At 43.4% G+C, this 72089-nt stretch overlaps 1 long non-coding RNA gene across 1 annotated transcript; it reads right to left on the bottom strand.

The window, feature by feature from the left end:
- Positions 1 to 4562: 4562 nt before the first annotated feature.
- LOC141630588 (uncharacterized) lies at positions 4563 to 5835 on the bottom strand. The gene is made up of 3 exons (XR_012537521.1): positions 5581 to 5835; positions 4882 to 4942; positions 4563 to 4726 (listed from the first exon to the last, which is right to left on the bottom strand). It is a non-coding gene; the product is annotated as an uncharacterized LOC141630588 (long non-coding RNA).
- Positions 5836 to 72089: the final 66254 nt, after the last annotated feature.

The following is a 72089-nucleotide window of genomic DNA, read 5'->3' on the forward strand; positions in this document are numbered from 1 at the left end:
TGATTTAGCTTCTAAAACCACTTCACGCTTCCCGAGGCATAGTAATTCCTCTCCAATTCTTCCATCTCCATAAATTCATGCTAAGGGACAGAAAAAGGCATGATTCCGCTACTTTCGGTTCCGTTCCTGCAATTAAAGCAAAGCAACCCAAAGTAGACTATTCGGGGCATTTCATAGCTTAACACTACGTAAATTACATAGAAATATGTGAAATAAAGGCTTAAAAAGACTGTATAAAATGCACGTCTCTTCCTACCCCTCACCCTCCAAGCTAGACCTCCACCCTCCAACACTCGCAACCACTTCTGATGTATGAAGTAGTCCCTATCCAAGGTCGGGACAACCGCACACGTAGGTTTGAGGACAGGTGAAGCCTCAAAGTTTGTCAACCTCTCAGCCAAATGGGTGGCGATAGCTCCGCAACTGATATGGCGTGTCAAAGACTTAGCCATCAAAGCTAAGCTAGCGCACATTATCGCAGGGGCACTATACGCGAAACGCTTTTCTCGGGTAGGGTTAAGATAAGAGATCAATAACATAACCTCGTGTGAGTTCAGCTTACTCACATCCTTCCTCCCATACAACAAACAAGTCAACAATCGAAGGAAAATATTCAAAATCATGTGCTGCACATCATTAATCAGCATAACACTAGAGCTAGAGGCAGGTCTATCAGCTAGCAAGGGCAGGTAACTACTAGCTCCACACTCAGTCGGGGCATCACTAAGATACCCCTTCTTAGGTCGGGTAAGCCTCAAGTGGTCAGCAAACTAGTCAAGAGTCAAGTACAAATTGGTGTTTATCAACCTAAAACTCACCGTTTTCCCAGCTACATCATAAGAAAAGGAGCTCATGAACTCAAGAGTCAGAAAAGCATAAGAATGCTTCCTCAACCTATAAAAACCCTCCATACCCAAAACATCGAAAATATGATGGACATCAACCTCAATCTTTAGCTCTTCCAAAAAACCCACATCTATACACCTTGTTGGCTTCAAGGTGCGGCCTAGCAATTTACAAAGGCGTCCCTTTTCTTGAAGTCAGCAAAAATTACCATAGGATATTGGGGTACCAGTGGAACTACATGCCCTTGACTTCCCTCTCCTACTTCCTCTACGGCGGTCGTAGCTGCTCTAGTTCTCTTGCTCGGGGGTCGAGTGGCAGCTGCTCTCGGCATCTATTTAAACATAGTTAACCAAACATCGGGTTTTACAAACTTAAAGTGAAAGTTTCAAATGTTATATATATATATATATATATATATATATATATATATATATATATATATATATATATATATATATATATATATATATATATATATAGGGTCGGGATCCGGTGAGAACCACTCATATAATGAGAACCGTGAGAACCTTAATTCCAAACAAGCCTCGTATCAAACTTATTCATGGGCCAAGATTTATTTTCATGCTATATGGCAGGGGCACAAAATAATTTTGCTTATTAGATTGTATTACGTTTCTCTCTCCTTACTCTCCTAATTTTTCTTTTCCCCCAAATTCTCTCTAATCTCTAAAATAAACCATGCTACAAGATCACATAGCGACTTCGATCACTACGATTTCCCGCAAGTTTGCAACAATGTCGTGGATCACATCATTCTCCATCCAATAAGGTTTATATTCAATTCATGTCATATTCCCAATTGCATTTTTTCCGAAAAACTCAATAATTAATGCTGAGATTACTTGTTTATGTGCAAGTTTTTTGAAAAAAACTTTGATTTGCATCATAAATTAATGTTATGTCCAATATTAATACATGAATCTATTAAAAATTTGGGTTTAGATGCATTAGAATCTGAAAATAGGGTTTGACTAATAAATATCGTTATAACAATATTTGAGTTGAATTCAATTTTTATGTTGAATCATGTAATCAGATGTTTTCATATTGGAGCTATACAAAGTAATTTGAAGATTCGGGACTTCTATTCGATTTTTGTTGTCGTTTAAATTGCTCAGGAATAAATTTGCTATATTTCTAAATCTCTTATTATACAATTATCCAATTTATGCAATTTTATGTGACACCAAAATCTCGCTTGGATAAGTATTTCACTGGTGTAAACTAGATACGGTATTTAACCTGTCAAAAGCACCAAATTATAGCTCTGCGCTATGTTTTGGTGTATGTGCAAGGTGAACTCGTGAAGAGAATTAATGTACCTGAGTTATATTTTTGTGTTCCTGTTAGGTGAAATAGTGTATCTGGGTTTTTATTTAGTGCATCTATGAGGTGTAATATTGTATCTGAAGTACAATTTGCTTTATCTTCAAGGTGAACTCATTGATCTGAGATATGTGTTGGTGTAGTTGTGAGGTGAGCTTATGAAGACAATTGATGTACATGAGCTCTATTTTTATGTTCATGTGAGATTAAATAGTGGTTCTGAGATATAATTTAGTGCATTTGTGAAGCGTAATAATGTATCCGAGCCAAACCAATTCTTGCTTTCTACACCATGGTGTGGTTATGTATATTTTTCCCCACGACTCTAACAATATCTCTCTCAACTTGTTCAACCGTATATAGGCGAACTTATCAGTTTATAATTTATTTGATATTGCACATTGGCACATTTACATTACGAATATTCTCATTTTACTTGTTTAAAAGCCAATTAGCTCAAACGGAAGAGCATTGTGCAATGCACAAGATGTGGGTTCAACTCCCATATTGGCTTTACCAGCACGTTAGTTGTCGAATGTCACTCGTCGAGGGTTAAAACTTTCTAATAAGTGTAATGAGACAGGAACTTTCTTTATGTTTGTTGAATTTCAAAATGATTGTTGTTGGTGTTTATTTCGTTTGTGATGCCATAGATTATGAACATAAGAAATATCCAAGTTATTTTAGCCTGAAACCAGTCGTAGTTGATTTTGATGCCCGCTTAGACGAAGAAAGGATTCAGCATAACTATATGGATTTGCTATCGCCAGGAAACTCTACCACTTATGAAGATTCTGAGCACTATAACAATGTCACTGAAATCGCTGCAGATAAGAACCAAAAAAAAATTGTCCATCACATTGCATCTGGGAGAATGAGAATGGGTAGTGAAACTGAAGAGCATCCAGAGGCTCATATGGCAGATTTAAAAATTCATGATGGACTAAAACTGGTCTAAAGTTGAAGAACGTTTATGTTACTTCCAAGCAAATCCAGATACCACGGTTAACTCAGTAGATATGGATAATCGTTTGGTAAAAAATAACCAGAAAAGGAAGTAAGGAAGCTTATCTGGTAAAACTAATGTTGCCTCCGGAGAAAGGGATCCAGGACATGCTTTCGATAAAATAGTCCCTTGGTTTCCCACGAATGATGATAATGGGCATTGGTCAAGCGAACACCCAACCCGTGATGAGGCATGGGATATTTCTAGTGTCTATTCTGATATTTCTTATTTACTTCACACAGAATCTCATAATGCTCATTCAGTATGTTCATCAAATGAGGACATACCAAGGACATTTCTGCGCCTTCAAAAGAATAACTTATTCCTTCAACAGAAGAAAAATCAAATATTTTTTTCGGGTGGTATCACACTGTCTTCTGATTTGTACAAAGCTATTACATTCCCTCCTTGGCGTTCTTGTTGCACGCACGAGTCTAATTCTGGCCTGCTCATCTTTGCCTAAGTATGAATGTATGATTATGACATGTCTAATCTTAGCTAGATCAGACCGCTTGCATCTCGACAAGATGCAATCATGGAATTTATTTAATAGGCTATATGGGACTCGAACCCATACCTTTGTGCAAAATTTGCACATTGCTCTACCATTGAGCTAATAGCCTTTAAAATACACTAAACAAATACGAATACGAAATAACTGACATAAGTACCCGAAATGTTTCTCACATATTAGTAAGATATGTAATAAATACACTAAAATGCCTTGTAATTACAAAAAAAGGCCGGTAAACACATTAAATATCCTCCATGGTCATTTTCTTTATTTCATGTACATAGAACCTTATTTCATGCACATAGAACCTTATTTCATGCACATAGAACCTTTTCATGCCATAGAAAATTAACGTCCTTAACCAACAGTAATTAGTATCATATTATAACCAACTGATGCAGCTGAAGAACTTTTTAATGCACATAGAACCTTTTTTTCATGCACATATAATCTTATTTCATGCCCATATAAAATTATTGTCTTTAACCAACACTAATTAGTATCATAATATAACCAACTAATACAACTGAAGAAGTTCTTAATGCACATAGAACCTTATTTCATGCACATAGAACCTTATTTCATGCACATATAAAACTAACGTCCTTTACCAACAGTAATTAGTATCACAATATAAACAACTGACGCTACTGAAAAACTTTTTAATGCACATAGAACCTTATTTCATGCACATAGAACCTTATTTCATGCACATATAAAATTAACGTCCTTTACCAACAGTAATTAGTATCACAATATAAACAACTGACGCTACTGAAAAAATTTTTAATGCACATAGAACCTTATTTCATGCACATAGTACCTTATTTCATGCACATATAACTTAGTTTTCTTGGCTCAACTAAGCACATATGTCATTATTCCTCTGGTCGACCCGGGAAAGCTTCCCCTGAAGAATCAACAGAAGACTCTCCTAATTCCTCTTTGTACATTTCCTCAATCATAGGCTTCCACAATCTTACTCTTGCATTTATGAACCAGTTTGAGACTTGCTTAAGCATTATGTACCCAAAATCATCAGCTAAGGAAGTTAAGAACTTATAGGAGCATTTATGTCTTGTTAAAGCAGCATTTTTCGGCTACTTGACAATTAAATCTTTAAGTTCCATAGAAAAAAAATAAAAGAGAGGATCCAAGGCTTGTTTACTTGATTCTTTGAAAGGCCAGTTTGTGATGCCAAAGTAAGCTTCTCAGAGTCATTTGGGTACCTGCAAAATTTCATAGCACGACGTCACATATTTAAGTTAGTTTCACTTTCACTCGCCGATGTACCCTAGCTTTAACTAGTATATGCATTGAACGATGATGCTTACGACCAAGGTCTCCAACATCATAAGTTGTCCTTGTAACTCCCTTTACTAAAAATAAAACAATACCCGTTGGATTATTGTCATTAAATAACCCATTAATTAATCCTGCGTAAAAAACTGAGAAGTCTTTCATTAATGATCCATCGTACACATACAAGTATACAATGCATTTGTAAGATTTTGTTGAGATTGTACCAAAATACTACTGTATTTTCCAGAACACATAATCAACTTCCAAAATCTGAACAATTCTACTGATAATAATACTCAAGGCTTCAGTCAAACCTCGTGAAAACTACAAAAAAAAGAAATGAAACTCGAACATTACTGAAACTAAGAATTGATAAAAAGGTCTTTGCATGAAGTTGGGCTACTAATCATCTTAAAGAAAAAGCTTAAGCGACAATGGGCTCCACAACATCAACTTGAGGCAAAACTGGAAGTGGAGCATTGCTAATAACATCATCCTCTTCCAGTAAATTATAAGTTGTCCTTGTAACTCCCTTTACTAAAAATAAAACATTAATCTAACTTACGGATGAAGGAAATGCTCGAAAAGCCAGACCCGCAAAATGGCTACTAAGGTCTCTGGCAGTCCACGTATGGTTCTCCAGGCCTGTCGGTGTGTGCCTTGAATAAGCCCGATTTGTTGGAGGGTCAACCGGCTGTTACTATTCTGGCCTTGTTGGCTAAACAAGTTTAGATGGTTTAGTCCGGTTCCTGATTTGGACAACTCATGAGACAATTTCTTCCTAGCCAACTTAATTTGAGTTATTATGGCATCTCTTAGGCTACAATCAACACTAACAACTTTAACTAAAATTCTTAATGGCTCTATTCCTGAGTACTAGCTTCTCGAGCAACTGCAGAAGCAATTAAATTATTAGAATAACCAGACAAAATTGAGCACATACTAGTAAACCTATGCTTCTTTAGCCAACTATTATTTTTCATCGACTCAAATTACGGTTTGCCTAATCTAAAGCAGGAATATTTAGTCGATAATTGAAGGGGAAATCACAAGCAAATCATATTTTGGAAAACCACAACAAAAAAGCATTATTTTGGGAAATGGAATGCATCTAGACTTATAAGTAGGTCACAGAACTCAATCAATCAGCTAAAAAAATTAAACATCGCATTGCAACATTTATCGAAGAAACTATCAAATCAACTGCAAGGAACTGGTCATACCGTTGTCTCTGGTCATTAGTAGACTCTCGAAATTCAGTATCTCGTTGCCTCTGCTATACCGATGATACGCAATTACAGGTACGATCAACTGAAACCTAGAATTCAAATCAAATTCAGTTATTAACTCACATCAAGCTTATTCAATTAACTCGCATATAGCATGAACAAATTAGCGTAGAATCGCCTGAATTTGAGCAGCGAATTACCTTAATTTGTAGGAATGAAACTCAGTAATGGCGATTGAATCGGATTAGAGGAACAAAAATCCTATGATGAATGTGTTGAGATTTGAGAAGTGACGGAAATATGATTTGGTTAACGATGATCGGAGAGGACGATCGGAAAGGATGACGGAAAGGGTGATGGTCGAAGAGAGAGAAGGAGAGATGAGTGAGGAAGTGAAAATGGGAAAATGAATGAGATTGAAGGGTTTGGTGGTGCGCGTAGGTTTCAAACAAAATAAAGTCTAATGTCGTCCGTAGTATTATTATTAGTAGTAGTGGTTCTCATGGTTCTCATTATCTTGTTGGTTCTCATAGGATCCCAAATCTATATATATATATATATATATATATATAAAACTAGGCTTAAGATAGACTCCTTCGCAAAATATGTAAAATTTGAAAGCAAAACATGGTCTTACTAACTTCCCTTACTCTTTGCAAATCATATAAGATGGATTAAAATCTCACAATCCGAAGTTTGGGCAAGTTCTAGAAAGAATCCGGGTTTGATTTTTACCAAAAATTAAGCTCAATATACCGATTGTTGCAATGAAATTGGAACAAAGTTTCAAAGTTGTGCACTCAAAAGATAGAGTTTTACGACAAATTTTTCGATGAGAATAACCAAAATCAAGCACTAAGTATGATAATACTAGCATTCCCTACCCTTTTCCAACCTTTAAAGATAGATTAGATGAAAGAAATCAAAAAATTTGGGGGTAAACCCTAGAAAATCCGGGTTGAATGTTATCAAAATCGGGTTCAAATTTGTAGTTCCTAACATCAATAACAAGGATTCAAGATAGTTTCTATCAGAATCTAGCAATTATAACACAATCTTAAGCCATAAAATTAAAATTTCAGAAATTAAAACACTACCATATGTTTCTAAATCAAAAGAAAGAAGTAAAAATTACCATGAATTAGTTTGCAAATCGAATAAGGTGGATGAGCTTAGAACGATTTGGGAGAACAAAAGCACAAACTTTTCACCAAGGTTTTGTAAAGAGTATAGTTTATGAGGGATTTGGAGTTGTGAAAGAATAAATAAGATGTAAAGAATGGGGAAGATTAAAGCTATAAGCCCCGAAAATATTAGAAATCTTGTGTTCTGAAACTACGGCACTCGATCGAGTGTCTAAAGTACGCGATCGAGTATCCTCTACTCGACCGAGTTTCGGTGTTTGGCATAATTGACATCGATTCTATTTCCAGCAAACTCGGTCGAGTGACCCACTTACTCGGTCGAGTAAGGCCTACTCGGTCGAGTACTCCCTCGTACTCGGTCGAGTAAGTCCAAAATGACTAACGACTGATCATAAATTGATTGGTCGTTCCTGCAAACAACAAATCGCTCGGAGTCCAAGGCATACTTAGAACTCGTCACTAGTTATCCCATATACTAGTACTATTGACTACTTATCACTTGCATATAACAAAAGCATCGCGCACAATACATTATAATACTACTCTATTGCGTTTCATATAACATACAAATCTACTATTACGTACCTTAGCCCACATGTCTACCCATGGTGGCAAAGATGTTCTATCTTATTCACATCCATATCTAATCCTACAACGATAACATGCTCATACAATTTATCAAATACCAAAAACATGTAAACCAGTTATCAAACATATATGCCACCACATATCCACACGCATGCTTCTAATACATCCTACTTGTCCCATCCACATACACACGCACACAATTATAAAAGCGATCACGCATCACATACGCTATCAACTACACATGGAATTACCTCTATACACATATCTTGCACATCACACACATGTTCATACAATCCCCTACTCAATACCCCAATTCGAAGTGGCTGGCTTAAGCATATTGGGGCCAGGATTTTGGAATGCGGGCGCCTTCTCACCCAAAATCAAATACACAAGGGGGCTCCTAATATACATACACCAGGTTCATTTTATTTGACTCTCTACATTCATTATATTCATTGGTTAGAGGTTCCAAAATTGTCACTCTGATACCACTTTGTAACACCATCATCTACCAAGGAGCCTTAACAACACCTTCCTTAGCAGATACGGGCCTTACCATCTCGGTTGCCCGAGGAATAGTATATCACAACGTCAATAAAGAACTATCAAAGTAAATTACAAGCTTTAACTCAACAAAAAGAAACATACAACTGATGAAACAAAACAACTACAGTGAGACTACTCCATGCCAAGACACGATGAAAGGCACGTCCCTCCAACACACCTAGATAAGCTTCATATATCAACACCTGCTAAGACTAACTGCTCACCATAATGGATCATCACAAACACATAACAAGAAGGAAACACAGACAAAACTACACAAGGTCCGTAACTGAAGATTAACGAACAAGGCACGGTGTAATACCCGCCCTTTTAGGGACCCTTTGACCAGCGTTGACTGACCATGGGAGCGGGAGTAGTCTTAGAAAAGTGTGCCAAAACCATCTTGGGCTGCGTGTTAAGAGTGGTACTCGATAGAGTAGAGGCTACTCGATCGAGTAGCTAGGTTACTCGATCGAGTAGGGGGCCACTCGATCGAGTATGTTGGGTACTCGATCGAGTACCGGTTTTCGCCGAGGGTTTTATATCGCGTTTTGTTAAATCCGCAAATCACTTCCGCCACTTTCCTCCTATCCTTCAGTCGCCTCTTTCCCTTCCCTTCACCTCAAAACCTCCATGGAAGCCTTTTTGAAGATCCTTGAACCTTAGGAGGACTCACTTGTGTCGGGTAGCGGTCTCACGAGCTTTTCCCCTAATAGGTATGTCATAATCATCATCCGTGTCCTTGTTCTTTTAGTTAGGGTTTGCCTGTTAGTAATAGATGATGGTATTCTGGTTATACGCGTTGCTTGGTCGCTGGACATGTTATCTGTCGGCATGGATTGGTTGCGGTGGCTTAAAGGTAGGTTCGCCTACTCAGTTTCTGTAGATGGTCTAGCGTGTCAGTTGTTGTGATTGTTTGGTGTTTGCTTAGTATCGTAATTGTATGGCAACGATTGTGATGGCGATTGTGGTTGTTGTCTCTGGTTCTCGAGATGCGTCTCGGCTGAGTGGGGTCACTTGCGGGAGTGGCTTCACGCCCTAGTTTCGCCCTCCGTGGAACCCGCCACGGGAGGGGATGTGCACATTAATGGACAGGGTTATCGCTCGGTATGATGAGCGGGGATTTGGTGGGTACGGCTACGGTCCCCCACTGGCAGGACTGGTCCAGTGGACAGTCAGTGACAGAGTTGGTTGAATTATCGTGATTGTGTTGAGATTAGTAGCATTGTATTGTGTTGATAATTGTAGTTGCCGTTGTCGTGTCTTATCTCAGTACTGACCTTGTGTGGTTGTTTGTTTGTTATGTGTCTGCCGTGATCCCTTATGGTGAGCAGTCGGTCTTAGCAGGTGTTGGTGATGTTGATAGTTGGAGTCCGGGCCGGGATGAGTTCTCACGAGATACGATGGTCATAGCGAGTAGTCTTTGAGTTGTATCTTTATGTTGTTTATTGGTTTAAATCGCTTGTAATATAACTTAATAGTTCTTTTATCGACATTTGATTATTACTAACCTCGGGCAACCGAGATGGTAATGCCCTTATATCCTAAGGAAGGCCTAGTTAAGGCTCCTCTGAATATGGGGGTGTTACAAAGTGGTATCAGAGCGACGATTTTGGAACCTGTAACAAATGAACATAATGAACGTAGGGAGTCTAATAAAATGAACCTGGTGTATGTGTAATGGGAGCCCCAGCTGATGCTAGATTTTGGGTGAGTAGGCGCCCTCATTTCAAAATCTTGGCCCCGTGACACTTAAACTAGTCACATGGTATGGGAATGTGGAGTCCGTGTGTCTATGTGTGATATGTATGTTAATTGTGCCGGAGCTACCTTCGGTTAAGTCTTTGTTGGAATTAATAGGGGTGTGTTAGTGATATATTAGGCCGTGTATGGTAATTGTTGATGAGATTATTGAAGTTCTTTGAATGATTAGTGAGCTTATATGATGGCTATGAGATATGTGACGAAAGTTTACGTGATAGAGATGCGTGAAAATGTGGAATTGAATGTTGTGACATGAATAGTGAACACGTAGGTGTTTGCTATAAGTTAATGATGACGGGAGTCATTTACGAGTTTATAAATCCACAGTATTCACTATGATGATAGTTACAGTATAGTTGAGTTATAATTCGAGACATAGCATATAGTAATGCGTTTATGCCTACTTGTTGGTTGAAATTTTTCCGCTGCGTAATGTTTGATTCGTGCAAGATGAATTGCTTATGATAGGATGTGAAACATGGTAAATTAATTTGTTTTGAAAAGTATGCATTTATGTGATACGTGAAAGAAAGAATTAATGTTAATTATACGCTTCAAATTGAAGTAAACACGAGTTTAGTGGTAACATGTAAAGTAAGTTTAAGTGTATTATGATGGCAGGATTATGTTTAGAAATGATTCGAGTTGGGCAATTTGTGTGGCGTAATGTAATGTATGCTTTAATAGTTGAGACGGTGAGTAGTGATGTAATGCGTGAGCAAGGGCGATAATCGATGCCGAATTCCGAACTTAGTTTGGAATCGACACATATGTTGTTTTGCAGGAATCTTCAAGTTACTTCGTACTTCTGACCGGTACTTAACCATACTTGACCGAGTGCGGGTGTTTACTAGACCGAGTAGACCTCACTCGATCTAGTTAGGAAGCTATGATGTCGGGATGTGGGAAAAATTCCTGCAGATACTTGATGATTTAGCTCCTACTCGATCGAGTAGGGTGGTACTCGATCGAGTACCCTAGGCACTCGATCGAGTAGGTTACTGTGCAGCGAATCCTACGGGTTTCTTAAAACCCCTAATCTTTCTATTTCTTCTTCCTATTCCTCTATACTTCGACACACATAAACTACTCTCAACCCTTATTTCCTCTCAAATCCTCTCATACTCTTGGGTTAGTGGTGATTATTGGGTTAATTTCTTTGCATAATTTCGTTTCCTTACTTTGTTAATCAATCAAGGTATGCTTCCCTTCCTAATTTATACGATTTATTGCTTTGAATGTGTTAGAATAGTGAAATAATCTGAAATTTCGATTCACATGGGTAGGTTATTGCTTTTGATAGTTGAAATGTGATTCACATGCCTCCTTTCCATGTTTGTTGGTGACTAATTGTTGTAAATTAGATTAGAAATTGCAAAATTTGAAATCGAAATTTCTAGGGTTTCCAAAATTGAAATCGATTTTTGGTTGTTTTACAATGGTTAGATGGTAGAAATGAGCCTTAAGTATTGTTTATATTATGTTGGAGGATAGATTTTGATGATTTTACCCTTAGAAAGTTGCCTTAAAACTCCGTCTTAAAAGTGCCTCAAATGGAAATTCGTGATTTATAATTGGAAAATTGATGTTGTGAATGACATTATAAGTATAAGTTGGACTTCAATATGGTAATAAAACAGTAATTGATGAAAATATGCCAAAACTATCGCAGCTGTAAAGACCGTCTGAAAATTCTAATTGAGTTGTTGTTCATAATGTTGAAGGGTGATAATGATATATTTCAAATTATTCTCTCCCAGAAACTAGTAAGAATGCCTCACATGTGATTAGAAGTGTGTTTGGAACAACCTTTAGAAGCATGCTAGGATATTCGAATTTGTTGAGCATATGTAATCACCATGATAATTTCTTTCACAACTATGGCTTATGAGTAGTAATAATCTGAGCTTGTATGTCAAATTTTGGAAACTGCTGGTGAACGTGTGTACTTAGCTTAATATTCAAAGTTAACGGCATAAATTATGTGCTTCACATGCTAAAAGTTGTTGGTAAATTGGTGTGCCTAACTGAGTATGTTGAATTCAAATTACATGAAATAAATATTTGCATGTTTATACAAGTTGCTTGAACATATGCCTAAAGCAGATGCCGAGACTGAACCTTGGAATCCGCCAAAGTAAACGGGGGAGGGGTAATCCACCCGAGATGGGGGAAGGGAGTGGACCTGTGGTACCCGCAGTTCCCGAATACCCTTCAGTTGTTTTTGTTGATTTCAAGCAGAGGGAGCGTTTTGTAGCCTTACAAAAACGCAAAATGAGACCTACGAGGTGTATAGACACTCTTTGTGTTAGAGGAGTTGGAGATAGAGACGGATGTCCGTCACATTTTCGAGACCTTGGGTCTTATGGGTTTGTATAGGCTGAGGAAACACACTTATCCTTTTCTCACTTTGGAGTTTATGAGCTCCTTTATCTATGACCCCGCTGGCCAAACCGTTGAATTTCGGTTAATGAACACTAGTTTCTTGCTTTCTATGGATCAATTTGCTTCTCACCTTGGGTTGGCTAAGCCTCCTAAGGACTCCATTACCGATATTCCAGCCGAGTGCGGTGTCTGCCGCCTGATGCCTTGTCTGACTGGGAAGCAAGCTCCCACCTCGAGCAACATGCTGATTAATGACGTTCAGCATGTTACCTTGAGGGCCTTTCTCCGTTCTCTTTCGAACCTCCTTTATGATAGAAAGGATATCAGTAAGCTGAATAATCATGAGGTCTTGCTTCTGATGTCTTACCTCAACCCGGAGCGGGCCACGAAAGTGGTCTTTAATGCTCCTTCTATGGTTTTGTCTTTGCCCTTGCCTTGATGGCTTCTTCCTCTTCCCGACACGAGTTGTGGCGCTATCGCCACTCGGTTAGCTGAAAAGCTAACCTCTTTTGAGGCCTCTTCGGAGTACGTGCCTCTAGCTACCCCAGTGCCCACTATGGACCGTGCCTACTATCTTGACCTGAAATGGTTGAGGACTTTGGCTGACGGTGGTCTAGCTTGGAGGGTGTGGGGCATGAGTTGGATGAAGATTCCAGCTCCTGAGCACCTCCCACCCACGGAGCCCTTGGAGCCGACGGTAGTGACGGTGGACTCCGATGATGAGGAGGAGGAGGAGGATGATGACAGACCCCGCCATCTACAGACCTATCTCATCGACGACACCATCCTCGAGGTGATGCCGGAGCCGACGAAGGGCGAGAATGCGGGAGTTGCGGTGGTGGAGAGACCCAGATTGTGGAGGGGACCCCGTCGAGTGAGGGAGAGGGCCTCGGAGACTAGGCCACAGCCGGTAGCGCCACAGCAGCAGCAACATCCTTTTCCGTGCTACCCTTACCTCGACACCCCGGAGACGTGATCCAGCTACTTGGCAGATAGAATGTCATCTACCTTGACACTCCGGAACATGCACGAGATGGCGTACGCTCAGGGGATAGGGACCGAGGGACCGCATCCAGTTTGGTGGAGTGGAGTTGGGGACTACTCAAGGGTTTTCCATTCCTACGGGGTGGATCAGTCGACGTGGGGGGCACCTTAGTCCTTTCCTTACGGTGGCTTGACTCCATGGTACGTGGGCCCAAGAGCAGGAGCAGGAGTGGATGCGGGGATAGGGTCATCGGGAGCAGGTACTTCTGGTGGTGGTGATGATGAGGTGATGTTTGAGCAGCAGCAGCAGCAGGAGGAGTGATACTCCTTGTTTTATCCTTGTTGATGGTAGTTGGTGTTAGTGGTTAGTAGTGTTGTTAGACTTTAGTAGTTGTTTTGTTGCGACTTTGATTTGGGACTTGTATTGTTGGCCATAAGGCCGGATTTCATATTTTGACTTGTTGCAGGATATTAGACGTCGGGAAGTCGTTCCGACTCGATTCTATATGACAAATATGTGCATGTATGTTAACTTATGACAGGTTTTACAAGAAATTTGGCCTGTAGGTACTCGACAGAGTACCCCGTACTCTATCGAGTAGCTGCAGGAAGAAAAGAGAGAAAAGTTTCTGATCTTGAGCTACTCGATCGAGTAGCCAAGACACTCGATCGACTAGCAGGGCACTCGATCGAGTACCTGTATATACTCGATCGAGTACCTGTATATACTCGATCGAGTAGCACTGTTACAGGAGATTTTCGAAAATCAAAAGTGTGTAAGTGTTTTATAATTGCGAGTTTAATGTTTAACATAGTTAGTTGTGCGTAGTAAGACCTTTGAACCATTAATTTTATATGTTGGAAGTCAAGTTTCGGTTTTATATACATCTTGATAACGATTAGTGAAGTGGTGACGGTTTCTTGTTGTTTTAGTATTACAATATGTCATTTTACCATTTATTCATTGAAGTTACATTTCTTCATACGCTGTGCGTGCAAAGTTAACGTGCTTTATCGTTGGCGACTAGTTGTCCCGGAGAGTTATGTATGATTTATAATTTAACGAGTTTATGCTTAGCGAGTAATGTCCACAGTAAATAATATGTTTTAACACATGTCATGAATCAAATAATAAGTAATATGCGTTGAAATTTGGGTGGTGAACTTCGGGGACGAAGTTCCTTTTTAGAGGGGAAGAGTAATGTCGCGAAATAAAAAGGCTGTTTTTGAATAATGTTTTGCTTGTTTATAATGTTGTTGGTATTATGTTTTGCTTAATTACAAAAAATTTCTGAAGTATAACGGATTACTTTTGTTCTTTAAAGTGAATGTGGTTATATGTTTCAAGAGACGGTCATAAAAAAAAAAAAATAATAATATAGTTATAGTGCGATGAATCGTATTCGAATCACGTTGCCGAGTAACATGGTGGCATTAGTTGTACCACATGAAAGTTGATATGAGACATGTTCTAGATTGATAGTTTGATAGTTGTTACTGTATGTTGGGTGATCGTGGGTGGTGATTCGCATTGCGAGTTTGATGTTTTATATATATATATATATAGAGTAACGGTTGACGGTGATAATGCTTGCATGATAGTGGTAAGAATCGATAGGTATAAATGTAGACGGTGATGATGATGACATGGGGGGGGGGGATGGTATTTCCAAGGAGTTATGGTTTGAGCGGAATGATTGGTGAGGTCGTGTTGTTCCCGTGTCTCGAGCGGGAGATAAGTGAGTTGAACTTCGGGGACGAAGTTCTTTTAAGGGGGGAAGACTGTAATACCCGCCTTTTTAGGGACCCTTTGACCAGCGTTGACTGACCATGGGAGCGGGAGTAGTCTTAGAAAAGTGTGCCAAAACCATCTTGGGCTGCGTGTTAAGAGTGGTACTCGATAGAGTAGAGGCTACTCGATCGAGTAGCTAGGTTACTCGATCGAGTAGGGGGCCACTCGATCGAGTATGTTGGGTACTCGATCGAGTACCTGGTTTTTTGCCGAGGGTTTTATATCGCGTTTTGTTAAATCCGCAAATCACTTCCGCCACTTTCCTCCTATCCTTCAGTCGCCTCTTTCCCTTCCCTTCACCTCAAAACCTCCATGGAAGCCTTTTTGAAGATCCTTGAACCTTAGGAGGACTCACTTGTGTCGGCTAGCGGTCTCTTGCTGAGCTTTTCCCCTAATAGGTATGTCATAATCATCATCCGTGTCCTTGTTCTTTTAGTTAGGGTTTGCCTGTTAGTAATAGATGATGGTATTCTGGTTATAGGCGTTGCTTGGTCATTTGGACATGTTATCCGTCGGCATGGATTGGTTGCGGTGGCTTAAAGGTAGGTTCGCCTACTCAGTTTCTGTAGATGGTCTAGCGTGTCAGTTGTTGTGATTGTTTGGTGTTTGCTTAGTATCGTAATTGTATGGCAACGATTGTGATGGCGATTGTGGTTGTTGTCTCTGGTTCTCGAGATGCGTCTCGGCTGAGTGGGGTCACTTGCGGGAGTGGCTTCACGCCCTAGTTTCGCCCTCCGTGGAACTCGCCACGGGAGGGAATGTGCACATTAATGGACAGGGTTATCGCTCGGTATGATGAGCGGGGATTTGATGGGTACGGCTGCGGTCCCCCACTGGCAGGACTGGTCCAGTGGACAGTCAGTGACAGAGTTGGTTGAATTATCGTGATTGTGTTGAGATTAGTAGCATTGTATTGTGTTGATAATTGTAGTTGCCGTTGTCGTGTCTTATCTCAATACTGACCTTGTGTGGTTGTTTGTTTGTTATGTGTCTGCCGTGATCCCTTATGGTGAGCAGTCGGTCTTAGCAGGTGTTGGTGATGTTGATAGCTGGAGTCCGGGCCCGGGATGAGTTCTCACGAGATACGATGGTCATAGCGAGTAGTCTTTGAGTTGTATCTTTATGTTGTTTATTGGTTTAAATCGCTTGTAATATAACTTAATAGTTCTTTTATCGACATTTGATTATTACTAACCTCGGGCAACCGAGATGGTAACGCCCTTATATCCTAAGGAAGGCCTAGTTAAGGCTCCTCTGAATATGGGGGTGTTACACACGGTACAACACAAGCATGAACCTCCAACTCCAGTAATTCACCAATTACCTGACTAACACGAAGGTATAGTCCTGCCAGATTACCAGTCGCAACCAGTAATCCACACCGCCAGTGGGGACCGCAGCCTTACAACCTAAACCCCGCTCAAAACCATAGACAAATAACCTAATGATCATTAATGTGCACATCCCCCTTATGACGGGAACCACAAGGGGCGGAATAAGGGCGTGAAGCCATTTCCGAAGATGACTCAACTCAGCCAGGGACGCACCCCACAAATACACAACAATACTACTACACAATTAGAAATACCACGCACCAACCATGACTACTAATCAACAGTACTAAGTAGAAAAACCTACCTTTAGCAATAAGCAGCCAACATTGCATATATGCATCCATATGAAGGCAAGGCGACCTCCACCAACACCTATCACGACCAGTAGGAAACCCATATTACTAACAACCATGACCATATAACCGAAACTACGGATGATGATGATGACTTACCTAAGCCCGGCATTCCGGCCACAAGACCGCAACCCGACTCGAGCCTCTATCCCCATGTTGTCTCCAAGTATGAGGGATCCCAAAAGGTTGAAAGATGGTGTAATACTACGGTTTTCTATGTCTATGGGTACTTTATCGAGTGGGGCTTACTCTGTCGAGTAAGTATGTTTTTACACAAAACAGTAGCTGACCTGATGGGTACTCGATCGAGTACGTGTGGCACTCGATCGAGTAAAGGGCACTCGATCGAGTAAGTCACTTACTCGATCGAGTAAGTGTGTTTTTTACGGGTTATTTGCCGGGTTTTGATAGCAACGCGAGAAGGTTATAAAAACATATTTCGTCATTTCTTTTTCACTCTTACCTCATTATAAGTTTCACAAAAGAGAAAACAAGGTTACGTAGCTCTCCTCTCTCATATTGCTATCAAATCCTAAGGGCTAGAGTCGTCGGATCGTTGAGTTCTTTACGCCGTTGAGACCGTCGCATTGTGGCTAAGATCCTAGCATAGTTTTTATATCATTTCATTGAATTTAGTTGAAACCCTAATTGGGTAATTTGGGGGTTTTGGGGGGTATTGTTGATGTTAGATTGTGATTGTATGATAGTGTGTTTATAGGTGGTGATTTCGTTAAAGAACGATTATGTTTAGCTGATTGTGACGATCTTGGTGATTGCTTTCCAGGTAGGATTTCCCTACTCAGTATTGATTACATAATGTTGTTGATGGTTGATAATTGTTGTTGGTTTGTATCGTATTGGAATTGATAATTGGTGATTGTGTTGTAAATTGTGATTGGTTGTGATTGTTTGTCTGTGGTTCTCGAGGTGCGTCCTCGACTGGGTGGAGTCACTTGCGGGAGTGGCTTCACGCCCTTGATTCGCCCTCTGTGGAACCCGCCACAGAGGGGATGTGCACATTAATGAACATGGGTTTATCGCTCAGATGAGATGAGCAGGGCTTAGGTGGGAACGGCTGCGGTCCCCTAATGGCGCGTGGAATACTTGTTGCGATGAGTATTCTGGCAGGGCTATACACTTTAGTGTGTAGTCAGGTGTGTGGAGATGTGATGGAGTTTGGGTTAATTGAATTGGTTGTGGTATTGTTTTATTGCAGCTGTTTGTTTTGTGTAATTAGTACTGACCCCGTTTAAATGGTTTAAAAACTGTGGTGATCCATTCGGAGGTGGTGAGCAGTTGTCTAGCAGGTATACTATGGATGCGCGCGGGATTAGCTGGTGATGGAGTTGCCACGCGTCTGATAGTAGTCTTCCGCTGTGTTGTCTTTATATTTTTGTTACTTTAGTTGTAGTTTGGTTGTAGAACAGTTGTACTTTACTTTACAGTTAGTTTTGTCATGTAATCACTTAAACTTATTTATTAAAGTACGTTCTTTTAAGGTCTATTTGATATACATTGCCTCGGGTAACCGAGATGGTAGCATTCCCATGCTTTAGGTGGTCCTAGTAAGGCACTTGGAGTATGGGAGTGTTACAAAGTGATATCAAAGCGACGATTTTGGAACCTATAAGTAATGAACTCAATGAACTTAGGGAGCCAAAATAAAATGAACCCGGGTAGGAGTTGTTAGGAGCTAATGCAAAGACTTGGGAGACGTCATAAAGTCGCTAACTCGCCCTACAACTTTAAACCGGTCACTATGGGGTGTCATAGGAACGCTATGTGTTTGCTAATGTTCTATTGCGTATGTTGGATGATGTGTTGTATGTAAATGTTGAAAAATAATTGTGGTAGAATGGGGAATGTGGTAAATGATAAAGTGTTGAGAATAAGCATGTTGCATGATAGTTGGTTTACAATGTTGTTTGAAATTGTTGTAAAAGTATAGGAGAATGATGAATAATGTGGTAGAAGAAGGAAGTAGTTCATATATGATAATATGTGATAAATAATGATGTTGCATGATGTATGATTTATAATGTGGCTATGCTAGTAACATGTGATTAGGGGATATGATATGAGTATACATAATTTTGTTTGCGTAAAGTTATATAATAAATTCATATACTTGTCTACTGTTGTATCATATGCACTTGTTAGATGAAGAATGTGGTTGACATGGATGAATTGATTGGAAAAGATGGGTGGCAATTGCACGAGAATATGAATTTTGTGATTATGAATATGTTTAGGTGAAGAAGTGGATTTGTAATATTGTTGTATTAGTAACATGGAAATAGGATTTGTAATGTATGAGTATGCTTTGTTTTACGAAAAGTTATAAAGTTAAAACATGCGGGTAGTACTTGATTGATAAGTTGAATGTTGTATGAGCATGATAGATGTTAATATTTGGCTTTTGGTAGGTAATAACATGTGGTTAGGGATAGTGATTTTACAAGTATCGAGTCGCTTTTGTTCACTTTGTTGATGTTTAAGTTGTTTGAAAGAGAAGATCAAATAGTTATGTTGTTCGATTATAGAGAGGTTGTCTTTAAACTGTTATAACTTAATATGTATATATGATTTTGATGTGATTACAATTGGAGGTGATAGCTTGTTCTTTTACAATTCTAACGATAGGTCACACGCCCAAAATGACCAAGAAACGAGTGAGATATGACCGTTTTACGAAAATTGGACAGTGTTGAGAAATGCGTAGGGTACTCGATCGAGTGGCCCTCACTCGATCGAGTGCACCCCTTGTTACTCGATCGAGTAGCCCTGGTAATTTGTTGTATGTGCCTCTGACCTTCACCTACTCGTTCGAGTAAGTAACTTACTCAGTCGAGTGACCTGTACTCGATCTAGTGACCCCTGTTTTGGGTCATATGCTTATCTTTTTACTTCGTTGCATATTATGTTTAATTCGAAGGTGTTATTTTGTTTCTTTATGCATTGTTTTACATGTATGTTGGTCTTGATGCGTAATTTACCCAATCTTATGGTGTAGCGAGTGGCACCTTATTGTGGGTATGAGTTCGGTGGGGAGGACATGAGTTATATGTGGTTGTGATGGATAGTGGAAAAAGAAAAGGAACATTGATGAGCTGATTGAGGCATGGTGCAGGTTTTGTGAGACGTAGTGAGTGATATAATTGCGAATTTGTGTAATGTAAAGGTAAGAGTATATGAGTAAGGAGTGATGTAAGTGTAAGGAACGTGAGAATGAAAAGGTTGAAAGGAAGGATGTGGGTAATAACAACTCGAGATGTGTAGGAATTATGGAGGGAGATGATTAGATTGTGTTGGTTAAGAATATATGTAGTGAAAGGTCGTTGTAGGAGGATGGGGAAGAGTGGTACATAGTGAATTTAGATGGAGACATGTCGCGACGTGGATTTGTAGATAGTGAGTGAGTTTGAGAGATTTGGTTTATTAAGAGGTAACACTAGTGTGTGCTTTTCTTGGGCAATTAACGGTGTGAAATGATTTTCGGTTTGTGAGTGATAGCATGATGAGAGAAGATCCATGGTAAGAAAGATTGAGATGGTACTGATGTGAAATAATGGAATTTGAGTTTTGGAGCAACGAAAACGTAACTGGATTACTAGAGAGTTAGGTACAAGGAGTAAGGAGATGAACTATTAATTGGTATTGTTGAGTGTAAAGAGAAAAGAAGGATAAAAATAAGCTGAGAAAAATATTGACCGGAGTTATGTGATATAGAAGTAAGGAATCGTCGAGATGTATGATACTATCATGAGGATGTGAGTTAATGGTTATATAGGAGTTTCATGACAACATGATTAGTCATGAGTTTCGAGGAATTAAGGGAGTAAGAAGTTGGTAGAGTATCTGCACGATATGAGATTTTGGTGGAGAGTTAGATGACGATACAATTAAGGATAGTATTGGGAAGAATATTGAGGTAAATTTTGTTGGTGGATTTGATGTCCTTATTTGGAATGCTAACCGAAGATAGAGAATTGAACTGTTATATTTAGATGTGAGTGTAAGAGATTTGTTATACAAGCAGTGGTGGTATTGTGGTGTTGTCACTAGTGGTTATGAGTGATGATAAATAGTAAAGATAGTCATTTTAAAGAGGCTGATTTTATAGAGGCCGAAATGATATGTATGGTTGTGAGAGAGTATAAGATGTGGTTATAGGAGGAGGTTGCTAGTAGTTGAGTATTAGGAGTATGGTTATATTTGGCAGGAGGTGATGGTTATGCGAATGGGAGAATATGTAATGAGGGGCATACGGGTTAAGCTCGGGCGAGAGGTTATTTTTATCATGTGGTAACTTACGTGTTCAGGATTGACTAATTGGATGTGATTACGGGTCTATGATGTGTATAAATGTTTGTGTGAGGTTCTGACCTCACGAGAAGGGGTATGGTGTGATAGTTATAAAGTTGTTATCTGAATGTTTTGAAAATGTGTATCCTAGTCAACTATAGTGTAGTTGTAGGAGTGGACTCGAAGTGAGGTTTTGAAATGGGCTTGGGCCCGAAATTTGACTCAACAGAGTTTTGACTGGGTTTTGCGCTAATCATGGGCCTCTTCAAAATTTTCATTTAATAAAGGATTTTGATTTTTTACAAAAATTGTCATGGTTTTGTTTAGAAATGGTGATCACGTAAGGTACAAACATTTATACAAGCATTATAACGGGATGCTGAATGCATTTAAAAAGGTTTTGGTTTAAAGGGTGGGTTGCCATACCGAACAATCAAACCCGAAGTCTGTGGAGAGGCTCGTACCAAATAAGAGTAAGGCCGATTCCTAGTCCATTTCCTCAAGTAGTGAAGGTCCTTGATACAAACAAGAGTAAGTACCATGGTATGGATGACGTCAATCGCTATCCATCCTTAGGCCCAAATAAGAATTAGGACCGTTTAGACGGGACGATTGGTCGAATGGGTTGGGTTGGGCCTAGGAAGGCCGAATAAAACGGTCTAGGAAGACCGAGTTATGAAAACCGACAATTGTCTTGTACAAACTATTCCCTAACCTTGTTCAAGTTTCACCCTTTTGGCTACACGTAAGTGTATTATCCCCAGCGGAGTCGCCAAACTGTGGACAATGGGCCCACGGGGGCGCTTGGGAGAGAGAACAAGCGTTTGCATTTTGTGGAGTCGCCACCAATTTATTGTGGAAAATTGGCAACCGTTCGAATACCTCGTGCCATGTCAAGACACAAAGTAGAGACATGAACACCAAGCAATCGTTACCCTTAGCATTTTATGTCTAGAATGACTCTCGTGGAAGCCAATGAACACGGATGTTCACAGAGATCTGGAGTAAGGGGTGAGGGTACGTATTAGGAAGCTCTTTTGATCGAACACCTAATCCCGCCCGCCTCGATAGCGGCCTCTACTAATGATTAGGGACATCATCTATACTCGATATATCGTCGATTATATGCATGCAATGCAACATCCAAGATTTAATCCTAGCATGTGAAGATTAGACTAAGTCGGTTAACACGTAATTTAGCAAACAATTTAGGTCGAAGTAGGATATAGAGCTTAATTGCATGTGAAGGCATACAAATGATATAAGAAACATGACAAATACAACGAATAAAATTACAATAATTACAATGGGTTTAGCGATTTATGTCGAAAATACTTCTAAAACGGATAATTTGAGAAAAAGAATAAAAGAAAGGAATTAACGAACAAATCAGTAGGTGATAATAAGATTAATAGTTAGTTATACGTAAACTAATAAACTAGGTCAAGGCAGAACGGGAGTTCAGAGACAGAAATCAACCTGGAACAGGCGCAGCAGGACTGCGCCCTTTGGAAGAGGCGCAGCAGTTGCTGCGTCTGTTCCAAGGGTGAGTTCTGACTGTGAAGTCGGAACTGCAAATCGTTAATGTAAATTAGTGATTTTAAGGGTCGATTAATATATTTAACTCGGATAGAAGTGAATTAATACATTAATTACATATGAATGAGTCATAAAAGCAATAAAACATGGATGAGACGGACTAGAACGAATTAATTACATGGATGAAAGATTGATTAGTGACATAGGTGAACTAAATAAGTTAAACATGACGAATTAATGACAAACTAACGACGAATATGACAATAAACAGATGAAAATATATCAACGATCGAATTCCAGAAACTCAATATGAAAGAATCGAATCTCTACAACCCGGATTGAGTTTAATGACAAAAACCCGCAAATATGAGATTACTTGGGATTTAAGTCGGATTTAACAATGAATTAGACGTATTAATGATGAATAATAAACATGTGAAATTAATAGGCTATTATATCAAAGAATTAACAAGAAACAAACGAAACAAATAAAAGTTTGACGAATTACAGAGGACGAAGGAAGAAGAAAGGAAGCAGGAACTGCGGCAGCCTCACGAAGAGGCGCAGCAGGTACTGCGCTCCTTCGAAGAGGCGCAGCAGTTGCTGCGTCCTTTCTCGACGGTTTGTCTTCTGGAAATCTGTAAAAAGGGTTTTAAACGAGGTTTTAGAAATCGGTTTTAAGAGGTGTTTTCGACATGAACCTTACATTAATGATACAAAAAGGTAAAGGACAATAAATAAAAGAGAGATTTACACCCTCAGACTTACATGTTTGACGAAACGAGATGAACTAAGTTTACGATTAGTGATGCTCGACTCGAATGTAACGAAAGTGCCCTCGTAAGAGGAAAACGATTAGATTAATTAAGTTGATTGATGTGGAGTTGGTCAAATTGGTCGGTCATGCAAACGAGGCTGGTACTCAGAAGGATCCGAGCTTACGTGGTCGAATGTTCAAGCACGTAGACGCCAAAAAGTAAGAACAAAGGTCTAGAATGCAAAGGGAGAAGAGAAGGGCGGACACTCGCGTGAGAAATATGAGGAGCGAAGGCTCCTATTTATACTACTCACGTGAAGGAATAGGGTTTTCGGAGAGACTTTGGAAGTGAATCTCGGAAAGATATGAAAAAGATAAGAAAAATACGCAGAAAAGGACCTAGGAAGAGGCACAGCAGTCACTGCGTGTCTTGGAAGAGGCGCAGCACCTGCTGCGTCTGTTCCCAAGTGGTTTCCTCCTGCGGAAGAAAGATTTCCGCGTTTAAGTTATGGAATAACGGGATAATTTGGTTTTCCTTAATATCTTGTATGAATATTACGGGAAATTGTTTACCAAAGATTAAAGATTGTGAAATATTTATAAAATATGGAATAACAATATCCGGAACATTCCAGAACATTCCGACTCGGGATTTAGCGGTTATCGGAAAATGAAGACGGTTTTAGGCCCGGACTCCAAATGTACTCTAATACTGTCAAAACGACCGTATCGGCGCCTAGATGACAATTATGAGGTAGAAATTAGTGTTTGAGCAATCACTTGACGATAAACTTACGAACTGTCACAAATCGTTCCACGTACCAAACATGCGGCCCAATCATCACCGGGTGGTTTGCGAGAGGTGCAGAAATGAGGTATCTACAGAGCCCCCACTTTGAATGAGGCTTGGATAAGGCGAAAGTCAAAGTATAGCCATCAGGTCAATCGAAGATTACAACCTGACGACTATGGCGACGCGAGGCGGCTCAAGGGGTCTAAGCCAAGGACCTGTCGTCGGGAACATTTTAGAGTCTGTAGACTATCGGGGAGGGTCGTTTAAAGTCCATTAGACTACGTAAGGAGGCTCGCCAGTCATAAGAAGAGACCATACCTGAGACTTCTGAATGAAACGGGACTGAAGACGCTTCGGCGAAACTCTTTGGTCTGAAGATAACTTGGTGTTCGAAGGTATGAAGGTTTATCCTGAAAAGGGGTATCTGAACGATATGAAGGGTTTATCCTGAAAAGGGGTATCTGAAGGATATGAAGGGTTTATCCTGAAAAGGGGTATCTGAATGATCATAAGGAAACGACGACTTTGAGGAAGCACAGTAGGACACAGTCTGGAACTGCTGGGGGAAATCTGTTCGTGTTCAGCTTCAAACAAACTTCGGAAGAATTCGGGGTCGATGTTGATCTCCATGTCTCGAGAGGAAGTGACTGTCGGTCGTGAACTCTCGTTGGGGAACATAATCGGGAACTTATCTCCATGTCTCGAGAGGGAAAGTCTATCCGCTTACTCTTGCTGGGAATATAACGAAGGCGTGTCGAAACACCTGTGAAGAAATACCTGCTCGTTGTGACAAGCAAGGTCTTGGAAGCGATAAATAACGTATAATAGTCTGCTGTTGGCTTAGAAATGCGGGTCTGAACGAAAGATAATCGTCAAACGGACCAAAAAAGATAAAATGGCAACGGGGAAGAGGCACACCAAAGATGGGCCCACAAATAACGAACTCGTAACGAATTTTTGAAAACTCGTATGGAGGGAACACCAGGAAGAGGCGCAGCAAGAGCTGCATCTCTTGGAAGAGGCGCAGCGCCTGCTGCTTCTGTTCCTGGAGGTGTCTTTTCTGCGTAAAAACGCGATAAACAGAGGGTTTTAGTTCATTTGTTCGAAACACAATTTCTTCAATTTCTCTCTCAAATCTTAACCATTTCCGCCAAAATTTGATCCAAGAGCTTGAATTCATCATGACTAATCGAGGTATGTATATCGTTCTTGCATTAATCTTCTATATTTGCTTAATTTGGATCGAAATAATTAGGGTTTTCAACCCAATTAATTCGAAAATTTGGGGCGTTTCCCCCAAATGGATTTGCCTTGTAAAATTGGTATTAGAAACAGATAATTGGTAGTATAAGGAACATAACCATGTATTTGTTTCGAATTTTCGTTGAGTTTTGAGCATTTGAGTGAAATTGAGACGGTTTCACAGCTAAACCGTAAATTGCTTCGAAAATAGCCTTAGGATTGCCCATTTACGATGAAACTTGATATTTAGGATCCTTAGATGATGGGTAAACTTCCTACCATCTCGAAATTTTGGTTTGTGACGGCTTTTTCAGGATACTTTTCTAGGGCATAATCGCCGTTATAACGAAATGCTGCCGAAATTTCGACTTGAACCCATGACTACGCTTCAACTTAGGCTTGACTTGACCCTAATTACCACATGAGTGATCGGGTTTGTGAGAATATGGCCAAAGATGGCGAGAAAAGAGCGATTTCAGGGCTTCCGAAGGCTCGAAAATCCCCTAATCCAGGCTTGTCGTCACCGTGATGAGGCTTCTACTTCTGGGATAGCTCCCATGGAGATAGACTCTGCTGTGGACCCTTCTCGTGTCATCGAGGAGGCTTTGGAGGAGGCTTTCACCGCTGCGGTTATGGCTGCTGGGGACGAGGTCCACGAAGAGGAGGCTGTTGACGAGGAGGAGGAGGCCCCGAGGAGGGCCAACGTGGGATGAGGAGGTCGTCAGCTGAGGGGAGCACCCGCGTGGGCTGAGACCTGGGATAGCAGGCACTTGCTTTGGGCCGCAGAGGGTCACCTGTCCTAAAGGACGGTGAAGAGCTTGGTAATCTTGAATTCATTACTCATCTCCCATCTTCCTTCATTTCACTTGCTCATATCTTTTCCAATTTTCATTCAAAACTAAAGATAGCTTTTTGTTTCAAATCACAATAGGAGGCCGGGAACATCAGGTCGTTCTCGGGTTACACAACGGTGATGGAATGCTACGAGCGGCTGTCGACGGAGGAGCGCGCCATGATCGAGCATGGAGCGTTTGGTGCCTTGGTGCAGGCTTGGAAAGATATCGCGAAGAGGAAGTTGCGGGCTAACCTTAGCCTGGTTCGCGCTTTCTTGGACCGATTCTGGGACACGACTTCCACTTTTCACGTGCCTTTTGGTGAGGTGGGAGACACTCTGGAGGACTACGGCATGATTTATGGTCTACCGTGTGGGACTGAGGCGGTGGAGTGGTCGGAGACTGCCATGAGGGTGGACTCGGCCGAGGCTAGGAGGTTGATCGGCTGGAACTTGTCGCCGAAGGCTGTTACAGTGCCTGGTTTGGTGCCTAGTTCCTATGTCCGATACTACTTTGCGGGGAAGATCCCGGCGTTGGTGACGATTGACGGGAGGGAGACGGCTCCTACTCCCTGTACAGCTGAGCAGAGGGCCCGTTTGTGGCTTTGGTAGTTTCTGTCTTCGATCTACCTCGGAGACAAGGGAGAGAGGCTGTCGACGAAGCTTCTTCCCTTCCTTTCTGACCTGAGCTCCCTAGGACGTTGGGACTGGGTCACTGCTGGTTTTGCGGTCCTCATCCGCTTCATGAGGACCATGGTTCGTCCGGAGTTGATGGAGAAGGGGACTTCTCCTGGTGTTGTCGGCCCTGGACTGCTGCTGGAGGTATGAACCTTCATTTGGATTAAAATCAATTCTTTTCCTTATCAAATTACGAAAGATCGACATTGACTATCTCACTTTACAGGCGTGGGTGTACTCCTAATTTCCGAGCCTCTCACCCAAGAGGACGGAGCCGCTGGAGAAGGCCTATCTCGTCGTGAGGGATTGGGTGATGTGTAGGACGAGGAGCAAGCGTTCCTCTCACGGTGTCTACCGGCGGGACGTGAACGCTCTTCAGATGGACAGCGTGAGTATCTCACTTATATTCATTTTGCTTCTATATTGCCTTTAATCGATCATAAGAATGATTCCTTGTTTTTCTTGTCCCAGTGGGTGCCCAGGCCTTGGGCGGAGTACGCTGGAGCGCCTCCTTTTGTGGCTGAGGTCCTTCGACCTAGGAGCTCGAGCCGGCTGCTGTTGAGGACGTCAATGGGTCATGTGTGGTACTTGGGCGAGCGCTTGGCTCGTCAGTGCTCTCGGGACGTGTTCACGGTTCCCATCGATCCTCCTAGGACGATGTTCAGGGAGCCTTCTGAGGCTGAGAGGGAGGCTGACTTGGCTGGCGGTTGTGGTGACGCCATCCTTCTTCCTGGCGAGGACTACTCAGCGTTCCTCTACGGGAGGTTGGCGTACTGGCCGGTTGTGGTAAGCATATTTATCCTTCTTTATTTTTGATTATTGGGATACAATGAAAGATCATCAAATAACGACAAACATCTGACTTTGCAGGAGGTTGAGGCGGCGGGCATCGAGCCCCCAGAGTACCCCGAGACCCTTGAGTACACTGACACGACAGGGAGGACGACGATCTCCGAGCTGCGTGACTTTGACGTGGCTGTGACGGTTGTTGGCCTGGACGATTGGCAGCATCTGATTCGGAGGGTGAGCCTCTAATTTGCATAATTCTTGCGTAAGAACACATTTGATTGAACTTATTCAATTATTGAGAACTTCTTTTTTAAAATGCAGGTTGCCCCGTCTCAGTTCGTGGCGTTATGGAGGGTGGCCAACCGGCTGCGAGCTACTGCCGTCGAGGCACTTGTCGGTGGTCGATAGGGATGTCAATGGGGCGGGGTGGGTGCAGAGGAGGGGTAACCCGCACACGCCCCGCGAGTCTATAATGCGTACCCACACCCGCCCCGCGACCCGCGGCGGGTTGAACTTTTCAAACCCGTCCCCGCCCCGCGGGGACCCTTTGATCCGCCAAATTACCTATCTCCTCATAAACAATTTTTAAAAATATAAATCTAAAATCTAAAATATACTAGTCGTACTACTTATACAAATAAGTTTTCGCAAAATATACATTCAATTAACTAGTACACAAGTTTTTCAAACCATGAAAAAGTTTTACAAACAATGAAACGCATGTCCAAAGTAAACAAAGCTGCTTGATCAAATTAATAGAGCTTCACTCATTGTTCCCTCAAATCATCTAAAGCTCCGTTAGCATTCTTACCAAGTATCATTGGTTTGGGCTTTTTATCCTCTTGTTATAATTTTCTTTTATTATTATAGTATAATTACTACTTATTATTATAGGTGGGTTGGTAATTTGGAGATGAGTGAGGCGGGTATAAGCGGAGCGGGGCGGGCGGGGTGGGTGTGGGGCGGGGTGGGTATGGGGCGGGTTTCATGTGATACCCATCCCCGCCCCACGACCCGCGACGAATGATACTTTTGAAACCCATCCCCGCCCCATGACCCGTCAAATCATTACCCGCGCCCGCCCCAAGTGGGGCGGGTGCGGGGCGAGACCCGCCAAAACCCGCCCCACTGACATCCCTAGCGGTCGAGGTCGTCAGGTATGAACCTTGTGTCTATTTCATTTTTGAATTTTGATTTTCCGACTTCTCTTGTAATTGCTTGAAATGATTGACATGAGCCAATTTTGTTGTTTACAGGGGGACCGTGAGATGGAGCGAGAGTTGGCTCAGTCTCGGGAGGAGACAGCTCGCTTGTTGAGGGAGCTCGAGGTTCGCGACGCCGAGATTGCTGCTCTCGCGGCAAGAGTTGCGGAGCTAGAGGGCGATCGACAGTAGTTTTGCTTTGTTGTTGTATTTTGTACATTTGTACATTTTTTGGACCTTTATTTTGGACATTTTGGACTTTGCTTGGGGCTCCAGCCCCCAGTTTGTTGTACATTTCCCTTTTTTGTTGTATATATGATGGCCTGAGTGCCTTTGCTGCTGGGTTGCGTTGCTTATTTCTGCAGGTTAGCTTTGAACAGGTTTGGTAGATGACGGTTTATGCCGTCATGCTGCCGAAATTTACATGGAAATTACGTAGAACATACATTTGTATATACACACGGTCTGGATTAGCGCAAAACGAATGACTCAAAGGAGTGTGAAAATGCAAAAAATGCAAAAAATTTGCCGGAAATGACCGGACGGTAGGGAGGGTTACCCCTAAAAAAAGAAAAAAAAATAGAAACCTATAAGTTAGAAATGACATGACTAAAAAGAAATAAAGAAATATAGAAATGAAATATACAAGTTTCGAAATGAATTAAATTACAATGAAAATTAGTTTCTAAAATGAATTACATTTAAAATGAAAATGAAAATATACAAGTGTGTTAGAATAACGGGAATGCTGATATTACCTCGAAATGCGTGCCCGCGGAATTAGGAAACATGGAATATGGTAATTTCCACGTATTTACCAAAATAATAACCCGTAGGAATAGGAAATTATTCGTCAAGGAATTTAGGAAAGATCCAACACGGAAAATCACAGAAACCTTGCTGAGGAAGAGGCGCAGCATGAGCTGCATCCCTTTGAAGAGGCGCAGCAGGTGCTGCGTCTGTTCCCAGGTGTGTCTGTTCTGGCAGATTTTAGGAAACATAATTTAGTATAAATAGAGACGTCGATAGGGCTTTTATTCACACAATTCTCCCGTCTCTTCTTCGTCTTATTACATAAAAATTCTTAATATAATCACGCATCATGAATACTTTGGAGATTCGCCTAAAAGAGTGGACCAACGAGTTTTCCAACATGGAGAAACACGACATGGGCGCCTATAATCTTGGATCTTTGTTGAGTTTGAAGCTTATCAAGGTTGTCAAACCATTCTTGGATGCTTGTCTTGATTACTGGGACCCGAATTATCATGTTTTTGCTTTCCCTGGAGGCGACATTTGCCCGTTTCCTGAAGAAATTGTTGCGATCGGTGGGTGGGACCCAGAACACTTGCCTGCCATTCCTTCTACTTCGCAAGGGTATAAGAGTAAATTTAGAGACTTGCTTGGATTGACTAAAATTGAGGTGGACCGTTTAGTGACCTCGAAGGGAGTGCGAGTGTTGGACTTCATTGACCGATTCATTAATAGGGCCGACCCTACCGTTTCTTATGTTGCTTGGCGAAGGGCATTTGGATTTTGTTTGTTGCATGTGTATGTCCTTCAAGGGCATGTTGATGAAGACTTGAGAGGTGATCCCCGTCTTCTGGGCCTAGTTGAGCAAATGGAGCTGCGCAGGAGCCCAGCTTGTTTATGCCTAGGAGAGATCCTGTTGGGCTTGGATAATAGGAAAGCCAATCGTGACCTACCGTACTTGGGAAGTCCCGTTAATTTGCAGGTAAAAGAACTTTTTCTCTTTTTTTTTTTTTTCTTTTTTTTTCTTTTTTCGTTTTTTTTTTCTTTTTCGTTTTTGTTTTCTTTTTTTTTTGTTTTTTTTTTCGTTTTCTTTTTTTTTTTTTTTTTTTTTTTTATGTCTAATATCTGCTTTTGGTAGGTTTGGCTTATAGAGCGTCTTCGATTGATCGAGCCCCCAGTTCATGTTCCTTCTTATCATGCTCGTTCGATTGCAATGAGGACCAGGCTGTACATGGTGGACTTCACTCGAATCTGCAATTATTGGGAGAACAATTTAAGAGTGATGATGGCCCCTTGATTAGGTGGATCGTACCATGGTGGCACTTCAAATCTGTCACTAGAGTGTCTTCTTTGGATCCTACTCGATCTGTGCGCATTCCTGGCTTGGAATTCATGGTGTGCATCTTCCCGGAAAGGTTGATGAGACAGGTTGGACTAAAGCAGACGATCCCGAAGCTTGACACCGTCCCGCAGACTGCCGTGGCTCTTACTACTGAGAGTCGAAGGGAGTGGGCCATTAAATGGGCCCACAGAAACGTGTGGTTCTTGAACTCTTCTGCTAATGCCTTATGGGTGTCGGAATCTTATCTGCGATGGAGGAAAGCTACTACTCCGGAAGAGCGCGAGAGATTGAGGAAGCGCGAGCCTGTTGACTACAAGGTGCGCGAGGTGGAAAAGGAGAAAGAGAAGTATTTGACTGAGGGAGAGGAGGAAGCCGGGTTTCGAGTTGTTCATCCTTCGAAGAAACCGAAGACCTCTCCTGTCATGGATAAAGTGATTGATAAGAATGGGAAGTCTAGGCCTCTAGAAAGACCGTTGGTGATTAGGTCCGAAGTGGCGCAGGAGCGTCCGGCTCGAGGTCGTGACAAGAAGTATGACAAGAATGACAAGGACAAAGGGAAAATGGAGGAATAGCCCAAGTCTTTATTATTTATTATTATTATTATTATTGTTGTAATAAAAAGGTGGGGTTTTTAGAATCCTAGCCTATTTTTATTTTTATTATGTAACGTATTATTACTACTAGAAAGTGAATGAAATAAAAAGGTTAATTGGTTATGAAACCGTTGTGATTTTCTATTTATTATTCTTGTCGAATTCCAAATGCAATGCAAATGTCCTTCTATTTACATTTTGAAAATAATGGGTTGTATCCTGTGAAAGATTGCCTACGTATTCATTAAGAAAATGAAATCAAACCCTTGCGCGTAGTTCGAGTAAATGTAAAAGAGTAATTGTTCTAAGCAAGAGCTTGTAATGAACTTAGAAAATAAGCATGAGCTTTTTGCTTACTCTGAAGGTGCAGTTTAGTTTATTCGATGATATGAGGATGACAAATTTGTCAAAATGCAAGAGCAGAGTGACATTAGCTTATTTCAGCTTGGCCAGGGGCCGTTTATTTAGTGCCACAAGAGCAACACGTGAGGTTACGCGAGGCGCGTTTTTTGTTCCTATTCTAGGCATAATACCGTTTTAGTTGGTCGAGGTTTGTCGGGTTTGAAAACTCATTCCCATCTAGGTCTGTGATTCTAACCGCACCCCCGGGAAGTATGGACTTAACTATAAATGGCCCGGCCCAATTAGGTTTGAATTTTCCCCGTGGATCGACAGGTAAAAGAGCTCTAACCGACTTGAGTAATAAGTCTCCTTCCTTGATGTTTCTTGGCCTAACCCTTTTGTTGAAGGCTCGTTTGATACGTGCTTGGTATGTTTGGACATTATGCAAGGCGCGTAGCCTACGTTCATCCAGGAGGATGAGTTCTTCATATCTATCCCTCTTTCAATCGGCTTCCGGGATTTGACTTTCGAGTAAGATACGCAAGGATGGTATTTCTAACTCGACTGGTTGTACAGCTTCCATGCCGTAAGTCAAATAGAAAGGTGTGGCCCCAGTGGGCGTCCTAACAGATGTGCGATATCCCCACAAAGCAAAGGGTATCTTGCTTGGCCAATCTCGATAGTTTTCAATCATTTTCTTGAGAATTGTGACAACGTTCTTGTTTGCTGTCTCTACTGCGCCATTAGTCTGAGGTCTATAGGGCGAAGAGTGGTGATGCCTAATTTTGTACTTGGCTAGCAATTGCTCAGTCTCAGCTTGGAAATGTGATCCATTATCACTAATGATCTCATGTGGGCAACCGTATCGACAGATGATGTTGTTTTGTATGAACTTTGCCACGTTTTTAGCCGTGAGACTAGTGTAGGAAGCCGCTTCTACCCATTTGGTGAAATAGTCGATTGCCACTAGGATGAAATAGTGACCTCCTGTTCCGGCTGGGGTTATCTTCCCGATTATATCAATTCCCCAGGCAGAAAATGGCCAAGGAGATGTCATCGTATAGAGCAATGAAGGAGGGACATGTTGTACATTCCCGAAGATTTGGCAATTGTGGCAATGTCTTACGTATTTAATGCAATCGGATTCCATTGTGGTCTAATAGTACCCCAAACACGTGATCTTCTTTGCCATCATGGGCCCACTCATGTGAGGACCGCATTCTCCATCGTGGACTTCTTCCATCACTTTCCGTGCCTGTGAATGATCAAGGTAACGTAGGATTACACCAAGAGGTGTTCTTTTGTACAACTCTCCTTGTATGAGAACGTATTGGGAAGCTAGTAGGCGTATAGCACGTTGTCCCCTTTTGTCCATATCAGGTGGATAGGTACCGTTGAGCTTGAAATTTAGGATTGCTTGGAACCAGGTTTCCTGTGCGATTTCCTCTTCGTCGGTGATTTGGTGGACATAAGCTGGCTCTGACCGTCGTTTGATACATAAAGGCATTTCCACCATGTCATCTGGCATATTAATCAAAGATGCGAGTTTTGCAAGAGCATCTGCAAATTGATTTTCTTCCCGAGGTAGGTGTAGATAGGTCACGTGATCAAAGAATTGGGCAACTTGGTCTATTCTGGCTTGATAAGGTGCTAAGCTTTCGCTTCGAATTTTCCAAGATCCCGTAACTTTATTGATCATCAAGGATGAATCCCCATATACTCGGAGGTTTTTAATGCCTAGGCTCACTGCCGCTTGTAGTCCAATGAGACAAGCTTCGTATTCTGCAGCGTTATTTGTCACCTCGAAGTCGAGTATGACAGAGATTGGTGTATGCTCACCTTCAGGAGAAATGAGCAACACTCCTATTCCAAATCCTCTTAAGTTTGATGCCCCATCAAAGTAAAGGTCCCATGAGTCTACATCAATTTGGAGTATATCCTCGTCTGGAAATGACCAAGTGTCTATCGTTTGTGCATCGTTGATGGGATTTTCTGCAAAGAATTCGGCAACGGCGCGCCCTTTTATAACTTTCAGGGGCACGTATTTGAGATCGAACTCTGAGAGCATCAAAGTCCATCTTGCTAGGCGTCCGTTGAGGACGGGTTTCTCGAAGAGGTATTTGACTGGATCCATTTTGGAGTATATTTTGACGGAGTATCTAAGCATGTAGTGGCGTAGCTTCTTCGTCGCCCACACAAAAGCGAGGCATGTCTTTTCGAGTTGTGAGTATTTGCACTCGTACTCCAAGAACTTCTTACTAAGGTAGTAGATAGCCCTTTCTTCCTTTCCTACGGTTTGAGCTAGCATGGCACCCATGGCTGTTTCGGTTACTGTGAGATACAAACCAAGAGGTTGATCTCGTTGAGGTGGCATGAGCACTGGTGGTTTATCCAATATCTCTTTGATTCGGTCAAATGCCTTTTGACAATCATCATCCTATATGGTGTGGTCCGTTTTCTTGAGCTTCTTAAAGATAGGCTCACAAATCATGGTGAGTTTCGATATGAATCGACTTATATATTGCACTTTTCCCAGGAATCCCCTGACTTCTTTTTCTGTTTGAGGTTGTGGCATTTCGATCAGAGCCTTGATCTTGGAAGGGTCTATCTCTATACCTCGTTGGCTAACGACGTATCCCAGGAGTTTACCCGATGTTACTCCAAATGCGCACTTCTGAGGATTGAGCCTCATGTTGTACTTTCGTAGCCTTGCGAAAAACTTGCGAAGGTTCGCAATATGCCCCTCTCTATCCTTGTACTTGACAATCATGTCGTCTACGTATACCTCAACTTCTTTGTGCATCATGTCATGTAAGAGTGTAGTTGCGGTGCGTTGATATGTAGCTCCAGCGTTGATTAACTCAAACGGCATTACCGTATAGCAATAGGTTCCCCATTATGTGACGAAGGCAGTCTTATGCATGTCTTCTATGGCCATCTTGATTTGGTTATAACCCGCATACCCATCCATAAAGGATAGTAATGCGTGGTCTGCGGTATTGTCCACCAATATGTCAATATGTGGTAGAGGGAAGTCGTCTTTAGGACTTGCTTTGTTTAAGTCTCTAAAATCGACACAAACACGGATTCTCCCATCCTTTTTGGGTACAGGTACTATGTTGGCTACCCAGTCAGAATACTCGGAAACTTTGATGAACCCGGCCTTGAATTGCTTATCGACTTCTTCCTTAATCTTGAGAGCCCATTCCGTTCTCATTCGACGAAGCTTTTGTTTTACAGGCTTGAAACCTGGCTTAATTAGGATTCTATGTTCGGCGATATCCCTGTCGATCCCTGGCATATCTTTGTAGGATCACGCGAAAACATCTTTGAACTCATGTAGGAGGTTGATACTGTCGTTTCGTACCAAAAATAAAATACCTAAGTACTACTAACAGAAGTCAGCGGTAAGTAGGGTCGATCTCCACAGGGAGGCGGTGTACTATCTATTTGTCTATTTATCTGTCTATTGTCACAATTTGGGGGTTTTGAAATGTTTTGATTAAACTACTGAGGCTAAGGTAAGAGAAAAAATAAAAGGAAGGAATTGATCAGATAAGGAGAAACAGCTAAGACAGACGATTCACCATAATCATTCAGTCAAGTAATCTAGGTCTCAGATTAACGCAAATACGATCTAAGGGGTAGTGAACGTCACCTTTCGGTCCTTAATTCACCCTAAAGCGTAAACAGCTTAACTTTCGTCCTCACTGCAATACTATATTGTTCGCTACTAGTCTACCTTTTCCAACCTTTCGGTCCAGGTCAAGGATCACTAAGAATTATAGGTCTAATTGCGTCGACTCAATTAGAAAGATACAATTAATTGTAGCATTTAACCAACAAAGACTATACTAGCATTAACCCAATAAATCGATTACTATTCCCTCATGATTATGGATCCCCTATAGTCTTAGCATAAGGGAATTAGCTACTCATTATGAAATAAACAAGAACAAGACTTAAAAGAGAAATAAACAATAAATTAAGAGAGAAAAGGGAAGAAATGTTACTGAAATAATGATCCGGAAAATAAAGAGCAAAGCAACAGTAACCAAAGTACCGTAATGAGAGAGGGGGCCCAGAGAGGAAGAAGTAACGTATATTGATCCCCTTTGATTTATATATAACCTCCCAAACATAAAACCTAATCTAAACTTCACGTGAATAGAGGCCCAATAGCTTGTAACTGCTCGATCGAACAGTTAAGTCACTCGATCGAACAGTTCCTGCGTCTGTTTACTCGATCGACCAAAGATAAGGTTCGATCGAACAGTAAGCCACTCGATCGAACAGTTCTTCCGTCTATTTACTCGATCGACCAAAAGAAACTGCTCGATCGAGTGGTTCCTGGTTCCAGCTCGTGTTGGTCTTGTAATTTGGTCTTTGACTTGTCCTTTTAGCTCCCGAAACACCTTCACGCATCCCAAGACAGCTATATTTCCCGCTCCAAATTATCTCTTCCTCCAAATGCATACAAAACGGACGGTAAAAGGCTTGAATCTACTACTTTTGGAGTCATTCCTGCAAATAAGACAAAATAACCCAAAGTAGCATATCCGGGGCATTTCGTAGCATAAAACCACGATAAAAGCATAAAGATACGCGTATAAATTAGGCTAAAAAGACTATATAAAATGCACGTATCAAATCTCCCCAAACCAAACCTTTACTCGTCCCCGAGTAAACTAAAATGCAACTAAAGGAACGGAAAAGATAACTCAAGGCTAGCTACAAATGCCCACTTAAGCCAATTTAATGCAAACAAACTAACTCTTATAGCAGACAGTAAAATGCAAACGAGTTATAAGATGTTTATAAACAAAGCTGAACCGTCGACCTTGCAAGACCTTTAATAGTGGACTCTCACGGGTCACTCTTTCTCTCATGAAGCAAAGGGTAAGCATATATATGTATAAGAGAGAAAGAAAAATAGTCGCTCACCTAAACTACGACCTACATAAACATGCATGCAACTAATATGATAAACAATTCTAGCTACCGTACACACATTCCAACCAACAAGGTCCTGTCACAGCCGAGGGCTTACAAAAATATGGTAAAGTGAGGCAATGGGTAGGAAAAGGCAAAACATTTATGGGAATGTGGAGGTATAGGTGATCAAGCTAGTACCTAAACAAAACCATATATCAACATCCGATTCCAACTCAATTATAGAATAAGCACAATGCCCTTTATTTGGCATAAAATCTCATCAAACCAAACTAGAAACACTCCTCAAATGATATAAGATAGAACATAGGAGTCAAACCGTCTCAAACAAAATCTTTTTTTTTTCTTTTCTATTTTTTCAGTTTCTTCTTTTCTGATTTCTTTTTTTTTTTTTTCATTTTTCAATTCTTTTTTTTTTCTCATCAACCTCCTTTTCTTCATAAATTACCAACTCCAAATCAATATTATATGAGCCAAACTTGATACAATAGACAATATACCGCAGAACAATCTAAACTAGCTTGACAAGGCAGGCTAAATTTGGATGTAGCTAAGGGTCAACTGGCAAATTTGGCTAATGTGGAGTTTATGGATAAAAATGAAAGAAAAGGGAAATTGTAAGCACCTCCCTGCATGTGACACCAACCACTAACCCGAATGTATGACAGCGAAAAGCAATTGAATTTCATATACGTGCAAATTGATGATACATGATATGCAAGGAGTAACTACTCACAATCCTACATGAAACTGGTCACAAATGACACCAGTTTATAAGGCTCTAATCCTTAGAAATTATAAGTAGCTTGCCAAAATTTCAGGTCAAGTCTATTCGTTCAGCTAAATTAAACATTAACTCGTAGATTATGCAAAAGACAAAGCTAAAAGACAATCAGTTTAATGCAAGGCTTAAGCAAAAAGAGAGTTGCAGTGCAATATCATCATTGAAATCTACCGTTCCAACTCAACCTACATGCTAAAATAAACGTGAAATTTTTTGAATTTTATCAATTTTTTTGATTTTTATTGATTTTAAATTTTTATGAAATAAAAAACAATACAAACAGAAAATTAAACGTGATAACAGAAATGCAAATAAAAACAATATGCAGACACAGATATGGATGCATAACCTCCCCAAACCAAACCGTACAATGCCCCCATTGTACCAAAACATGGAAAGGAAATGCAAACTAAAAGAAAAAGAGAGTAAATGCGGAAAACTCACAAGATAGCGCGAATAGGGGGACCTCCCCAAACCGACCATGAAATGGGAGGTTGCTAAGGGCCCGGAAAACCGTCTCAGGAAGCTAATCCAAGTCAAAAATACTCGATCTAGAAGAATAGTGTCTGATCGAGTAGAATGGGCGTCTAAAACTGCTCGATCGAGTAAGATACCAGTCGATCGAGTAGTTCTCATCTTGCAGGTGGTCGATCGAGTGGATTAATCACTCGATCGAGTGAATTTAGCAGAAAAAGCTCTCGATCGAGTACAAAAAGTACTCGATCGAGTAATCCTCAGTGCATACCTGCAAAAACGCAATAAAAACAGCCCGCAAACTAACAAGACAAGCATACTGAGAAAGTTTTATGGTATAAGAACCATTTATTACAACTGAAATAAAATAAAAATGCAAAATAAAATCGCCGGGTTGCCTCCCGGGTAGCGCTAGCTTCAGTCAGGTCCCAGCTCGACCTTCTTTTTCTTCAAGCCTCTCTAATCAAATACAATCAAAACAGCTCAAAGCGCGCAAAGAACTTTGTCAAATAGCTGCGCATGTGCTACACAGAAGAGTAAGTAGCACCAAAGTGGAATAGCACAGTAGGAAATAAAGATATGTAAACATTTAAGTCTAACAAATTTCCTATGGGCGCTCCTAAATTTATCCACAAAATATAGGAGCGCGGGAGCAATTGTCAATAAGGTAGGGCTCCATTTCAGATTAACGAAATTAAAATGATAAGGACGGTGAAAAATCGTCAAATTATACGACCCATGCGGGAAGGGGTAAAGCATTGGGATGCGCAAAGAAAAGTCAATCGAGGCAATTTACTATTAAAACAAACAATAAATAAATTATCGTTTACTACCTCGTGTCGGTCACTCTCAATGACGGAATCATCGACAAAGGAAGATATTACCTCTTCCGTGCTAGGAGCAATTACCGACTCAGCTGCCTCTTTGACACCCTTCTTAGTGGAATTCGTCCCGTAAATCGCAGCCTCAAGTGCATCCAACTCGGCTTTGAATAGGGAAGATTCACCGTATCCATTATCGTCATCGAAATCGTCATCAAAATCAAACCCAAATGACGAACCAAAGCTCCCTATGGCCAAGTCAGTCGATCGAGTAGGATAGTCACTCGATCGACCAACTTCCTCCTGAATTCCACTCGATCGAGCAGCAATTTCTCTCGATCGAGCTGTTTCTCCTGGAAAATCACTCGATCGACCAGTATTAGTCACTCGATCGAGTGATTCCTCCCGTCTGGCTGAAATCTTCGCGTGGGACAGTGAAATATGATAGGAACTCGTCATCCGAGTCATAGAGGTCATCCTCGGCATTGGGCAACACGGTTTTCTCAGGGGAGAAACCGCTCTCAACAAGGTATACCTCTTCTTCTTGCATCTCAGCTGCTAACTGAGCAACTACAGACTCGAGCTCATGGATTTGAGCATCCGCACGTCTATCACTCTCTTGCCTCACTCGATCATAATTCTGCACTTGAGATGCAAGTATCTCCATTAAAGACCTCAGTTCTGCAACCTCTTCTTCTTGTATCTCACCGCTAACCGAGCAATGTCGATTTCGAGCTTTTCAAGTCACGAAGAAGTGCGTCTATCATGATCTTGCCTCTCTCGGTCACGATCTTGCAATTGAGATGCAAGTGTCTGCAATAAGGATTTCAGCTCCGCAATCTCTTCTTCTTGTATATCAGGAGGATCTTGTTGCGGCGGCCATTGATAGGGTGGATATGGCGGCACAACTACAGCTGCATTGTGCTCAGCAGAACCACATCTCCCGTAGCAGATCACCGGCTGTTCCATATAATGGGACATTGGTGATGAGTCAAAGGTACTCAAGCCTTCCCTTTGACTGTCTTTCACCTAGAACTGTCTAGGTAGTACCTGTAAGGCCTATCAAAACAGCACTCAAGGAAAAAGATTAGAACGGCCTCAAGGGAAAAATCCCTTGAAGCTAAAAACAGATAAAATTAAACAAATAAATAAATAGATTGCCTCCCCGGCAACGGCGCCAAAATTTGATACTGTCGTTTCGTACCAAAAATAAAATACCTAAGTACTACTAACAGAAGTCAGCGGTAAGTAGGGTCGATCTCCACAGGGAGGCGGTGTACTATCTATTTGTCTATTTATCTGTCTATTGTCACAATTTGAGGGTTTTGAAATGTTTTGATTAAACTACTGAGGCTAAGGTAAGAGAAAAAATAAAAGGAAGGAATTGATCAGATAAGGAGAAACAGCTAAGACAGACGATTCACCATAATCATTCAGTCAAGTAATCTAGGTCTCAGATTAACGCAAATACGATCTAAGGGGTAGTGAACGTCACCTTTCGGTCCTTAATTCACCCTAAAGCGTAAACAGCTTAACTTTCGTCCTCACTGCAATACTATATTGTTCGCTACTAGTCTACCTTTTCCAACCTTTCGGTCCAGGTCAAGGATCACTAAGAATTATAGGTCTAATTGCGTCGACTCAATTAGAAAGATACAATTAATTGTAGCATTTAACCAACAAAGACTATACTAGCATTAACCCAATAAATCGATTACTATTCCCTCATGATTATGGATCCCCTATAGTCTTAGCATAAGGGAATTAGCTACTCATTATGAAATAAACAAGAACAAGACTTAAAAGAGAAATAAACAATAAATTAAGAGAGAAAAGGGAAGAAATGTTACTGAAATAATGATCCGGAAAATAAAGAGCAAAGCAACAGTAACCAAAGTACCGTAATGAGAGAGGGGGCCCAGAGAGGAAGAAGTAACGTATATTGATCCCCTTTGATTTATATATAACCTCCCAAACATAAAACCTAATCTAAACTTCACGTGAATAGAGGCCCAATAGCTTGTAACTGCTCGATCGAACAGTTAAGTCACTCGATCGAACAGTTCCTGCGTCTGTTTACTCGATCGACCAAAGATAAGGTTCGATCGAACAGTAAGCCACTCGATCGAACAGTTCTTCCGTCTATTTACTCGATCGACCAAAAGAAACTGCTCGATCGAGTGGTTCCTGGTTCCAGCTCGTGTTGGTCTTGTAATTTGGTCTTTGACTTGTCCTTTTAGCTCCCGAAACACCTTCACGCATCCCAAGACAGCTATATTTCCCGCTCCAAATTATCTCTTCCTCCAAATGCATACAAAACGGACGGTAAAAGGCTTGAATCTACTACTTTTGGAGTCATTCCTGCAAATAAGACAAAATAACCCAAAGTAGCATATCCGGGGCATTTCGTAGCATAAAACCACGATAAAAGCATAAAGATACGCGCATAAATTAGGCTAAAAAGACTATATAAAATGCACGTATCAGAGGTCTATAAAGTCGGCCCTTTCGGTAGAGCTCAAGGTAGTCCATATCCTAAGTTCTTGGGGTTCTAGTTCGGTTCCTACATTGATGGGTTCGGTATTCTCTATTAATGGTCCCCCTTCCCTTTCCTGTAGTATTTCTTTGGCTACGTAGGGAGGTATTTCAATTGAGTATGGGTCTTGGTCATCCTCAGTATCATCGTAAACAGAATTGTACTCAAGATAACACGAAGAGTAAGCAAAACCTGATTTATTCATATTAAAGTTTGAGAAAAGTTGAAACAAAGAAGCCATCTGATCTGTGGTCAGTGGCGGTAAAGGGACAGTGGTTGGGACATTTCCCGAACTATTGTTACTATTCGAAGCTAATCTAGGAGAAACAAAGGGGATGGGGATGACGACAGGAGGAGACTCCTTAGTTACTTCTCTAGACTCCGACTCTGACTCCGACTCTGACTCTGACTCGAATTTGTCGTCTTCTGGTTCTCCTTTGAACATCTCTCCTTCTCCAGTGGTGAGCTTGAAGAGTCTTCCTTGATTGTTGGTCCACTTGATTGATTTTCTCCATCCTTTCTGCTGACTCGCGTTTGTTTCTGTGATTAACGCGGTAGGGTTGAAGCGATCGTCTTGAAGTATCATGGTAATGATCTCATCCTGCGCGGCTCTAACAAATCGATCCTCTCCAAACAATAGGCTAACAGCTTGTTCGTCTAAGCAAGGTGCTTGACGGGTTTTGACGGTAGGATCCGTTTCTGGAGGGACGAAGTAGCAATCGTGAAAGATCTCGATTCCGGTTAGCTTCCTTTCGAGATAATGCCAAGGCTCGGGAAATCCGTGAAAGAGTTCTAGACTTCCTTCCTTAACAAATTATCCATTTAGGGTAGGGAGATAGGGTCGCATTTGGACTCCTACGTACTTACGGTTTTGAACTTGAGCGAGCATCTCGAGAACTTCCTCTTTGGTGGGTTTGTACCCTAGTCCAAGTGGTATCCTTTTTGAGTTGCCTTCCTTGTATGGTGCGAAGGTGTTTCTTCGGATAGGGTTTAAAGGCATTCCAGGGAAGTATTCCTGGGATTTGAGTATGTGGTTGACCACTAAGTTGGAGTAGGGATCGTAGTATAAGGGTGCCAATTCACTTTCTATGACACTTATGCTTTGGAAGCCCCCAAGTTCATATACTGGATCTGCAAGGACTTGATTGTTCGACTTCTTTTCGATTATTGCCTTGATGGGTGACGAAGTGATCGTCACCACTTTGCCATTTAGTGGGATCTTGATCTTTTGATGAAGGGTGGATGTTACCGCTTTGGAAGCGTGAATCCAAGGTCTTCCTAAGAGTATGTTGAAGGAAGCTTCAATGTCCACTATTTGGAAGTTAACCTTTCGTTCGATTGGCCCTGTGGCTATAGTTAGGTTAACGAGTCCTACTACCTTTCGTCGTGTACCATCATATGCGCGAACACCTTGATTGGTAGGGGTCCAATCCGACTCTTTCATGCCTAATTTGTATGCCGTTTTGAGGGGTATGACGTTGACCACGGAACCATCATCTACCAAGGTCATTGGCACATTCTTCTTTAGACAAATGACAGTGATGTAAAGAGCCAAGTTGTGACTAGCGCCAAAAGGTGGCAAATCTTCATCTGAGAAAGTAATAGGATTACTTAGCTTTGGTGATTGTTGGAAGACCAAGTTGACTACATCTTCGGGTGTGGAGTTAAGTGCTACATTTAGTTTGGCCAAAGCTTGCAGTAAAGCTTGGCGATGTGGGAATGAGCTTGCTACTAATTGCCAGACTGAAAGATCAGCCTTTGTCTTCTGTAATTGCTTGAGCAAATGATCAGTGGAGTCATCTTCGTTATCATTTGGTGTGACAACGTTGGTTGGACCGTTTTGAGTAGTGTTTTGATATGGACGCCCTGAACGAGTTAAGTGGTCTACATATTGGTCTTCACCATTTTGGATTATTTCTTTGACTAGGGAGTTTTCAATGAGATACTCGTCCTCGTCATCATCGGCCTATACTCCGTTGATTGTAGCTAGTTCCCTCATTCTCATGATTTCGTCTTCTAATTGCGTGATTTGGTCGACTAGTTTATCAACCACGGCGAGTATTTCTTGCATAGTACCATTTTGAGAGAAGATTAGTGGCACATGCTCCTTAGGTGTCGCATTGGGGTCATGTAAAGTTGTTACCACATTTTCCAATTCCCAAACTTGCCTATCCACACTCCTTGCCCATGTGATGAAGTCGGAAATGGTAGGGGAGATAGTAGAGTAGAACCCTTCATTCTCGATCGCGTAGATCTCATCTTCAGTTGGAGAAATGAGGTGTGAATACTCTAAGGTAGATTCTTCACTTGTTATCACTAGAATCCCAAGAGGGTTCTGAGTGTTGTTGGGTTTACCTCCCGGCGGTATTGGTAGTCGACCGTCTTCGATCATGTCTTGAAGCACATTTTTCAATTTGTAGCATTTTTCTGTGTCATGTCCCTTACCCCTATGGTATTCACAGTACGAGTTCTCGTCCCAGAATTTGGATTTCTTTTCGGGTTCGGGAGTAGGTCCTATGGGTTGGAGTTTGCCTTGCTTCATTGACCTCTTTAGAGCGTTGGAGTAAGTGTCCCCAAGATTTGTGAATTTCCTTGGTGGGGTACTTTTCTTGGATGGCTCGAGAAGGTTAACCTCATCAGTCTTGCTAGTGGAGCCGTATGAACGACTTGTTGAGCCTTGATATCCTCGACCTACCGTTTTGGACAAGAGCCCTTTACGGATGTCATCTTCGATCCTCGTCCCTAGTACGGTTAAGTACTTGAAAGTTTTGATGTTTTGGTATCTCAAATGATTGGCATAGATGAGTTTGAGATTATCCACGAACTTCTCCACAAGGGTAGCCTCATCCGGGCGTTCAACTAGTTGGGTACTAGTCTTCCTCCACCTACTTAGGAAGTCGGTGAATCCTTGTTTGTCATTTTGGGTAAGAACCTCTAGGGTGCGCATGTTAACTTGGATCTCGGCGTTATCCGCATATTGCTTAGCAAACTCGATCGCGGCATCCTCCCAAGTAGCGATCTTCTTGTGTTCTAAAGAGTAGAACCATTGCTTTGGGATGGTGTCAAGAGATGAAGGAAATATCCTTAAGAACATCTCAGGTTTGATGCCTTTGATAGACATGTAATCCTTGAAGGCACGGATGTGGTTCAAGGGGTTTTCGTGCCCCTTGAATTTAGGGATATCCGTCATATTGAAGTTGGTTGGCAATTTGGAATTGACAGCCTCATACTTGCGATTATTCTCCCTATAAATGTCATCCCCTTTAAGATACATCAATTGCTCCTCTAAGTATCGGAGTCTTTTCTCGGCTACAGTCATTCCCATGGGAGGATTTTCGTCCTTGGATTCATCCGCGAAGTCACCTACTACTTCACTTCCTTGAGGAGGCAACCTCCTCTCTACGGCGTAGATCCGGCCCTCGATGGTGTCAAGGCGATCATACACTTGATCTTGGGTAACTTCGATTTGAGTTAACGCGGCTAGGATTCGATCATTACCATATTGAAGTTGGTTGAAGTTCACGTCGCTTGTTTCAGGCATCTTGAAAACTGGATAAGAGATCGATGACGAATCAAAACACGATCGACCATTCTAACACACTTACTAAGAGAAGAAATGTTTTGACTCGTGAAGTGGGTGTGTGCCACTTGTGTTGGGTGAGCTTCGGAGAAAAGACAAAGTTTTGAAAATGTGTATCCTAGTCATATATAGTGTAGTTGTAGGAGTGGACTCGAAGTGAGGTTTTGAAATGGGCTTGGGCCCGAAATTTGACTCGACAGAGTTTTGACTGGGTTTTGCGCTAATCATGGGCCTCTTTGAAATTTTCATTTAAAAAAGGATTTTGATTTTTTACAAAAATCGTTGATGCCCGTCGTTGTGTGCACCAAAAATAAATTTATAGTTCCAAACTACTACTATAGCTAGCGGCAGTCAGGGTCGAACCACAAGGAGGCGATGAAATTAATAGTTGTTCTATTTAAGTCCAATGGTAACAGTGTGTGGGGGTTTTGATTTGATTTGGTCAATAGCTAAAGGCAATAAAAGATAGTAAACTAAATAAACGGATGAAATCAAAAATTAAAAGGGTGCTAAGATGGTCGGTTCATTATAGTTTCGGCGGCAGCATACTAAGTAGGTCTAAAACAATCACGTGAGACGGGAAAATAAGAAGTCCTCTCGGTCCGTTCTTAACAGGTAGCATCTTTTGATCTCGCTACAGGTCCCTAATATCACAAATACTGACTTTCGTCCTGAAAAGTGACTAAAAAGGCTAAATTAACTCATCTCTCGATCTCATTAATCTAGTCGTCTTAATTAGGTAGGCTATTTCTCTTCCCTATCTTTCGATCTTTATTGGGTCGGTCAATTCCTAAACATTCAACTAGTCGTGTGCACTCGATTCGTCAAACATGGCAATTAAATTAATTAAAACAAAGTAAAGCTCACGTGGCCAGTTGATCGACCAGGGAACCCAGTCGACCGACCATGGCGCGATTTAGGTCGTGCTATTCTAATGCCGCCTACACTACAGATTCCCTACATCCTAGCACAAGGTATTTAGCTACTCATGACTACGACGAAAACAACAATAAGATTAAGGAATAAAACTATTGAATTCATGATTGAAATAATAAAACAAACGAATAACATAAGACGATAATTTCGGCTTCGGGAAACTAATCTAGCAATTTCTTATCTATGAACAAATAGAGGGATAAAACTGAATTAAGAGCAGAAGAATACCGTAAAAGCAGGAAGGAAGATCAAAAACCGAATGCAAAGAGTAAACTTTATTGACGGAAAGTAATCTAACTAATGAATGTTTAGAACTTGATGATAAAACTGAAGTAAAGCTTGATAATTATTCTGAAAACCTAAGTTACGTTCTATAGGAATATACGTAACACTTATTCCTTAACCTAATATACAATGGGATTCTTAATTCTCGATCTTTTTATTTGCGTCAGATTAGCGGCTTGGTCGATCGACCACTGGAACCGGTCGATCGACTGGTCTGCACTGAACAGTACCCTCTGGAACTCGTGCTCTGGTCGATCGACCATGTAGGTCAGTCGATCGACTGCTTTAGCTGATAGTCCGCTTCTAATTCTTCATAAAATTATCTTTCAGGCCTCGAAATGCGCACCAAGCTCGTTCCTTGAGTAAATACTTCACGTCAAATGCAATGCAAGGTACTCGGGGACGGATTCGGCTAAATTTCTACTCATTTCCGCATAAATCTGCAATATTACATAAAAATACGAGAGTAGACGAAATGGGGCAAATAGAAGCATAAAACTACATAATTGAGCTCCGAAATGCGTGTAAAATAGGGTGTAAAATATCATATAAATGACACGCATCAATCGTCATGGTTTTGTTTAGAAATGGTGATCACGTAAGGTACAAACATTTATACAAGCATTATAACGGGATGCTGAATGCATTTAAAAAGGTTTTGGTTTAAAGGGTGGGTTGCCATACCGAACGATCAAACCCGAAGTCTGTGGAGAGGCTCGTACCAAATAAGAGTAAGGCCGATTCCTAGTCCATTTCCTCAAGTAGTGAAGGTCCTTGATACAAACAAGAGTAAGTACCATGGTATGGATGACGTCAATCGCTATCCATCCTTAGGCCCAAATAAGAATTAGGACCTTTTTGACGAGACGATTGGTCGAATGGGTTGGGTTGGGCCTAGGAAGACCGAATAAAACGGTCTAGGAAGACCGAGTTATGAAAACCGACAATTGTCTTGTACAAACTATTCCCTAACCTTGTTCAAGTTTCACCCTTTTGGCTACACGTAAGTGTATTGTCCCTAGCGGAGTCGCCAAACTGTGGACAATGGGCCCACGGGGGCACTTGGGAGAGAGAACAAGCGTTTGCATTTTGTGGAGTTGCCACCAATTTATTGTGGAAAATTGGAAACCGTTCGAATACCTCGTGCCATGTCAAGACACAAAGTAGAGACATGAACACCAAGCAATCATTACCCTTAGCATTCTATGTCTAAAATGACTCTCGTGGATGCCAATGAACACGGATGTTCACAGAGATCTGGAGTAAGGGGTGAGGGTACGTATTAGGAAGCTCTTTTGATCGAACACCTAATCCCGCCCGCCTCGATAGCGGCCTCTACTAATGATTAGGGACATCATCTATACTCGATATATCGTCGATTATATGCATGCAATGCAACATCCAAGTTTTAATCCTAGCATGTGAAGGTTAGACTAAGTCAGTTAACACGTAATTTAGCAAACAATTTAGGTCGAAGTAGGATTTAGTGCTCAATTGCATGTGAAGGCATACAAATGATATAAGAAACATGACAAATACAACGAATAAAATTACAATAATAAAAATTACAATAATTACAATGGGTTTAGCGATTTATGTCGAACATACTTCTAAAACGGATAATTTGAGAAAAAGAATAAAAGAAAGGAATTAACGAATAAATCAGTAGGTGATAATACGATTGATAGTTAGTTATACGTAAACTAATAAACTAGGTCAAGGTAGAACGGGAGTTCAGAGACAGAAATCAACCTGGAACAGGCGCAGCAGGACTGCGCCCTTTGGAAGAGGCGCAGCAGTTGCTGCGTCTGTTCCAAGGGTGAGTTCTGGCTGTGAAGCCGGAACTGCAAATCGTTAATGTAAATTAGTGATTTTAAGGGTCGATTAATATATTTAACTCGGATAGAAGTGATTTAATACATTAATTACATATGAATGAGTCATAAAAGCAATAAAACATGGATGAGACGGACTAGAACGAATTAATTACATGGATGAAAGATTGATTAATGACATAGGTGAACTAAATAAGTTAAACATGACGAATTAATGACAAACTAACGACGAATATGACAATAAACAGATGAAAATATATCAACGATCGAATTCCAGAAACTCAATATGAAAGAATCGAATCTCTACAACCCGGATTGAGTTTAATGACAAAAACTCGCAAATATGAGATTACTTGGGATTTAAGTCGGATTTAACGATGAATTAGACGTATTAATGATGAATAATATACATGTGAAATTAATAGACTATTATATCAAAGAATTAACAAGAAACAAACGAAACAAATAAAAGTTTGACGAATTACAGAGGACGAAGGAAGAAGAAAGGAAGCAGGAACTGCGGCAGCCTCACGAAGAGGCGCAGCAGGTACTGCGCTCCTTAGAAGAGGCGCAGCAGTTGCTGCGTCCTTTCTCGACGGTTTGTCTTCTGGAAATCCGTAAAAAGGGTTTTAAACGAGGTTTTAGAAATCGGTTTTAAGAGGTGTTTTCGACATGAACCTTACATTAATGATACAAAATGGTAAAGGACAATAAATAAAAGAGAGATTTACACCCTCAGACTTACATGTTTGACGAAACGAGATGAACTAAGTTTACGATTAGTGATGCTCGACTCGAATGTAACGAAAGTGCCCTCGTAAGAGGAAAACGATTAGATTAATTAAGTTGATTGATGTGGAGTTGGTCAAATTGGTCGGTCATGCAAACGAGGCTGGTACTCAGAAGGATCCGAACATACGTGGTCGAATGTTCAAGCACGTAGACGCCAAAAAGTAAGAACAAAGGTCTAGAATGCAAAGGGAGAAGAGAAGGGCGGACACTCGCGTGAGAAATATGAGGAGCGAAGGCTCCTATTTATACTAATCACGTGAAGGAATAAGGTTTTCGGAGAGACTTTGGAAGTGAATCTCGGAAAGATATGAAAAAGATACGAAAAATACGCAGAAAAGGACCTGGAAAGAGGCGCAACAGTCACTGCGTCTCTTGGAAGAGGCGCAACACCTGCTGCGTCTGTTCCCAAGTGGTTTCCTCCTGCGGAAGAAAGATTTCCGCGTTTAAGTTATGGAATAACGGGATAATTTGGTTTTCCTTAATATTTTGTATGAATATTACGGGAAATTGTTTACCAAAGATTAAAGATTGTGAAATATTTATAAAATATGGAATAGAAATATCCGGAACATTCCAGAACATTCCGACTCGGGATTTAGCGGTTATCAGAAAATGAAGACGGTTTTAGGCCCGGACTCCAAATGTACTCTAATTACTGTCAAAACGACAGTATCGGCGCGTAGATGACAATTATGAGGTAGACATTAGTGTTTGAGCAATCACTTGACGATAAACTTACGAACTGTCACAAATCGTTCCGCGTACCAAACATGCGGCCCAATCATCACCGGGTGGTTTGCGAGAGGTGCAGAAATGAGGTATCTACAGTTCTTAGTTGCGTTGTTGTGTCTTGATCGAGTTAGTATGTTTGTTTTGAGTATGGGTTGAACTTCGGGGACGAAGTTCTTTTTAAGGAAGGAAGACTGTAATACTACGGTTTTCTATGTCTATGGGTACTCTATCGAGTGGGGCTTACTCTGTCGAGTAAGTATGTTTTTACTCAAAACAGTATCTGACCGGATGGGTACTCGATCGAGTACATGTGGCACTCGATCGAGTAAGGGGCACTCGATCGAGTAAGTCACTTACTCGATCGAGTAAGTGTGTTTTTTACGGGTTATTTGCCGGGTTTTGATAGCAACGCGAGAAGGTTATAAAAACATATTTCGTCATTTCTTTTTCACTCTTACCTCATTATAAGTTTCACAAAAGAGAAAACAAGGTTACGTAGCTCTCCTCTCTCACATTGTTATCAAATCCTAAAGGCTTAAGTCGCCGGATCGTTGAGACCGTCGCATTGTGGTTAAGATCCTAGTATAGTTTTTATATCGTTTCATTGAATTTAGTTGAAACCCTAATTGGGTAATTTGGGGGTTTTGGGGGGTATTGTTGATGTTAGATTGTGATTGTATGACAGTGTGTTTATAGGAGGTGATTTCGTTAAAGAACGATTATGCTTAGCTCATTGTGACGATCTTGTTGATTGCTTTCCAGGTAGGATTTCCCTACTCAGTATTGATTACATAATGTTGTTGATGGTTGATAATTGTTGTTGGTTTGTATCGTATTGGAATTGATAATTGGTGATTGTGTTGTAAATTGTGATTGGTTGTGATTGTTTGTGTGTGGTTCTCGAGGTGCGTCCTCGACTTAGTGGAGTCACTTGCGGGAGCGGCTTCACGCCCTTGATTCGCCCTCTGTGGAACCCGCCACAGAGGGGATGTGCACATTAATGAACATGGGTTTATCGCTCGGATGAGATGAGTGGGGCTTAGGTGGGAACGGCACTGGCGTGTGGAATACTTGTTGCGATGAGTATTCTGGCAGGGCTACACACTTTAGTGTGTAGTCAGGTGTGTGGAGATGTGATGGAGTTTGGGTTAATTGAATTGATTGTGGTATTGTTTTATTGCAACTATTTGTTTTGTGTAATTAGTACTGACATCGTTTAAATGTTTTAAAAACTGTGGTGATTCATTCGGAGGTGGTGAGCAGTTGTCTAGCAGATATACTATGGATGCGCGCGGGATTAGTTGGGGATGGAGTTGCCACGAGTCTGATAGTAGTCTTCCGCTGTGTTTTCTTTATATTTTTGTTACTTCAGTTGTAGTTTGGTTGCAGAACAGTTGTACTTTACTTTACAGTTGGTTTTATTATGTAATCACTTAAACTTATTTATTAAAGTACGTTCTTTTAAGGTCTATTTGATATACATTGCCTCGGGTAACCGAGATGGTAGCATTCCCATGCTTTAGGTGGTCCTGGTAAGGCACTTGGTGTATGGGGGTGTTATAGATGGCGAGGGAGAAGAAGTGTCGTCGATTAGGTTTTGGGAGAAATGAAATGAAAAAACTGATTTGGGTTTACGACTTCAAGATTTATATCTTGACGCTGAACCCGCCATACTCGATCGAGTATGGAACCTACTCAATCGAGTAGCCTCTACTCGATCGAGTCACTAAGCTGCTCGATCGAGTGGCATGCGCTAGATCGAGTTCCCATTCCCCAAGATCACGAAGTTCCAAGTCCGTTTGTATGAAAGGTTCCAAGAGGTCAACCACGTATCTAAGGTCAGTCAACGGGCAGTCAATGGGTCTCTAACAGGGCGGGTATTACACGATCTCCAACGTTAACAAGAACGAGCAGCCAAGGCCGTCTGGGAGATTTTGGTGGTCGTGTGCGAAATCCCGAAAATGGGCCCTAACTAATACGACTAGTAATAAGACATACTCTAATTTTTTCTATAAGGATATATATTTTTCATGTTTACACAAAAATAATTTTTCTAAACCGAGGACTTAATCATTACCAAAATATACTCGGAATATTGTTTGAAGAGTAAATTGTTAAACCACATAATCGACCAAAAAATTATCAAAAACAAAAAAAAACGCACAAATTTTTTTTTCAGACGACAAATTTCGTCTGAATTAAATAAGACGAGGTTTTGTAACCATTTTATGGTTAAATGTAATCATAATGGTTCAGCTAGTATTTCAAATGTGATCATATTATAGGTAAAATGATCTCAAAAATTCTTATTATTTCAGACTAAATGACTTAAATAACTTGTTTGAAGAGAGGCCAAATCAAAAAATTGTCAATAATATATTACTAACGTAATAAAATTTTAAAGCTACCTACAAGAATTTTTTTTAAAAAAAAAAAAGAAAGAAAAAGACATCACCGCTCAATCAAGCAAGATTTCAATTTGAAAATTATCAATTTTTCTAAACCGCCGACTTTTAAGGCTTTGGGATATTAGGCTCTGCATTGTAAAACTAACTGAAAAGATAGCCAAAAATTGAAAATATGAATGAAACCTGAAAATCTAACTGATAAGGTAGTTCAAAATTACAAACTGATAAGGTGGGTGATTATAAAAAAATGTTTGGCAAACTAACTGAAAAAACTACTTGTCAAACGCTTACAAAAAAATAAGGCACCTGAAATTTTGGTCAAATAAGCTACTTGGACCAAATTAGGTACCTGAAATGTCTTGTCAAACGGAGGCTTAGTGTCGCATGAGTAATCTTATTTATCAATTTTTATTTATATTTATTTTTACATCTTCGAAATAACTTCATGTAATACAAAAATTTAAGGATAGTCAGGCATTGGAAGGACAATGCTACTGTAATTTAAATCGTTTTATAGGAGACATAATGACATTAGTCTGACTATAGACGGATATCGGATATATCCGTCTAAATTGAAAGGCAGATCAAATATGCTTAAAATGGTTGTTTGTCTTATGCTTAAAATGGATGGATACTTGGGCCGTTTATAACTACAGGCGGATATTTTCCATCTATAATGAGAACTAGTATAGATCTCGCGCATGCATGCGTGGTATTTCTAGATGATTTAATTTATAATGTATTGTTTATAGATTTAAAATTGACACATTATTAATTTTTCATATTTTAATAGGGATAAAAAGTTAAAATGGAAAACTAATCAAAAGAACTAAGTCAAGTCATAAAATGTATATTTTAATGAATTTTTTTACCACAAGACAAATAATTTCAATTTATAATTTCTCAAATAGTTTTAAATAATTTTTTTGTCACGAAATTAATATTATCAGTTCATATCTTTTTATACAAATTACGTACGTGGTAAGTTTTTTTTTTCATGAAACTAATAATATCAACTAGTTTTAAACCCGTGCAAAATTGCACGGGTTTGTATTTAGGACGGTATGCATGTTTTTTTATGAATTTTTTATTTTTACATTTCTATTGTAATTATCTAATAGTTCTATATCAGTGATCTACATGTTTAATGTAGATCAGTGATCTAACTGGAAATGAACATTCTCCACGTAAATAGGATGCATTAAAACCACAACTACCGGGTGAATGTTCATTCCGAGTTACAGACGGATTAGCATCAGTAAGAGTTTCACCATATTCGGCACATAGATCTCTCACAAAGCGCTCAACAACATCGTACTATCTAGTTTTAAAAATTATTTAAGTTATTTAAATTATAATTAATTTCTGTAATATCTTCCCATTATATGTAATTCATTCCCGTAATTAAATGTAATTTATTCTCGTAATTATGTAATTTTATTATTAATTGTGTAATTTTATTATTAATTTTTTTAAGACGGAAATTGTCGCATGGTTGTATTGGCAGACGATTTGAAGAAATAAATTCTTTGCACACCAACGGGACCCACCATAACCCGAATTTCCAAAAAAAAAAAAAAAGTTGTACAAATGAGGTGGCGCATTCTCCATTCAGCATTGTCTTCTGAATTAATAAAGATAAGATTTATAGATTTTTAATATATGAATTTTTGGATTTATACCAGTTTTGTTTTATTTTAATGAAAAAATTATAATTTAATTAAAAAAAGATTATAATGATTAAAAGATGTGTTCCGGGTGTAATTCCAGAGCAGTGATTAGTTACCACCCGTGGCTTGTAGAATAATGTCTTGAGCTGAATCCTCCTTGCTCCTATCGTCCCGCTCGGCCTCTCCTGCAACAATGAACGAACTGAGGGCTTGGCTGTGTGCCAAGCGTACTCACTCCGACGCTCAAGTCAGTAAACTTAAAGGATTAAGCTGTGTTACTTGGCTAGATGCGTATTGTAGAGAGATAAGGGAGATATTACCAGATGAATAGTGTATTTAGGTTATAATTGTGAGATCCTTTCCTCAATGAAGGTTGAGGAGTATTTATAGACTTTCACCTTTTGTCACGTAGTGGCCAAGTGGCCAAGTGGCTAGCAGGTGGAAAGACTGATCTACCCCTCGGCCGAGGGACCTATGGCAGGCCGGCGGACAAAGTTGACTCGCCGCCGAGGGGTCTTGGATATGAGTACGCGGATGTGTGTCCCTACTGGCGAGGTTGTCACGCCGAGACCAGTGTGGCAGCCGATGGGATGCATCGGCTAGGCTATCTAAGTCGTTGACTTCTTTGTGGATATCTTTGACCTTGCTCGGTGTGTTGACTTGGTCGGTGCGAATATGCCCCATCAATTTGCCCCAGCGTAGTCTATGCCGTGGTATGGGCTCCGATGTACGTTGAGCATGTATTCTGCACAAGTAATTTTTAGAAATTGTCTGCATCGGCTTCTTCTTGTGCATCGGCGTGGCTCTTGCTAGGCCGTGCCGTATACCATATCCCCCCTCCACATGGATGCGTAAAGGGCACTCGATGTGGAAAAGAATATGACGCGGGCCGTGACCAAGGCCGAGAGTCGGTTGATTTTGATTGCCCCGGCCGTGCTTCCTAGCTTGGTTGATCGGTGGCGGCGGAGACCGGATACCTAGGAATTTGTTGAGGAAAATGAATAGTTGAAGGGATGTGAACGGACGTGTTGAAGACGCTTGGTCACTGTTGCATTGATTGACGTTTAAGCGTTGCGACGATTGACATTCCGTGGTTGCATGCTCGACACGTGTTTGCTCGTTGATTGGCTGTTGCTTCATGGGTCTGTGCTCGATTGGCCCTTTATTATGGGCTTTTTCCCTATAAATAGGCAGTTTTTTTTTCGTGATTTTGGTCACTAATTTCATTTTCTCAAATTTTCTTCAAAATTTTCGTCTTGCTAAACTGAAGGGCTTCTTCTTTCTTCCAATCTTCGGAGTTTTTGATCCGGCTAGCACTTTTTCCTTTGAAGGTAAACAAACGAATTTTTCTTTTCTTTGCTAGTAATTTGTTGTGAACATGTCTTCTGCCGATGCTGGACCTAGTGGGCCTGTGTCGGAGGGTCCTCGGTCTCCTTCTCCAGAGGTTGATCCTCAGATTCTGGAGGAATGGGAGGATGAAGATTCTTGTGGTGATTTTGGTGATGATTTTGGTGAGGAGGAGGAAAGGCCTCGTCCTAATGAGAGGCAGTACGTCATGGATCACGGTGATGCCTGTAAGGTTCGCCTTGACCGTGTTTGGTCCCATAAGCTTGCCGGTTGTTCTGGTGAGAAACTTTTCGAGGGCCATTTTTTCTTCGGTAGTGGATACGAAATTGTCATCCCTGGGGAGGGTCAGTCCGTCTGTTGTCCTCCGCCAGGCCATACCGGTGTGTACATGCGGCATTTGGAGTATGGTCTCCGGTTTCCCCTGAATGGGTATGTTATGGCCATAATTAAGGCCATGAACGTTGCCGTTGCCCAACTGCACCCGTTGGCCATGAGAACCATAATCGGTTTCGTCTGGCTTTGTCTCTTCAAGGGAGAGGCTCCGACGGTGAATTTATTCCGTCGACTTCATTATCTGAAACCATCAATCTCTGGCCGTGTCGGATGGTACAGCGTGCAAACGGAGCAAGGTTACGTCTCTGTTAACAAGCTCTCTTCTTGCAAGGACTGGCAGGGTCGGTGGGTGTACGTTAAGGTACCGGACGACTATCCGCTGCCCGCTCCTTCCCAGGACCAGGTTAATTTGCGGTGTGAGACTAGGGCGGAGCATGACAGATGGGTCACCCGGAAACATCTGAAAATGGATGCCAGCAGGGTCCATCTGAAGGAGGATGAGAGGTTGGCGATGAGGCTCTTCGAGGTGGACAAGAGTGGGGTGCCGAAAAGATGGATTCCCCCGACGCAGATCATTCTCCAGGATGAGCCACTTTGCTACGTCGGCCTCATACCGGCCCCGGCGCAGGGGTGAGTGGGGTCGGTGTGAGGCCCGTCACCGCTCTCAATGCTCCCTGTTTTCTCGGACTTCGATTTATTTCCTCTTCTTGATTCTTTGTTTCTTTTTTGAGACCACTTCGGACCGGACCTATCCGAGGATCTTCTTCGGAGAATGGGGCTGCATAAAGACAAAACCGTTGCTAACTTGCATCCCAAGGCTCTGGCCCATGATCGCAGGACGTCGCCGAATGACCTCATGGGAATGGGTGAAGGGCTTGAGCAAGGAGGAGGCGCAGGCCCGGGTGATTAGCGGCGTAGTGCGTCGGACGCGGAAGACGGCGTCGAAACCGGTTTCAACTCCCGTCCTCTCCCCTAAGAAGGTGGAGATTGTTGATATTCCTGATGAGGGGGACTCTGATGCAGAGGGATCTCCCCTTATCTGTAGGAGGAAAAGGACGGCTTCTGCTGCTGGCAAGGAAGTGCCTTCTCCGGCCAAGAAGGCCAGACATGGTATCCGTCTATCCTGTGGTTTAAACTTAGCCGTGCCATTAGGTGTTCCGATAAGTCGTTGATACCGATGCTTTAATTGAATTTTCGCAGATCAGCCGCAGTCGGCCATCGCTCACGTTGGGCGGCAGGCGGTGGGCTTCTCTGCGCAGGCTCGCGATCAGGGCGCCACCGTCAATTCTTCATCCCAGAAGGTTTCCTTCTCCCAGCCGCAGTCTGGTGGCCAGCACCACCGCCGTTCCTCCCCCGAAGGCTTCCGTCTCCCGCTTATAGAGGAAGGCACAAAGGCGATTAGGGAGTCGGCGAGGTGGAACGTGGCAACCGGGGCTCGCCTCAAGGAGCGGGGAGAGGGTCATTGCTCATTTGTTTCCGAGTGTAATGCCACTAAAGGTGTGGCTGCGTCGGCGAAGCCGAGTCTCCATAATGAGCGAAGCTCGGGGAGATGCCGAGAAGGCGCTCTTGGCCGAGCGAAAGCTCCGGAGGACGCCGAAAAGGAGGTCCTTGCTGAAAAGAGCTAAGGCCGAGGCGGCGGCAACCGAAGCGGCGAAGCGGCGGGAGGAATGTAGCCTTGCTCGAAGCGTGCTGACCTCTGTCTCCAGCAGAAGGATCAATACAGGGGCATGTTTAAGGCCCAGCCGAGCCGATTCGTGGCAAAGAGGCCATCATCAAGCGAAGGAGGCGGACGTCGATATGCTCCAAACCGTCATGCTCCCCAAACTGTGCGCCGAGTTCCGGACTTGGCCGAAGATGCTTGTCGGGAAGTTATCGGGGAGCTTTTCCCTCTTGATGGCTCCTTCCCGTGGGACAGTTCGACGTCCGCTTGATGACAGAGTCGCGGCTAAGGAGAAAGCCGCGGTGGAGGCGGCCAAAGAGGCGGCGAAAGCGAAGATGGAGGGGGAGGCGGCCGCGGAGAAAGCGGCTCTTGCTGAGAGGGCTAGAGTGGCTAAGGAAGAGGCCGAAAGGATGAGGGCAGCTGAGGATGCCGAGGCCAAGGCTGAGGCTGCTAGAGAGAAGCTTGGGTTGCCTCATCGGGGAAGATGCGCCGCCGATGCGATCGGCGGCGGAAAGCAGCAGCCTAGGAGAGCAAGTTTACAGCAGATCTGTTTGACTCCTCACTAACATGTCGCTTGATGAGAACAAGTTTGGTGATCGATTTGATTGTCCGTGGGCCAATTACTCAGCTCTTCCTTCCCGCTATTTCTTGGTATAACTGTAGCTTTTGCTTTTTGTACAACTTTTAGTAGGTTGTGTCTCGGATTATCCCCGCGGGGACGGCCGTCGTCTGTATTCTTCTCACTTGTAAATCTTGTAACTTATCTTCTAATAATAATTGTTTTTTTCGCTCGCGGCCTGGCCGTGGTCTTTATCTCATCTCCGTCGAGTTGTCTTCCGTATTCTTAATTGAGCGCCTTTTTTTTGTTTTCGCCTCGGCTTGGCCGGACCGTTTTTGAGTGCGTATCTCAACCGTGTTTCAACGCTTCCAAGACACTGAATGTTTTTGCGAGTGTAATGTGCGATGGCTCTTGTTGGATTGACCGGGAAGCGGCGTTGGTTCTTAATAGCGTGTTACGTGGCGTCTACCGCTTGGAGTGACTGCGACGGCGTCTACCTCTTGGGGTGACTCCCGTGGCGTCTACTACTTGGGGTGACTGACGGCTGTGTAGTTCTTCATAACGACCGCCGCTCTTGTCGGTATGACAAGTGTGAGCGGCGTCTGTTTCTTGATAGCGTGTTACGTGGCGTCTACCACTTGGAGGATCTGCGACGGAGTCTACCTCTTGGGGTGATCGCCGTGGCGTCTACTACTTGGGGTGACTGCGACGGCGCTGTATTTCTTCGCAACGACCGCCGCTCTTGTCGGTATGACGGTGTGAGCGGCGTCGGTATCTTGATAGCGTGTTACGTGGCGTCTACCACTTGGAGTGACTGCGACGGAGTCTACCTCTTGGGGTGACTGCCGTGGCGTCTACTACTTGGGGTGTGCTGCGGCGCATGTTGTAGTTCTTCATAACGACCGCCGCTCTTGTCGGTATGACAAAGTGTGAGCGGCGTCGGTTTCTTGATAGCGTGTTACGTGGCGTCTACCACTTGGAGTGACTGCGACGGAGTCTACCTCTTGGGGTGACTGCCGTGGCGTCTACTACTTGGGGTGACTGCGACGGCGCTGTATTTCTTCGCAACGACCGCCGCTCTTGTCGGTATGACGGTGTGAGCGGCGTCGGTATCTTGATAGCGTGTTACGTGGCGTCTACCACTTGGAGTGATCTGACGGCGGCTGTATTTCTTCGCAACGATCGCCGCTCTTGTCGGTATGATGGTGTGAGCGGCGTCGGTATCTTGATAGCGTGTTACGTGGCGTCTACCACTTGGAGTGACTGCGACGGAGTCTACCTCTTGGGGTGACTGCCGTGGCGTCTACTACTTGGGGTGATCGCGACAGCGCTGTATTTCTTCGCAACGATCGCCGCTCTTGTCGGTATGACGAGTGTGAGCCGGCGTCGGTATCTTGATAGCGTGTTACGTGGCGTCTACCACTTGGAGAGACTGCGACGGAGTCTACCTCTTGGGGTGGCGCCGTGGCGTCTACTACTTGGGGTGACTGCGACGGCGCCAGTATTTCTTCGCAACGATCGCCGCTCTTGTCGGTATGACGGTGTGAGCGGCGTCGGTATCTTGATAGCGTGTTACGTGGCGTCTACCACTTGGAGTGATGCACGACGGCGCTGTATTTCTTCGCAACGATCGCCGCTCTTGTCGGTATGACAAAGTGTGAGCGGCGTCGGTATCTTGATAGCGTGTTACGTGGCGTCTACCACTTGGAGTGACTGCGACGGAGTCTACCTCTTGGGGTGGCTGCCGTGGCGTCTACTACTTGGGGTGGCTGCGACGGCAGTTTGTATTTCTTCGCAACGCGCCGCTCTTGTCGGTATGACAGTGTGAGCGGCGTCGGTATCTTGATAGCGTGTTACGTGGCGTCTACCACTTGGAGGAGCTGCGACGGAGTCTACCTCTTGGGGTGGCTAGTGGCGTCTACTACTTGGGGTGACTGCGACGGCGTTGTATTTCTTTCGCAACGAGCTGCCGCTCTTGTCGGTATGACGGTGTGAGCCGGCGTCGGTATCTTGATAGCGTGTTACGTGGCGTCTACCACTTGGGAGGATCTGCGACGGAGTCTACCTCTTGGGGTGACTGCCGTGGCGTCTACTACTTGGGGTGACTGCGGCGTGTATTGTATTTCTTCGCAACGATCGCCGCTCTTGTCGGTATGACAGTGTGAGCCGGCGTCGGTATCTTGATAGCGTGTTACGTGGCGTCTACCACTTGGAGTGACTGCGACGGAGTCTACCTCTTGGGGTGACTGCCGTGGCGTCTACTACTTGGGGTGACTGCGACGGCGCTGTAGTTCTTCATAACGACTGCCGCTCTTGTCGGTATGACAGTGTGAGCCGGCGTCTGTTTCTTGATAGATAACTGATGGGAAAATTTCGCTTTGATCGAAGGCTTGATGGTTTCTCATTAGGTGAAAACATGCGTTGGGGTGTCCACAGATATTTTGGACACCTCCGCGGCTACATAAATTCTTACGAGATTACCGATGCCCTACCGGCTCATTACAGGCGCACTTCCTCGTCGGCCCCTAGTTGTATCCATTTGGTCGTCCTCCGCCGCAAGGACGGACTCTTCCCTTTTCGGACTTTTCGCCTCTTTGAGGGACGCATGTTGCATCCTCGGGCAGCTATCTGGACGTTGATCACCTCATCCTTCTCGTCTTTGGAGACGAGCTTATGCGCTTCCCCCCGGTCCGAGACGTACATCAGTGTTAGGGCCCGGATGGACATCACTGCGTCGGCCTCGCTTAGGGTGACCCGGCCTATGAGGACGTTGTATGCGGACGAGCCGTCGATGACCACAAACTCGGCTAGGACGTTCTTGGCTGACGTCTTTTCGCCGAATCTCACCGGGAGCCTAATTGACCCCGGTGGTACCGGCCGGCCCCTTAAAAGTCGTATAGCGGGTTGGTGCGAGGGGCTTAAGTCTTTGATCTTGGCCGAGGCCGAGGAAGCATTCTCTAAACATGATGTTCGTGTATGCGCCTGTGTCAATCAGGCACCTCTTGACCAGGTGGTTGGATATGTCTAAATTGACTACGAGCGGGTCGTTGTGAGGGGCGATGACCCCTTCGTAGTCCTTTCTTCCAATAGTCATGTCGGGGATGCTTGCGGAGGGGATCCCTGAGTTGGGCACAAAGTTGATGGCCTGATATAGCTCGTTTAGGTGTCGTTTGTGCCCATGAGCGGACCCCCCGTTCTCGTTGCCCCCGATGACAACGTGAATCACTCCTATCCGTTCGAAAACGGACTTTTTATCCGAACGCCGCGTCGTCGATCTTTTGGCCTTTTGCGACGTACTTGCCGAGGCTTCCTTCCGGATCGGTTCCTCTATGGCATTCTTCGGATGGCGGCGATCGTTGGTTAAATGGCGGTGTGGCCGTGGTACTCACAAGATCGGCTCGTGTCACCGTCACTTTTTGGCTTGGGGGTCTCTCCCACTTCTGGCCCTCGTTTTTTGCTCGGGGCAAAGACCTCGGCCGATACGACGAGGGGGTTTTTTCACTATACCGCCTCGGTGGTACGTTCCCGAATTCCACCCGGCGCCCACCGAGTCTTGCCTCCGGTCGGATCGTCCGACCGTGATCGTTATTCTCACGGCGTTTTCCATCGGACCGCGAACCGTTGTTGTCGCGGCGTTCTTCGTCTGTCGTCCCGGTGACTCCTCTTTTCGAGTGCTCGGCTTCGCCGGGATCTACCCAGGTCTTGTGATAGTCTTCTACCTTGATGGCTGGTCGGCCGCCTTCCCGGCGGCGTCCCGGCCTAGGCCTCCGCTCTTGATGAGCTCGTTTTTAAGGCTCCCCTCGGGAGGCCCTTCATCGCGAAGGCCGCCGGCTCGGGATTAATTTCTCGAATCTGCTGGACCTTTCCATCAAACCTCTTCACGTAGCTCCGGAGAGACTCGCCCCCCCCCGTGTCGATAGTTAGGAGGTCGGAGGTCTCTACGGCCCTTCTCTTATTGCAGAGTCTTGGGTTAGGAAAGCGCCCTTCGGTCGGCGTAGTAGTACACCGAGCCATCGGGAAGCCCTTTGTACCGGCTCCGAGCCATCCCATGCGGGGTTGTTGGGAAAATTCGGCACGAGACCTCGTCGGGCTGCTCCCATACCGACATGTAAGACTCGAAAGCCTCGGCGTGGTCGGGTGGATCGCTATCCCCCTTGTATGATAGGGGTGGCGTTTTAGCTTGTTTGGCACCGGGACTTCTAGGACGTAGGCGTTGAGGGGTTGCTTGACCACGTGTTGAATGACACGTGGCGATCGGCTCCTCGCATCCCTATCATGGCTTCTCCCCTCGTAGCGGGAGGGGCTCCTTCTTCGACTATGACTCCTTCTCCAACTCGCCGAGTCGGACTCCTCGGCTCCTTTGGGGTATGCCTCGTTCGTGTGGCGGGGACGCTGTCCTTCCGCGAGTGCGGGAAGGACTTAGGTCTACCGCGCCCACTTTGGGCTCCCCCGGCGTCTTGACCGGGTCAACTTCTCCTAGTGCTCCGTTTGATTTCTCGGAGTCACGTTTTGGGCCCCGGTCTCGGGTGGTTTCCGCCGCTCTTGTCGGTGTGTGTGGTGTGTGAGCAGACGCATTGCTAATTAGGTCCAGGACCATTTTCAGTTTTGCTATGTCAACCACATGTCCCATGATGGTGACTGGTTGGGCGCGGCGGCGATCTGGTATTATCGGCATCCCGAACTCCGGTTGGATTACTCCGCCGGTGGAGGGCCGCTCGACTCGAGAATTGTTAAAGGTATCATCCGGGTGGAGGGGCTCGTCGATTACGAACACCTCTTGCTGTTTCGACATTTTCTTAGCTTTTTGGGTGGGTTTTTGTGTTTTTTTTTTTTTTTGTTTTGGGAATGAATGTGACTAGCTTCTAGTGTCTTTCCCCACAGACGGCGCCAATTGTTCCGGGTGTAATTCCAGAGCAGTGATTAGTTACCACCCGTGGCTTGTAGAATAATGTCTTGAGCTGAATCCTCCTTGCTCCTATCGTCCCGCTCGGCCTCTCCTGCAACAATGAACGGCGAGGGCTTGGGCGTGTGCCAAGCGTACTCACTCCGACGCTCAAGTCAGTAAACTTAAAGGATTAAGCTGTGTTACTTGGCTAGATGCGTATTGTAGAGAGATAAGGGAGATATTACCAGATGAATAGTGTATTTAGGTTATAATTGTGAGATCCTTTCCTCAATGAAGGTTGAGGAGTATTTATAGACTTTCACCTTTTGTCACGTAGTGGCCAAGTGGCCAAGTGGCTAGCAGGTGGAAAGACTGATCTACCCCTCGGCCGAGGGACCTATGGCAGGCCGGCGGACAAAGTTGACTCGCCGCCGAGGGGTCTTGGATATGAGTACGCGGATGTGTGTCCCGGCTGGCAGGTTGTCACGCCGAGACCCAGGTGGCAGGCCGATGGGATGCATCGGCTAGGCTATCTAAGTCGTTGACTTGCTGTGGATATCTTTGACCTTGCTCAGTGTGTTGACTTGGTCAGCGGTGCAGAATATGCCCCATCAAGATGATATATTAATTAAAAGATAATAATTTAATAAAAATAAAGTATTATTAGATTGCGTTTGGAGGGAAAATTATTGAATTTTTTTAATTCTCTTAGCAGCAGGGGAGATTTGTGTAATGACACATTACACCTTCCATAACATAAACTTCCTTTTAGACATTTTTAAACGCGAAAGTGACAATTTACCCCCTTAACTTTGTTCAATGGTGAAATTAGGCCCCTTATGTTACTTTAGTCAAAAGTGAAATTAAACCCTATTATTTGATTTTTCATGAAATTCCACCAAAATTCATTTTTATAATCCGATTACCCAAATATAAAATTTAATTTTATAACTTTATAAATTTTATACAATCTATAATTGCAATAACGAGTATTTATTATAATTTTAAAATTTTACACAATTTATTCAAAATGTAAGAATAGTTCATAAAATTGTATCATATTTTTATTTTGTTTAATGTAGATGAATATATTATTCTTTAGATGAATAACTAAACTTATATAAATTAAGCACAAAATCTTTGGAGAGACGGTCTCTCACTAAGTTATTGAGAGACCATTTTATCGTACCCCTTTATATAGTTTTCATACCCCTTTTATTATTAAATGTCTCTTTTATTTGGTACATATTTTCATAACAATTGTACCTATTTTATCGTATATTGACTATTGTAACTGTTCCGGGTGTAATTCCGGAGCAGGATTTGTTACCACGTGAGCTTGTAGAATGATGACTTTGCTTGACTCTTCCTTTCGGCCTCTCCTGAAACAATGAACAAACTGAGGGCTCGGCTTGGTACCGAGCGTACTCACTCCGACGCTCAAGTCAGTAAACTTAAAAGGGATTAAGTTGTGTGTTACTTGGCAAAGTATATTGTAGAGAGATGAGGGAGTTTATACCAGATTAGTGTATTGTGAGATGAATTGTGGATTATTCGATTATTTTCGGATCCTTTTCTCAATGAGAGAAGTGGAGTATTTATAGACTTTCACCTTTTGTCACGTAGTGGCCAAGTGGCAGAGCAGGTGAAAAGACTGTTCTACCCTCGGCCGAGGGACCCATGGCGGGCCGGCTGGCCCGGTTGACTCCATGCCGAGGGGGCTTGGATGTGAGTACGCGGATATGCCTCCCGGCTGGCTAGTTGCCCAGCCGAGATACAAGTGACAGTAAATTTGGGTGCGTCGGCTGGCCAGGGTCGTCGAGAGATGTTGACTTCTTTGTGGATATCTTTGGTCTTGCTCGATATGTTGACTCGGTCAGCGGGTGCAGAATATGCCCCATCAATTTGCCCCCAGCGTAGTCTATGCCGTGGTATGGACCTTCGATGAGTGTTGAGCGTATTCTGCGCAAGTTGAATTTCTTCCCCGGCTTCTTCTTCCTCGGCTTGGTTCTGCTTAGGCCGTACCGTATCACCCCTCCACATGGATGCGTAATGGACATCAAATGTGGAAAAGAAAATGGCGCTGGCTGAGACCGAGGTTGCGGGTGCCGTGTGCTTTTGATTGCCCCCAGCCGGTGCTGCCAAGCTTGGTTGAACAGCGGGCCGTTTGGCAAGTAGATACCAAGGAGCGTGTTGAAGAAGATACGTCGATTGGCATTCTGTCAAGGAGCGTGTTGATGAAGGTTTGTAACTATTTGTCGATTGACATTCCATGGCTGCATGCTTGACACGTGGCTCGGTGTTGATTGGTTGACGCTTCATGGGCTTTGCCCTGATTGGTCTGTTTCATGGGCTTTGCTCTATAAATAGAGCAGTTAGCCCCTGATTTTGGCCACCAAAAATTCATTTTCTCAAAAAAATTTCTTCTCTCTAGCTTTCTTCGAAGAAACTTCTCTCTAGTCTTCAAAGCGTTACTCGGCGTAACACTTTTCCAAGGTAAACAAACAAATTTTTCAACTTTTATTCGTTAAGTATTTGTTGTCATGTCTTCTGCTGATGCTGGACACAATACTTCTGCGCCGGGGGGCGAGCCGTCGCATCCTGATGAGCAGGAGCCACTTGCCGTCACCCCGATAAGGTTCGAGGGCCCCAGGTCTCCTTCTCCTGAAATCGATGAGAGATATATGGAGGGTATTGATGATGATGAGGATGATGATGATGATGATGATGAGGCGACCCCTTCTGCCGTAGGGAGGCCGCTTGTTTCCGGTCACGGTGATGCCTGCTCGATCAGTCCTGATCGTGCCTGGACGAATAAGTTCGCTAGCTGCTCCGGCTCTGAAATTTTTGAACACCATTTCTCCTTCGGCAGGGAGTATAGAATTGTTATCCCTAAGGAGGGTCAGGCGGTCTGTTGCCCTCCCGAGGGTTGTATCGGCGTATATATCAGACACTTGGAGTATGGGCTCCGGTTTCCTCTAAATGAATACGTTGTTGCCATTATTAAAGCCATGAATGTCGCCGTGGCCCAACTGCATCCGATGGCCATCAGGACGATTGTTGGTTTTGTATGGTTGTGCCTTTTCAAAGGGGAGGCCCCAACGGTGAACCTATTTCGCCGGCTTCACCACCTTCGACAGAATTTTGTAGGTGGCACGGGGTGGTATAGCATCCAGACTGAGTCGGGTTATATCACCGTCTCTAAGCTTACTTCTTGCAAGGACTGGAAGGGGCGGTGGGTATACGTTGAGGTTCCGGAGGACTATCCGTTGCCCCGGTCCTTTCAGAGCCGCGTCAATTTGCGGTGTGAGAACCAAGGGGAGCATGACAAATATGTCTCCCGGAGTAAGCTTAAGATGGACGCCAGCAGGGTCTATCTTAATGAGGATGAAAAATGGGCAATGAAGCTGTTTGAGGCTGAGAAGGATGGGACGCCGAAGGGATGGATGCCCCCGACGCAGATCATTCTTCAGGATGAGCTGCTCTGCCACGACGGCCTCATACCGGCCCTCGAACGGGGTGAGTGGGGCCGGTGTGAGGCCCATCTTTGCTTTTTATGCTTCTGTTTTTGAACTTGTGTCATTTCTTTTGCTTAACTCCTGCTTTGTTTCTTTTGCAGACCGATTTGGCCCGGAACTGTCTGCCTCCGTCCTCGAGAGGTTGGGACTCGACGAGAACGGAAGAGTTGTTGAGTTGCATCCTAAGGCCGCGGCACGTGATCGCAGACCGGCTCCAAACGAACTTATGGATCAGCAGTTGAAGGCACTGGATGCGACGGCGGCTCAGGCGCGGATTGCCGGTAACGTGCCGCGCCGGAAACCAAAGACAACGCCTACGGCGGCAACGGCATCAACCCCAATCCAATCTGCAATCCCCGTTGTCCAAAAGGAGCAGGTGGTGGTGGTCGTCGACGTTGAAGAGGAGGTCACCGTTGCTGAGGGTCCTCCTCTTTCAAATAAGAGAAAAGAGAGCGTCTGTCTGCTGCTGCGCCGTTATTCGAGGCCGGTAAAGAAAAGGTGCCTCCAACCAAGAAGGCCAAGCCTGGTACGGATCTAACCTGTGGCTCAGATTTAGCTGGTTCATTAGGCGTTCCTGATGACAGGCTCTCTGGCATGTCAATGAATGTTGACATGGATGCTATGTCCGAATTTTTTGTAGATCAACCGCCGCCGGCTGTCCCTCTCACTGAACGGCAAATGGGGAAGCGGCCTATGCAGACGGGCAATCAAAATGTCACCGTCGACTCCTCAGCCCTGAAACTCTCCCCCGCTCAGATTAGGGCGGAAGGCATAAGGTTGTCCAAGATGCTGGCGAATTGGACCGAGGTAGCCGGCGCTCACATTATGGAGCAGGAAAAGACCATGGCTGAAGCTGCCCCTGTGCTTGACCGGCTTGGGCTCGAGCTTGATGACTCTAAGCAAGAGGCCGAGAAGGCGAAGAAGGACCTCCAAGCCGCCGAAAATGATTTCCTCGCTGAGCGAAAGCTCAGGGAGGATGCTGAGAAGGCGGTCCTAGCCGAGAGGGCCAAGATTGAGGCTGTGGAAGCTGATGCCGCTAAGTTGCGAGAGGAGCTTGACAAGCTTTAGGGTGCTTACGACGCCGCGGTTGGTAAGAGGGAAGAATGGAAGTCTCTGCATTCGGCTCAGGTGAAGGCGCACAGGAATACAAGGGCTATCCTCGCCCAGAGGGAGAAGGACATTGAGACGCTCCAAACTGTCATCATCCCTAACATGTGCGCCCAATACCGGGACCAGGCCGAAGAAGCTACCAGGGAAGTAATCAGAGAGCTCTTTCCGAAGGCTCCTTCCCGTGGCAAAAATTTGACCACCGCTTGATGATAAGGCGGCTGCCGCGGAGGAGGCGAGGCGAAGAAGGCCGCCGAGGAGGTGCGGAGAAGGCGGCCCATCCGAAAAGGTGAAGGCGGCCAGGGGAGGAAGCCGAGAGGGCAAAGGCGGTGAAGCCGCCAAATCGGCTCTCGGGTCGCCCATCGATGGTGATCTTGCTACCGCTGCCGATGGCAAGCGAAGCGGTGCATAGGGAGACGGGCGGTCGTCACCGGATTCACCCGCCCTCGAGACGATTTCACTGTTCGGGGCCAACTATTGAGCCTTTCCTCCCGCCATCTTTTTTGCGCTTTCAATTCTTATGTCCGTAACCTTTTCTTTGTACCTTTCCTTTTTTTTTTTTTTTGAACTTTGGTAGGTAATGTTTAGGCTATCCTTATGGGGACGGCCGTCGACTTCTTTCTTGTATTACCTGTGAACATTTTTAATAAGAGTTTGTTTATTTTGCCTCGGCTTGGCCGTGGCTTTGATCACAATCCTTCATTCAGTTGTCTTCTTTCGTTATTAATTGAACGCTTTTTATTTTCTGTTTTTACCTTCGGCTTGGCCGAGGCAGTTAGAATGCGTATCTCAACTGTACTTAACGTTTTTAAACATGTTGGCATGTCGGTCGCTTCCTCCTTCACTCGGCCGGCCGAGGCGTCGATTTGCGCTTCCCAACCGCCGTTGTGAACATGTTAGCGTATCGGTCGTTGTGTCCCCGTCACTCCCGGCCTTGGCCGAGGCAATCGGGGCTACGGCTCGACAGCGTTCAGTATCAGAGACGTGTTGATCGCTTCCTCTTTCACTCTCGGTCTGGCCGAGGCGTTCGATTTGCGTTTCTCAACCGTACTTATACGTTCCTAAGCATGTTGGTCGTTGTGGCGAGTATCAACTGCTGTTGGCAAGTCGCGTTTCCCTCGTCACTCCCGGCTTTGGCCGAGGCAACTGAGTTTACATTTTGACTGCTTTCTGTATCTATAGACATATTGATCGCTTCCTCTGCCACTCCCGGATTGGCCGGGCGATCGATTTTGCGTCTCAACAGTGCTTATATGCTTTTGTACTTCGGTAGTGACTATGGAGGGGACAAGTATTTTGATGGAAAACTTGGATAACTTTTATAAGGTATAAACACACGTTGGGGTGCCCACAACGGTCTTGGACACCTCCGCCGCTATATGAAATATTTCCTTAGGTTGTCTGTGTTCCAGTGGCTCATGAGAGGCACTCCCTCCATGTCTGTCAGCCGGTATCTCCCCGGCCTCATTTCTTCAACCACTTTGTAGGGTCCTTCCTAGTTGGCCGTCATTTTACCATGGATGTTTCCTTTCTTTGTGGCGGCCGACTTTCTTAGGACTAGATCTCCTACTCTTAAGTCTCTTTTGTGGACCCTACGGTTGTATGCTCTTCTCATTCGGTTTTGATATACTGCCAAGTTAAGCCGTGCCGTGTCTCGGCTTTCTTCGACCAGGTCTAGGGAGACTCTCAGGCCTTCCTCATTTTCGACTGGGTCAAAGGTTTGCTTTCTGAATGTCGGCACCGCTGCTTCAATTGGCAGGACGGCTTCAGACCCATAGACCAGGTGGAATGGACTGTACCCCGTTGCTTCTTTCTCCGTGGTTCTAAGGGACCACAGGACGCCGGGTAGTTCATCAGCCCACCTTCCCTTTAGATCTTCAACCTTCTTTTTTAGCCCGTTTAGGATTGTTTTATTAGCTGCCTCCGCCTACCCGTTGCTCTGAGGGTGGCAGGCGGAGGAGTATGCAAACTTGATGTCGAGCTCCTCTAGCCAGTTCATCACCATGTCACTCCAAAACTCTCGGCCGTGGTCAAATACCATGACTTGGGGTAACCCAAAACGAGTTATGATATTCTCCCAGATTACCTTTCTTACGGCCGCCGTGGTCTTGGCAGGTACCGCGACAGCTTCGACCCATTTGGTGAAGTAGTCAACGGCGACGATCAGGTACTTCCTTCCTCCGGAGGCCGTTGGAAATGGCCCTAATAAATTCATCCTCCACTGTGCAAATGGTAGGGGGCTAAGTACTGGTTGTAAGTCTCGGGAGGGTGCGTGTATCACCGGAGCATTCATCTGACAATTCTTGCACTTCTTGGTCTTAGCTCTGGAATCCTCAAGCATGGTAGGCCAGAAGTAGCCGGCTCGGAGAGCTTTGTGGGCTAGCGTTCTTGCCCCCATGTGATGTCCACAGATGCCTTCGTGAATTTCTCGTCAAGATGAGCCCGCGTCGCTGGGCCGACACATTTCAAAAGTGGTCTTATTACGGACCTTCTGTATAGTTCTCCTTCGAACACCAAGTACCTTGCGGCGATCCTCTTTATCTTCTGAGAGAGACTGCGGTCCTCCGGTAACTCTTTTGTTAGTTTGTATTTCATTATCGGAGTCATCCACGTCGTTTCGGCTTCTATGTCGCCCACCATGCCGACGGTCTCAGTGATAATTTTAGCATTCCTGATATCCACTAGCACGGTTCGGCTGACATTCTTGATGCTTGAACTGGCAAGTTTTGAGAGAGCGTCGGCTCGGTTGTTCTCAGACCTGGGGATGCATTGGATTTGGAAAGATTTCAATTTTGCAGTGTCAGCTTTTACTCTTTCCAGGTATCTTACCATCCCGTCGTCTCGAGCCTCATACTCTCCTCTGATTTGGTTAGTCACCAATAGTGAGTCTGTCTTCAACACAATGTGTTCCGCCCCGGCAGCTCTAGCTAGCTCGACTCCAGTTATCACCGCCTCGTATTCGGATTCGTTGTTTGAGGCCAAGAAGGTAAACTTCAAGGCGTACTCAAACTCGTCCCCGTTTGGGCTGATGATAAGGATGTCGGCTCCTGAGCTGTTCGCCGTGGAGGACCCGTCGGTGTATACTTCCCACGCTCCGGGATTTGGTTCTTCTTGGTATGTGCACTCGGCCAGGAAGTCTGCAAGTGCCTGCCCCTTTATCGAGGGCCTCTTTGTATTGAATGCCGGCCGGATAGCTCTCTTCGCCCATTTGATGAGCTGCCGGATTGTTCAAATTTTTCCAATGCTTTCTCCAATGGTTGGTCGGTTAAGACCGTCACGGGATGTGCGTCGAAGTAAGGTTTGAGTTTCCTTGCGGCAACGACGACAAGCAAAGGCGCTTTTTCGATCGTGGGTAATTTCTTTCGGCGGCCAGCGGTGTATGGTCGATAAAGTAGATTGGGTGTTCTTTGCTTGTCCTCTTCTCTCGACGATTACAGACCGACCGTGGTCGAGGTAATCGCTATGTATAGATATAGCGTCTCCCTCAAAGATCGGCCCGGACGGGGTCGGGAGAGTTAGAAGATGAGCTTTCGGTTGCTCGAAAGGCGTGCTCTGTTCCTCCCTCCAGCTGAAGTCTTTATTCCCCTTCAACACTTTGAAGAATGGGGTGCTCTTGTCGGCTGACCGAGAGATGAAACGGGCGAGAGCCGCCATCCTCCCGGTCAACATCATAACCTCTTTTCGATTCCTCGGCTCCGGTAGGTCCAGTATTGCTTGGACTTTCTCTGGATTAGCATCAATTCCCCTGGCGCTGACAAGCACGCCGAGGAACTTACCGCCCGGACACCGAAGTTGCATTTCATTGGGTTAAGTTTCATCTTGTATTTTCTTAGTGAACAAAATGTTTCGCTCAAGTCGGCCAAGTGCTCGCTGTCAGACTTGCTTTTTACAATAACATCGTCGACGTAAGCCTCGATGTTTCGCCCTTTTTTATTTTGAAACACTTTGTCCACCAGCCTAGTGTAAATTGCGCCAGCGTTTTTCAAACCGGACGGCATCATTTTATACATGTATGTGCCGTGTATGGTGATGAATGCGCACTTAGGCATGTCTTCTTCGGCCATGAATACCTGATGGTACCCTGAGAAAGCGTCGAGCAGGCTCAGCATGGTGTAGCCTGCTGTTGCGTCTATTAAGCTATCAGAACATTGTAGGCGGACGAACCATCAATGACCACGAACTCAGATAAAACATTCTTGGCCGCATCCGTCTGGCCGAACATCACAGGCAACCTGATTGACCCCAGGGGTACCAGGCCGGCCCCCGAGAAGCTGTATAGTGGGTTGGTGCAGGGGCTCAGGTCCTCAATCTTCAGACCGAGATTGAGGAAGCATTCCCTGAACATGATGTTCGTGTAGGCGCCTGTATTAATTAGGCACCTCTTAACCAAGTGGTTGGATATGTCGGGTGGACTACCGGGGTCATTTGTGCTTGGGCTACGACTCCTTCGTAGTCTTTCTTTCCGATGGTTATATCGGGGACGGTGGAAGCGGGGATCGCTGTTGTAACACTACGGATTTCCTTTGGAGCCTACTCGACCGAGTAGAGCCTACTCGGCCGAGTAGTGCTCTT

The sequence above is a fragment of the Silene latifolia genome, chromosome 2 (genome assembly GCF_048544455.1).
Source record: "Silene latifolia isolate original U9 population chromosome 2, ASM4854445v1, whole genome shotgun sequence".
NCBI classification, from domain to species: Eukaryota; Viridiplantae; Streptophyta; class Magnoliopsida; order Caryophyllales; family Caryophyllaceae; genus Silene; species Silene latifolia.